A 52,683-nucleotide genomic window follows, 5' to 3' on the forward strand; every position below is an offset into this window, starting at 1 on the left:
AGGGTGGTTTCCTAGCTGATACTAGGTTCTGGTGTTTGGGTTGTAGAAGATACTGGCTCTCTCTTCCCCTAAGTCTCCACTTAAGAAAAGAGGTGACATTAAGCTTAGCAAAACTTTCTATTTTTTTTACTCCTCTCTAGTTGATAGGCACACAAAACATCTTAGAAAAAAAAGGGACACAAGATCAGGCTGGACCCAGGTTGGGAAATGACCGACCGTGGTCATAGAAAGGCCAAGAGTCCTCTGCTTCCTGTTCTGCTTGCCCCTGGAACAGGTATGTGGGGGCAGGGAGGGCTTGGCATACACAGGCCTTCGCGTGGCTTGGCCTGGAACGGAAGGGCATGGCCTTCCTGAAAAGACCTCAGGAAGCCCCAGTCCTCTTGGCAGATCTCCTGCCAGCCTTTGCTCTCAATTCAGTTACACCTATGTCTGTAACAAGACATTTCCCCTAAATGTACATGCATTTAGGGACTGATGTTCTGTCGCCGGTTGGTTCTAAGTTCATGGGAACAGCCTTGGGACAGTTGAAAAATTTATAATGAACACCTGGGTGGCTTAGCCAGTTATACATCAACTCTGGATTTAGGCTCAGGTCGGGATCTGCTCCCTCCTCCTCGTGCACTCTCTCTAAATAATAAATCTTTTAAAAATTTTATAATAAATAGTACAAAAACTGCAGTGGGTCCTACAGCCTCAGACTCTATGTTCAGGAGCCCCCTCCCTGCGGCCTCCCTGGTGTCTATCAACAGTACTGCCAGGCCTGGCCTCATCAACCCCACACCTGGGAGTCCCCCACGACTCCTTCCTCCCTCGCCACCCTGAGGGCCATTCAGGAATCCAATTCTACCTGCCAGCTCCCACCTCACCCCCACCCCCACACGGAGCACAGTCAGACCCTTGTACCTACAATAGCACCCAAGCTCTTTCCACTTCACCCTTCAGGTCGTTGCTGGCATGAGCGTTCTCCAACACAACTGAGCCTGGCACTACCCAGCTTAAACCCTCTGGGGCTCCCCATCCCTACATTCCTTGGATGGCCCCCGTGCAACCTCTTCACTGCACCCCAATCCACAGACTATCCTTGTCCCCCTGGCCGCTCCCCGTGAATGTGTTCCAGGGGGCCTCGCCTTGTCCTCATGCTGTCCCCCCTTTTCTGAAATGCTCGGTCTGCCTAGGGCATATCTGTACATCTCAGAACACCCAGCCTGGGTACCCCCTCTTCCAGGAGGCCTTCCCTGCTCTTCTTTCGGAGACCTGACCCTGCCTCCTGCACTGGCTCGTTCCCTGACTTTAGAGTCTGTGAGATGATTCTGCCCCTCCTCTGCCTTCTAGACAGAGGTCCTAAACTCTGTCTCCAGCACCCGGCTCAGGGCCTGGTATGTGACAGGAACTCAGTTTATTTTTGCCAGCTGAGTTCTCTTCATGGGGATATACAGAAATGAAGAGGCAGGTGGAGCCCAAAACTCTGAGTTGGAAAATAGACTCAGTTTCCCACACTTTCCTTTGGTAAGAAGATAAATATAAATTAGTTTTTTTTAAAAGATTGTATTTATTTATTTGAGATAGAGCACGAGAGGGAGAGACAGAGCATGAACAGTACGGCAGAGGGAGTGGGAGAAGCAGACTCCCTGCTAAGCAGGGAGCCCAACATGGGGCTCGATCCCAGGACCCCAGGATCATGACCTGAGTTGAAGGCAGATGCTTGACTAGCCACCCAAGTGCCCCAAATGTAAATTAACTTAAACCTCAGTGTCTCTCACCTAAATTATGATTTATTGGAATTGGTACATGAAATCACAGCTGAAGACATAAAAACCAACTATCCAGGGTGCCTGGCTGGTTCAGTAGCTAGAGCATGTGACTCTCGATCTTGGGGTTTTAAGTTCAAGCCCCATGTTAGGTGTAGCGATTACTTAAAAAAATAAAATCTTAAAAAAAAAACCCAACTAACCAGTATCCTAATGAAACAACTCATATTTGAAATATCACAGATATCAAAACGCAGTGGAAAACTAGGCATCTTCTTACTGTAGCCAAGTCTAATACACAATCTGTTTCTCCTCTGTCTGGACAGGCAATGCAACTTGGAGACTGTATCTTACTCTTTGGTCCCAGTGTAGTCATATGACTATATCCTGAGACAGCTCCCTTTGTTTTGATCTTTTTTAAAAAATACAACATACAGATAAGCCCATGGAAGTGTAAGCTCCTTGCACTTTTACAAACTGAACACACCTGTGTGGCCAGCACTCAGATCAAGAAACAACTTTGCCAAAAAAAAAAAAAAGAAAGAAAGAAAGAAAGAAAGAAAGAAAGAAAGAAAGAAAGAAAGAAAGAAAGAAAGAAAGAAAGAAAGAAACAACTTTGCTACATCCCAGAAGTCCCCTTCAGGTCCCCTCCCAGGCAGTACTTTGGCCCCCTGTCCCCTGCCCCCATTCTCAAGCTTGGTGTAGTGGAGGGAGTGTGTGCACTGGACAGACCTGGCTCTAGACACTTGTGCCATTAACCACACACCCTCATTTTTATTAGAGATTTTACAATTGGAGGCAGGTCATAATGAGGCTTCTTTTTCTTTTTCATGGAATTTTCTTTCCCTTTGGGTTGTGTTTATAGTTTACGAAAAAGCCATAATAGTTTATAGTAACGATTTACTGAGCGGTTACCATGCACAGGCTCTGTGCTAAGCTCTCCACATATGCCCCACTTAATCTGGACAACGAGGCAGGGAGGTAAGTGAGGTAGGTCACTATCCCCACTTTAGGGCAGAGAGGCCCAGTAAGTACGTTGCCCAATGCCTGTTCTGCTACTACAGCCCTGAGAAATATCTATGGGAAGAATGGAGAGAACAACAAAACACTGAAAGATAACTGATATGCTGCCTATGAGTCTTCTCTGGGGCTGGCATCAAGAAGATCCACAGATGTGGGCAGCCCTGGTGGCGCAGCCCGGGGTGTGATCCTGGAGACCTGGGATGGAGTCCCACATCGGGTTTCCTGCATGGAGCCTGCTTCTCCCTCTGCCTGTGTCTCTGCCTCTCTCTCGCTCTCTCTGACTGAATAAATAAATAAATCTTTAAAAAAAAATAGTCTTCTTTAAAAAAAAAAAAAAGAAAAAAAAGAAGATCCACAGATGTAATTGGCCTTTCCTTGCACGTGACCACGTGGCCAGTGGTGCTCTTCCCAGCCCTTTACCCCCTACCTTGGGGTCCTGTCTCCTAACAGAGAGCTCTGCGGGGGCCCTCACAGGCAGCACTGGAGTCTTTCAAACCTCCCTGCTGCAGGGCCCTATGAAGCTATTCCAAATTTCTGGACATAGGAGTAGGGTCCTTCCTTTTCCCATCCTCTTGACTTGATAAAATAGCCCCAATCCCAGAGGGAATAGACATAGAACTGCATGAAGGATGGTCAGGTTTTGAGCTGGAGGGTTTCCTAGCCTGGGGTAGAGTAAGGGTGGATGGTGAATTCCATTTGCCTTTGCAACTGGGCTCAAGCCTCTGGCATCGGCAGAGGCTGTGGCTCTAGGGCCCTCTGGCCCCTGGGGTTCCCCGCTCCTGCTGGCTCTTCTCAGTGTCCTAACCCTGAGAACTTTCCACCCTTCACAGGCCCCAGGCAGCTGTAGAACTGCTGCGGGATGTGGAGTCTGGGTCCCAGGAAACCCTGCCCAGGCCCCTGACCACTCCCAGGCCCCGGCAGGCATGACATCTCTGTTGCCTGTTTACACTGTTGGTACCAGAGGCAGGGGTACCTGCCAGGAGGCCTCAGAGGTGGTACATTCTGGCAAAATCACCACAGATTTCTGGTCCCCAGCCTTTCTGGTGCAGAGCCTGGAGATGTACACCTGGAGCCTGGAGAGTACACCCAGAGATGATGGAATCCTGGGTGGTAGGCTCGTGTTAATGATCCCCAGTTATGAATTCATAGTAGGGGATCTCCTATCGCAAGCCACCTTCAGAGCACCCCTTGTTCCTGGTCTTGAGTGACTGAAATGAGTGGCTTTATGATCAGACAGTGCTTGAGCAGCATGGAAGGAAAGGAAGGGATCATGTGAGGGACAAGCAGACACCAGCCACCCTCAGGAGGCAGCTTATCAAATCCAGCTTATCTTCATGCCCCCCTCACCCCCAGCGCCGTCTACTCAGTACCCAAGATCCCCTTGATAACTCCTCCTTCCAGGTTGCCCTATGAACACGTCCTCTTGTTCAGATATGTTAGTATCACTGGTTAAACTGGAGTTAAATGGATGTTCCAGTGTGCCCAAGGAACAGTAGCCTCTACTCATTATATGTGGCTGTGATCCATCAAATTTCTGGAGGATAAGCTTATCTCCTTCATCTGGAGATCCTTGTCTGCTGAGGCACTGCTTATCAACACCTCCGTGCAATGTTTTTCTAAATACATTCCAAAGATCTAGAAACCAAACTTGCTTAAACTGACTAGTGACCTCTGCTTGCCTCTTCCAGCTGTCCCACACAGTGACGCCCTTCAGAGCTCTTAGGCCCTGTGCGTCTCCCACCCCCTCTGATACTTGCCGTGCAGTGGGTGGAGTGTTGGGAGCCTGGCAGACCTGGTTCCAGACACACTTGTGTGGCTGACTAGCAGTATGAGGAGGGCAAATCACTTCTGGAGGCCTCATTTTCCACATCTGCCAAACCGCTGGTGATACTTGCCTTTCTCATTCTGGAAGGCTGCTGGGAAGAGGTAAGTCACTCTGTAAGGCCACGAACATTGAAATGCTATTCTCTCTGGTAATACTGACAACTCTGATCTAGATGGAGCCTGCTTTCACCAACAAATGGACCTGTCTAGGTTTTTGAGGACAACTGTCCTCTGAGGAACCAGGAGGCTGCAAGAAGGAAAGTATCTTATCTAAATAGACCTTGGGGGAGGGGGTCCTTTAGTCCTGTTCTTTAAGGGGTGTGACTCACAGCTTGAGGACATGTATGCATTTTTCCCTTGAAATACTAATGTGGTGTTGATGGTGAAGGTGATATGACCTGAGGTTGGGACCACCCTCTCCATGCTTGATTTTGCTTACAGTGAAAGTTCCACTTGCTCAGGAAATGAGTTAAGGTAATATAGGGGGATCCCTGGGTGGCGCAGCAGTTTAGCACCTGCCTTTGGCCCAGGGCACGATCCTGGAGACCCGGGATCGAATCCCACATGGGGCTCCCGGTGCATGGAGCCTGCTTCTCCCTCTGCCTATGTCCCTGCCTCTCTCTCTCTCTGTGACTATCATAAAAAAAAAAAAAAAAAAAGGTAATATAGGGCATGGGCTTGGATCAGTGATTTTCAATTTTCTTTTTTTTTTTAATAGCAGAAAATACGTAAAAGCAAAGCTGCTCTGGTGATTTGGTGGGAACTCACAACTTAGGACTTTCTGGAAAGCCCCTCTTGTCACCTGGCCCTTCCCTTGTGCATCTCCTCCCCCACCTCAGGTTGCCAATTGTGTGGGCAGAATCATAGCTTCACGCACCTCCAGTTGAATTTTGGATCTTTCATTTGTTATATAGGGAGATCTATGCAGGATTCCTTGTCAGATCCAAACCAGATAAAATATGCAATGTAGATGCTTAATAAAGTACAGTTTCCTGCCCCCTTCCCCTGTAACTGCACCTTCTTACCTCTTGGGCTCACCCAGTTGCTCTCTGGTATTTCTTTCCAGCCACTAAGTGCGAAGTCACCTTTCAGCACTTACCACACTGCATTGGAGATATATGAGTGGTTCTGGGCAGCATTTAAAAAAATGCATCCCCTAGGGGCGCCTGTCTGGCTCAGTCGCTGGAGCACGCGACCCTTGATCTCACCGTGGTTAAGTTCCAGCTCCACGTTGGGCACAGAGATTACTAAAAACAAATAAATAAACTTAAAATAAAAATGCATCCTCTGCTGGACTGCATTCCTTAGAGGAGGCGGGAGTGTTTCCTTTGGGCCAAAGTGGATGTTCCATGACTGATTCTTGAATGAGTAAGCGTCAGTAGGATTCATCCTGAATCTCCCAGGACTGTGCACTCAGGAACTGGGGGTGGTGTGTGGTGTATGTACACGTAAAGCATTTCATAGGGGACATGCCAGAAAAGTACTTTCTTAAGTAGCAAAAAAAAAAAAAAAAAATTCTGAATTGGAGTCCTGGCTTCACACTCGCAGACTTCCTGCCTGCAAGGGTCCTTCTCTGTCTCAGCGCCCCCGAGAGTGCGGGAAAGGAGGATGTTCACACGTCCTCCACCTAGGACGGTCCTACCCGTGGCTCTGAACTCCCAAATCCCGCGTGCCGTGAGGTCCCACCCATCATTAACGATTCGTCTGAAACACATAGACGCCTAGGCCACCCCCGCAGCTTATTGGCTAACGCCGCTGTCAATCTGCGGGCACTGGCGGAGGCCTATGGGAAATGGAGTCCGACAACACCGAGTCCTTCTGGGGCTTGCGTTTCCGCTTCCGGTGTTTAGTGGACGTCCGAATACCCGGACTCCGGGTCTGGGCTTGGGGGTCCGGGTCGTGTGGGGTCATTGCGTAGCCGCGGAGCTGGTGCGGCGGGCCCCGGCCGCCCGTACTCGCGGAGCCTCCGGAGGCGCGCGCAGGTCTCAGCGGGGACGCTGGCCGCCCTCGCCGGCGGGGGTGGGGGGCGGCGTGGCCGGACCGATACCCTGGGTCCCGCCGCCTCGGGCCCAGGCCCCGTGAGGGTCCCGGGCAGGATGCGCCCCTCGTGCTGGCACCGCCGTCCTTCGCGCCGCCCACCGGACCCCGCGGGGAGGACCCTGGCCCCGTAGGCGCCGAGGCCACCCAGTCCGCAGGGCCCGCGTGGACCCCGTAAGTCTTCCAGGGAAGGTCGCCCGCGGAGCCACCTTCCAGTGTAAGTCACGCTCTGCGGGCCAGCCCCTCAGCCCACGGTCAGGGAGCCCCGCGTCTTCCCTGCCAAACATCAGCTCTGTGACCTTGGGCGAGTCCCTGGGGGTCTCCAAGGAATGCAGTCCCTGGGCTGTGATTGACCAGCCGAAGTATCTCTTAACTTTCCTGCCAGCTCTGAATATGAATCTGTGTCTTTATTATCCGTGCTTTTGAAGTTGAGCCAGGGTAGATGTCCCTGTTTGGGAGAGAGTTCTTGCAGGACTGGGGAGGCCTGAGTGGGGGGCCCGGTGCCGAGCCCCCCTCCAGAGATGTGGTTAGTTTAGAGGTTGGATCCTATGCGCCTGAAGCCTAGAGCCCGCTCCACCCGGGCGCTGCTCTCCAAGGTGCTGCTACCTTGTGCACCTGCTCGTCCTTGTCCTGTTCACTCCTGAAGACCAGTGGCTTGGGAGGGTGGGCAGCTATTGTCCCCAGGATATCTCCTCCAGCCCTTCCTCATTCATAAGTATGGATAATTGACAGCTTTCTTGGCCTCAAGTAAATTGCTATGCAAACAGTGTCAGGCTCCCCTACTTTCCAACCAGATTGCTAGCCCTTGACCCTCCTCTCAGACTTTGGGAGGTGCTGCCCCACACATCTCCATCCCCACCCCAGCGACAGAGGGCCAGACTCCACAGGCACCAGGACTTGGGAAGGGGAGAACAGGAGGGCTCTTTCCTTCACCTCTGTCTTTCTGGGCTAACTTGTGATGGTCACTTGCCTTCACTCCGTAATGTATCTCTGGCTCTAGAATTTCAAGTTAACTCGGTGACTCCTATCTCAACGTAGTGTCCCAGTGTGCTAAAGGAAGAAGTTTGAGCATCAGAACCCAGTTGCAAGGTTCTTCTCTGAGCTGAACTATGGCTGTGTCCGTGGGCCAACAAATCCAAACTCCTCAAGTGCAAGAAGACCTTCGAATAGTGAAGCTGGAAGATGATTCCCATTGGGAGCAGGAGATTTCCCTTCAGGAGAGTGACCGTGGACCAGAGACCTCCTGCCAGCGTTTCTGGCATTTCTGCTATCAGGAAGCATCAGGACCCCGGGAGGCCCTTATCCAACTCCGGAAGCTCTGTCGTCAGTGGCTGAGACCAGAGGAGTGTACAAAAGACCAGATCCTGGAGTTGCTGGTGCTGGAACAGTTCCTGACTGTCCTTCCTCAGGAGATCCAGATCTGGGTTAGACAGAAGCATCCAGAGAGTGGAGAGGCGGCCGTGGCCCTGGTGGAAGACTTGCAGAAAGGACCTGGACGATATGGGCTCCAGGTGAGAAACAGGAAACTTGTTCTGAGTGGTTAAAATAGGGGAATGTGGGATCCCTGGGTGGCGCAGCGGTTTGGCACCTGCCTTTGGCCCATGGCGCGATCCTGGAGACCCGGGATCGAATCCCACGTCGGGCTCCCGGTGCATGGAGCCTGCTTCTCCCTCTGCCTGTGTCTCTGCCTTTCTCTCTCTCCCTGTGACTATCATAAATAAATTAAAAAAATAAAAAAAATAAAATAAAATAGGGGAATGTGAGAGACTGCACTCCCTTGGTTTGCCAGCGGTATGGGTGACGCATAGAGCTCTGCTGTTTGTGTCAGGTGCTGTTTGCTTATTCCCTGAGTCTGGGAGCCCAGCTTTCCTTCCAAGCTCAGACTGACTCCAGGGAATCCATTACATAGGTTGTTCTGAGTGTTGGTCCCTGCCATTAAGTATGAGTGGTGCTTAAGGTGCCTTGAACACCACTCTGGTCGAGGAGGAACACACAGATGGACCAAAAAGCTGATTGTTGTTGTTTTATACAATAGCTGTCATTCATCAGCAGCCAGCTGGAAGCAAGAGGCTTCACTGGTCTTCCCTGATAACACTGGACCTTTGGGTCCTACTGAAAAACAGCTGTATTTTTGGTTGGCTGCATTTTGCTGGGGATTGACAGGTGTGGCTCCAGGAGAGAGCCTGGGTCCCAGACCTTCTCTGTTAGTCTTCCACACATTCACACTTCTTACTGCCCTGCAGTGATTTGCATAAGACTGATTTCTTCTTTGTTTCTTTGTGTCTTGGGATGATTAAGCTTTAGTACCTATGGAATTTTGACCACTTCTGGTCCTTGAACAGGGACAGAAGGTACACTCAGAGGAGTTGGGACCCTTGGGATCAGCGCCAGGTTCCCTAAGCATCTATCTGAAGCAAGTGCAGACAGAATCCACGTGTCTGTTACAGGTGATGGTGAGAAACTCACAGCCAGAACCAGAAGAACAGTTGAATCACAACCCAAAAGTAGAACTCCGATCCTTCCACAAGAACGGTAAGAGGCAGCAGTTTGGGGAGGAGGAAGGACCCTTCTGTGGAGAGGGTGTGAAAGTCCCTTCTGAGTGGAGGGAGTGGGATTTCTTTCCACTTGGAAGATGGGGCATGTGAAATGAGGCTGGCCACATGAATCTGGGGGATTCTCAATAGACACCTTCAAAGGGAAGATGAGCCTTGGTTGGCATGTTTTGTAAACTTACATAGGGGAGTCTGTGGCACTTTTCCTTATGTGAGTGGCAGGCTACTGGTCCCAGTAGGTTAGGTGTGGGCACAGATTTTAGGCCTGATTGCTGGGAAAAGCACAAGGTAGGGTTAAACTACAGCACAGTAATTCTCAGAACAGGTACATGTGTCCCTAGACCAATTCAGACAATTCATTTAAAAAAAATTTTTTTAAAGATTTTATTTATTTATTCACAAGAGACAGAGAGAGAGAGAGAGAGGCAGAGACACAGGCAGAGGGAGAAGCAGGTTCCATGCGGGGAACCTGACCTGGGACTTGATCCCGGGTCTCCAGGATCAGGCCCTGGGCTGAAGGCGGTGCTAAACCACTGAGCCACCCGGGCTGACCCAATTCACACAATTCAAATGTGTTATCAAAACTGAAGAAGAAAATCATAAAACTAGGACAGTCAGTAACCTGGATGGAAGGGAAAAGTACATTTTTTTAAATTAATTAATTTATTTATTTATGATAGTCATACAGAGAGAGAGAGAGGCAGAGACACAGGCAGAGGGAGAAGCAGGCTCCATGCACCGGGAGCCCGACGTGGGATTCGATCCCGGGTCTCCAGGATCGCGCCCTGGGCCAAAGGCAGTTGCCAAACCGCTGCGCCACCCAGGGATCCCCAGGGATCCCCATTTTGTTTTTTTTTACCAACCTTCTTTCTGGGACAAAGTGATACAAAGAGACAGGGGAAGACTCTTCTATTTCAGAGCTAAGTCAGGCTAGTCCCCAGAAGGAGTCAAGAAACGTTGTCTCCAAACAGATCCTCGGGCTCTGGGTCTTTCTCTGGAGGAGAGTGGTGGTGACCAGGGGATCCTGAGCACCTCCCAGGTGAGCTAGACTTTTTCTCTTACTCAGGACACATTTTACTACTCATGCAGGGGGGCTTTTGCAACCAACTCTCTTGCTTATCAGAAATGCCAAGGCAAATTTAGCCATCAGGGAGGCCCAGTAACATTATAGATTTCATCTGCCAGAAAAATGTTACCCAAACAACTGTTGCCTAAAATTCTGTGCCTCTTTACATAAGGCAGCACCACAGTTGAGGTAGTGAGGAATTGTATTAAAGTCATTCTTTTCCTTGCTCCTGAGATTGTAAGATTATGCTGATTTGCTTGATTGCCTTAAGGGGAATAGTTATTTCCATATCGGAATCTTGCCTGTATGGTGTGCAGGACTACGGGTGTAGGTGTAGCCAGGGACCAGGGACGACAGCTTCAGAGTCAGACAGCCCTGAGTTCAAGTCCCAGCTCCACTGCATACTGACTGTAGAATTTTGAGCAAGTGTGAAAAATTTCCAGCACACTGCATAAGTGTTCACTAAATGTTAGCTGCTTTCTTGCTTTATTCCTCTCCCTCTGTTCCCTTCCCCTGCCCCTTATTGCCTTTTTAAAAAATATTTATTTATTTATTTTTTTATTTTTTTATTTTTTATTTATTTATTTTTTTTTTATAAAATTTTTATTTATTTATGATAGTCACAGAGAGAGAGAGAGAGGCAGAGACACAGGCAGAGGGAGAAGCAGGCTCCATGCACCGGGAGCCCGACGTGGGATTCGATCCCGGGTCTCCAGGATCGCGCCCCAGGCCAAAGGCAGGCGCCAAACCACAGCGCCACCCAGGGATCCCTATTTATTTATTTTTTTAGAGGGAGAGTGAATGAGTAGGGAGAGAGGCAGGAAGAGAGGGAGAGAATCCCAAGCAGACCCCTCACTGAACCCAGAGCCAAACGTGGGGCTTGATCCCCAGATCCCGAGATCATGACCTGAGCCAAAATCAAGAGTCGGACACTTAACTGACTGAGCCACCCAGGCTCCCCATGCCTTATGGCATGTAAAAGCCAAAGAAAACTCATGTTTTAGTTTCTTCTCAATCTTTTTTGTCACCTGCCCTCTGATGAAGGCAGTGTAAGAGGTGTTTTGTCCCAAGGCAGCATATTTTGAGTAGGGTGTTGTGTTTTCTTAGGAGTTGCTGACACTCGGTGATGTGGCTGTGTATTTCTTTCAGGAGGCACGGAAGAAGCCAGAACCTGGATGGAGGAACCACCTGGAAAGAAGTTGGGAGAGATCTGCAAATGGGGCTGTACTGGGTAAGGGTGTCGTGTTCCTGTACAGAAGTTAGCTGGTGAGTTCCCATAGTAGTTACTACTCCAGACCTTTTTGGGTCAAAATTTTCAAGTCCCTCAATCCTGCTTAAAAAGAGACCTATAATCTAATACCAAAGTCAGTGCTATCGAGGATGAGTTTCTAGAGCCCAGAGAGGATATTGTACCGAAGCTCATCTTAGGAAGACGGTCAGTAAAGCCTCTGGTGGGAGGCTAAATTTTGTTACAGGACAGATGAACATGTTTGTATAGTTCTAGATCTGGGCCTGGATTTTTTCTTTTCTTCCCTCACAGTCCTTTCACCAAGGCTTCCCAAGAATCCCCTGAGACTTCAAAAAAAAAAAAAAAAAATTAATAGTATCTCCCTTCCCTGGCATATAAAGTGGTTGGGATTAGATTTAGCAAACCATTGTGTCTTCTCTTTGTCTTCCTGCAAATAGATTTGCCAACCCACGACCTAGGGTCAACTGCCACAGGGAGGAGGAAAACCCACAGAGCCCAGATCATCAGGGTCTCGGAGAGGAGGGCACCAGAGACTCTCCAGCGAGTGGGAGAAGAGTCAAGCCCAGCTACTTGCCCATCCTGAGAAAACCCAAGACCTGGGAGGAGCTGGAGTGGCAGGGCCTGGAGGATGAGAAGGTGGCAGGGGTGCACTGGGGCTATGAGGAGACCAAGATCTTTTTGGAAATTCTCAGTGAGTCCTGGATCCATGAGAAGCTGCGCACCTGCCATCGGAATCGCCAGGTGTACCGGCTGGTGGCTGCGCGGCTGCGGGAGCGCGGCTTCCTACGGACCCTGGAACAGTGTCGCTACCGGTTCAAAAACCTCCAGACCCACTATCGCAAAGCCAGGAGCAGCCGCACTCCAGGCACTTGCCCCTTCTATCAGGAGATGGATGCCCTGATGTGCCCACAGGCTGCCATCCCCATTCCAGATGTGGCAGGGGCTCTGCTTAGCCAGAGCGACCCTGATGTGGAGCAGGAAGAGCTGCAGGAGGGTTACTGGGGAGAGGAGGAGGCGGTGCTGGCTGAGGCTGTGCTGGAACGCGAGTCAGAGGAGCCGGGGCAGAACACGGGCCACACAGCAGCATCTTTAGAAGGGCATTCAGGAGCCATCACAGAGGATTCTGAGGGGTACGAGCTAAGTGTTGAAGAAGTGTCTGGAAGCCCTGGAATCCCCACCCTGCTTCATGGTCCCACTGGTAAGCCCTCGTCGTGAGCAAGATGGGAGGACCCTGGCTGTCAGCAGGGTATGGAAAGAACCCCACCAACCAGTTATTTCAGAGATGCCATGGGGCCAGGGGGTTCTGCACCATCTGGAAAGGGCTGGGAAGGCTATTTTTACAAACAAGTGGGACAGCCCTTTGTTCCTGTGTGCCATTGAGAAAAAGGAAAAACCCTTATGTAAGAATAATATTTATAAGCATAAAAATAAATGTGTGCATATTGTTGGATCAGGTCCTGTCACAGAGGACAAGGAAGTCACTGAGGCTGAGGCAGGCGGCAGGTGTTTCTGCTGGCCTCAGGACACAAGCAGCTGCGGCATCTTAGCTTTCCTCTCTTCCTTTCCTCCAGGGGTGCACTGGGGCTATGAGGAAACGAAAACCTTCCTGGGGATTCTTGGGGAGCCCTACATCCATGAGAAGCTGCGCACCTGCCATCGGAACCGCCAGGTGTACCGGCTGGTAGCTGCGCGGCTGCGGGAGCACGGCTTCCTGCGGACCCTGGAACAGTGTCGCTACCGGTTCAAAAACCTCCAGACCCACTACCGAAAAGCCAGGAGCAGCCGTGCTCCAGCCACCTGCCCCTTCTATCAGGAGATGGATGCCCTGATGAGCCCCTGGACCCTCACTGGCACCGTTGATGCCCTAGAGGTGGCGGGAGGCCTGTTGTGGAACAGGGGGGACTCTGAAGAGAACCAGAAGGCCACGCTGGAGGATGTGACATGGGATGGTAGTGAACTGGCCGAGGAACCCCAGGAGGAGCCCAGGAGCCTTGGCCCCCAGGCCTGGAAGGGAAGTCCCAGTGGTAAGCACTCCTTCCTACAGTGCCCCTCAGAGCAGTGGGAAAGGGAATCATTTGGGACCGGAAGCAGGAGAGATGGTCACTGTCTGTGCCTCTGGAATGGGCTTGTCAGGAGAACTGTTATTTCCTTAAGGGACGTTGTTGACTGCTTGTCCTCAGATATTGCTAGAATCAGCCCTCTGCTGAAGCTATGGTACGAGGTGACTCACAAGACAACTTTGAGGGTCTTGCTCTGCTCTATAGCAAATGGGTCTCCCTGTCTTCTTTGAGAAACAGCATTATAGAAACAATATTTAGTAACAGTTATAGGAGGAAAGAGAGGTGGGGGTGACTTAACGTTCCAGTTGTTCATTTCCATCCAAAGTACCCTATCCATGTGAACTCTGTGCATATTATAGACAATAGCCTGCCAGCTTAAGACTTGTCTGTTCTTGGATAAACTGGTTACATACCCTAAGCCTCCATCTTCTCATCTGTAAAATGGACATAGTGACAGTTTCTACCTCACTGGGCCATTACTAGGACCCTGGCACAGGGCTAGCACTCAGCAGATGTTGTCATTATCATGAGCCTTGTAATTATTGTTAAATACATGAACACCTTGCCCTGTACTCCTCACTGATAGGGGCAAGTTTCCTGACTCATTAACTAAACATTTTCTTACAAAAACTAGATTTTCTGGGAGGTACTTCCTTTTTTTTTTTTTTTTTTTTTAAGATTTTATTTATTTATTCATGAGAGACACAGAGACACAGAGAGAGAGGCAGAGACACAGGCAGAGGGAGAAGCAGTCTCCATGCAGGGAGCCTGACACGGCACTTGATCCCAGGACTCCAGGATCATGCCCTGGGCTGAAGGTGGTGCTAAACTGCTGAGCCACCCAGGGATCCCCTGGGAGGTACTTCCATTCTCATCTCCCCTACCACTTCCAGATATGGGAACAGAAAGCAGACTACGTAAGAACTCCATGTCCTTTCTTGCTTGTCCTTGAGCAGGACTCCCAGTTCCCCAGCCAGAGGGGGTCTAAAGGTGGGAGGGAAGTAAAGAGCCTCTGAATGCTGATCTCCAGGACTTTCGGAGAACTTCCTGTGCAAATGGGAAATGAATGAAAGCTAGGATGGCACCTACAAGGAAGTCTGACCCGGAATTCTGAACATGGACAAAGCAGCACCGAGTGAAGGCTGGGAGAGCACCTGCTCGCTTGGCCTTCCCGGTTTTTTACTCTGAGGTGCTGAAACAGCAGGTGGTGGCAGAAGAACAGGAAAGCAGGTGGCACCAGGAAAGCCAGCTCTCTTTATTGACCTTGGCTTACAGATATAAATAAATTATCAGTGTTTATGATTTCCCTTTCAAATTTCTTTTTTTTTAAGGCCCTCTTTGTAAGTAAATTCTACCCCCAACATGGGGCTTGAACTCATGACCCCAAGATGAAGAGTCATATGCTCTACCAACTGAGCCAGCCAGGCACCCCTCCCACTTAAGTTTCAATCTGAATTTTTTTTTTCAAATATTTTATTTATTTATTTATGAGAGACACGGAGAAAGAGGCAGAGACATAGGCAGAGGGAGAAGTAGGCTTGATGCAGGGAGCTCGATGCGGGACTCGATCCCAGGACCCCGGGATCATGACCTGAGCCAAAGGCAGAGGTTCAACCACTGAGCCACCCAGATGCCCCTCAATCTGAATTTTATGATTAACTATCGTATAACCAGGTTAATAGAAAAAGTGAGCCTTGGCAACCCCCAATTAAACTGCAGTCAAAAAAATAAAATAAAATAAAATAAACTGCAGTCAACCTCCGATTATTAGAGGGGTGAATTTCTCATGGTTCAGATGAGCTTCCCTCCTTGATGGGGCTCAGTCATTTTGCTGTAATGTGAGAGGATCCAATATAGTACTGTTCTTCCCCCACTCAGATTCTGGACCCACCAAGAAACATAAGAGTAACATTGAGATCAGAATGGCAGCTTTCTAACGAGTAGAGCCACAGGACAACGTGGCTTGATGGGTAGCCACAGTGGGCTTCCTCACACTGAACCCCAGACAACCACAGCATTGCCCACAGCGTTGCCCTGCGGGCATGGAGCCTTCACTGCTGGGCTTCTGAGCCATGTGTGCCCAGCTCCTTGTTAATGGAAGGAATCCTTCCTCCTACTTGAGAAGGAAGGGGGTGGGGAGGGGCCAGAGTTATTCTCAGGCTTGTCCCTCCACCCGGAAGGCAGCATCAAGAAGAGAAAGGTACCTTTTTAGTACTGATTGCCAGCCAAGGTGGGTGGGAGGAGAAGTGAGGAGCCACGCTCGGGGGCAGAGGCTCTTAGGAGTAGGGAGAGGAAGAAATGGGTCTAGACCATGCCCACCTCCCTTCCTTCAGCCTTTCTCCACACAGCCTTCTTGTTTGAAGCTGGGGGAGGGAGGAAGGCCTGCAAGTTGGCTGTCTGACCTGTGGTTCAGCCAGATTCCCATTTCTGTGTTCCTTAATGGAAAGCTGACAGTTTTCTGTCACCATCAAGAAATTCTCAGTGTCCAGAAGGGGCCTCCTGCACATTGTTTGCATTCTTCTGAGCTCAGAAAGCAGGTCACATTTACGGTTTCATCTCATTCTTTCAGATCGTGACATGAGGACAGAGGACAAGGAGAATTCAAGCCAGGACATCTCAGTGGAAGCAGAGCTACAGGGAGCACAGTTAGAGAGACCCCAAATAGATGCTTCCCAGGCCCCTGATTGGAGGAAAAACTGGGCAGGCGAATGTGGAGTGGAAAAGCAGTGGGAAACACCCTCAGAAGACAGACAAAAAGCACTCTTCCCTCCAGAAAGAGATGTAGGTAAACTCCTAGATCCTCAGGGAACCTACATAGGAAGGAAGGCCTGTCTGTGCTGCGCATATGGAAGGCATGTCAGCCAGAGCTCACACTTCGCTGTCCACAGATTAGCCCATACTGGGGAAAAGAAACCTTCCAAGTATGGCCATTGTGGGAAAAGCTGTGGCCGAAACTCACATCTGGTTTGCCACCAGAGAATCCACATTAGGGAGAAGCCCTACAAATGCCCTGAATGTGGAAAAGGCTTCAGTGATCCTTCCAACCTCCCAGCACACCAGAGAGTCCACACTGGAGAGAAGCCCTACAAATGTGGAGAGTGCTGGAAGAGCTTCAACCAGAGCTCAAGCCTTACTCTGCACCAGAGAGTCCACACAGGGGAGAAGCCCCATAAGTGCACTGAGTGTGGAAAAAGTTTCACCAGTATCTCACACTTCAGTGCACACCAGCGAACACGTACTGCTGAAAAACCCTACCAGTGCCCTGAGTGCGGGAAAAGGTTTAGCAAGAGTTCCACGCTCACCAGCCATCAGAGGATCCACACAGGAGAGAAACCCTACGAATGTCTCGAGTGCAGGAAAAGTTTCAGCGACTGCTCAAACCTCATTACCCACTGGCGAATTCACACTGGAGAGAGACCCTATAGATGCGGGGAGTGTGGGAAAAGCTTCAACCAGAGCTCCAGTCTCATCATCCACCAGAGAATCCACACCGGAGAGAAACCCTATGAGTGTGCTGAATGTGGAAGGCAATTCAACAACAGCTCACATTTCAGTGCACATCGGAGGACCCACATGGCAGAGACTCAAAATGTAGTAGGAGCATCTTTAAAACAGCAAGCCTAAGAACACTGCAGAATCCATTCCAAAAATGGTTTGTACTGTCCTGATTATCTATCACGACACCCACTCGAAATGGAGAGAAAGAATTTAGATCCCAGCCCAGTAGATGTTATTTTGTTTCTCTCTCTAAAAACTCACTTGGCTTATGAAATACTACTCAGGGCTTTCTTCTACACACTGTTGTAATGGAAGCTCATTTGCAGAGAATTCAGAGACTGGTTCTGAATTTGACCAGGTCACCATTACAGTATGTGTCCACTATGATCCTATGCCTTAACTTCCAGGCTTGGTAAGCTGGGGGTGGGAGTCCTGTCCCCGAGACCCTCCTCCAAGGATGGGAGCCTCCGCCCTGCTGTGTGGCTGGCACTGTGGCTGGCTGGCTCGGGCACAGAGCAGCACGTGCTGAGCTGTCTCTTCTCAGCACTGGGCAGCTGAACTGGGATTACTTAACTCCCTACACTTTTAAAGATCTTCTATGATCCTCCCTATAGGAAGATGGGGGCCTGGGAACTGCCTCCATTCTCTGCATTCATTTTCTTAGGATTTATATGAAGTGACTGGAAAGGAAAGCACTCTTATCACATTGGAGGAGGGCAAAGGAGAGGAGATCATCGCTGGAGGTTGGCTTTCTACATCATGACTTACCCTTCCTCTCAACATATTAGGTCGAATCATAGGAGATTGCTGTTTTGATCTCCAAAACCAGCAATTTCATGATTCAACCTAAACAGACTTTTTGCAGGGTAGAATTACTCCAGACTGCCAGCAGGGCTGCTGCAGAGCCTTACAGGTCCTGCTGTGTCCTAAGATACAACACTGGGTTGAGGAGATCACAAACAGGATGGTGTAGTGGAGAAAGTCTTTTCTGTTTGTAAATATATCCAGAGCAATAACTAGGAACCATGGCATTAAGAGGACTCCCAGCTGGAGGATCTGCCTCTCTACCACTGGCCTCTGACAAGTACACTAGCTCCTCCAGGGGAGGCCGTGTCCTGGTCCACAGGTTCCTGGAGATTGGGGTATCTCTGTGAGACCAGAGCACAATTCCTGGGGGCACACTCTGACACACAGAGCAAATGGTGCTCGGAAATAAGTTGAATACAGTTTCTCCCTCTTAAAATAGTTATCTTTGGGTGGCTCAGTCGGTTAAGCGTCTGACTCCTGAGATCTCTTCTCTATCTTGTGCCTGGGAGTTCAAGCTCCACGTTGTGTCTCATGCTAGATATGGAGCCTGCTTAAAAAATAAAAAAGTTTCCTTTGTGCATTTAACTTGAAAGTATTTTCCCACAACTTTCCAGAATCCCACCAATTATAAAACAGAGCACTATCTATTCATATGACAATTTCATATAATTAGATTTATAAAATGTGATCAAGTAATGAGTCTTTTTAAATGAACATAAAAGAACTTATTCCAATAAGTGTTACCTGTCAGGCAGTCATTCTGATGGGCTGTGGACTGTATTTGTTGTCGCCATATTGAAGACATTGAGTTTTCCTTTGAGATTTGTCTTCAAACCACCTCAGAAGGCCCCTCTCTATGTTTTTCCAGCACAGAGTAGTCCCCCACACATAAGAAGGGCTTAGTAAACACTGTTAGAACCAACAGTTTGGGGATCCCTGGGTGGCGCAGCGGTTTAGCGCCTGCCTTTGGCCCAGGGCGCGATCCTGGAGACCCAGGATCGAATCCCACATCAGGCTCCCGGTGCATGGAGCCTGCTTCTCCCTCTGCCTGTGTCTCTGCCTCTCTCTCTCTCTCACTGTGTGCCTATCATAAATAAATAAAATAAAAAAAAAAAAAAAAAAAGGAACCAACAGTTTGTTACCTAGCCCAGTTGCCTCTCTTATCCACGAGACTTGGCTCTGCCCAGTATCTGCTTTCTGAAAATAAATTCCCTTCAAAGGATGTCAATTTGTTACCATCGAGGAGACTTCAAAGACCCTATTTTTGGAGATGGTTTTCAAAAAGATCCCAGAAATTTGAGTTCAGAATGTTTTTGTAAGGCCAGGAAATAAATCTGACGTGTTATTTTAAATCATTTACTCTTTTGAATGAGAAAGTTTTTTCTTGGGTGGAAATTCATCATACTAAAACCAATGTGGCTGTGCTTTATAAAAAGACTTTGGAGGTAACCAGATTCCCTTTTGGAAACCTTTGCCATCATACTTCTTTAGAATGGAACAAGGAGATTCAAATATAATATCCACACAATTTCATCTCACATGTATTTTCCCCTTAGCAAAGCAGTGGGAAGACTGAGCTGGAGATTGTAGATCTTTCATACGGATTGTACAATCCTTGATGCAATAGGACATGTAAAGGCACTACTTTCAGTTCTCTGCGGAAGACTAGAGCAGGGTGTTAACACTAGGCGACTATCACATGGAGAGGCTTCCCAGGGAACCAAATGCAGTATGTACTTCTTACATGGTCTGGATTTTGATTTGAAGCTAGTCATCTGTTACATTGCTCAGGAGTGTTTTGATTTACCCATTTGTCCACCATGGTCCTTGGCATGAGCAAAGCTCTGGGGGCTTTTATTTTTAGCTCAACTCAGACTCACAATCACGGCTTCAGAGTTTTTGAACCAGGCAAGCAAAGTGGCTTTTGGAAGCTGTTTCCTTGGAAATCCCTCAAGATGAAAATAATAAAGAAAGTTCTAAGTGGGAATGCATGAAATTCATCTCTATCATAACAGTTGCAGGAGATGACACAGTCAATCCAATTATGTGTTGCAAAATTTTAACAGAAGCAGCTCATAGCAAAACCACTGGCTCTTATTCTCATTTACAGATAGCAAGAAATGGGAGTTGGGTTTCAGAAGCCAATCCTGCTAGCTGAAGCTGATGCAAGTATATTCACCCATTAGATAAATGAATTCCAACTGCATCCTATTTGTGGAATGGTCGAAGGGTGAGCTGCTTTTGTCAAGTTGTCATAGAATCAGCCCCAGGCCAGAGGCTTTGTGAGCCTGAGGTCCCCCAAGGCTGTGCCAGCCACATGGGTGGGGCACACCTGCTGACCTGCACGTGATCCAGGCCTCCCCTCAGCCCAGAAGCCCCCCCCCCCCATACACACTGGCTTTGCTAGCTCTGCTCCCCCAGCAGAGAACACGACCCTCCCTTCAGGTCTCTCCAGACTCCATCTTCCAGAGTCTTCGCAGTTCTGTTAGCCCTCCAGTCAGGAAGGCAGGGTGAAAGGAGAGCAGTTCCGCTCATTGCCTACTGAGGGAGGCAGGCCCTTGCGGAGCCCTTCACTGCAGTGTCCTATAACCATCACAGCTGCTGCAGGTGTGGGGCACGTGGGGCACGTGCAGAGCTGCACCTGGGGCCCCCCAATCTTTCTGATTCCACCACGGGGTGGGGGACCTTGATCACCCTATTCTCAGCCCCAAGCTGTGCACTCTTGGGAGCCACGGCGGCTGTGGGGGCTGGGCTGTGAAGTCTGCACACAAGGGAATGATTGTGTGTGCTCAGAATGACTCCTGAGAGTCCCTGCCACAGCCCAGTAGGCAAGGACAGTGTCTTTCTCAGGCCTGTGAGATGCTAATGTGCAGCAGAAGCCTACCTTTCGCAGCTGCTCTGGACAGCTGGTCCCCTTTGCCCTGGGTCGTGGGTGCCCCTGCATCCAGGCCACAGCACCTCTCTGTGCTCCGCGTTCTCATCTGCAAAACAGAGAGGTAGTTGAACTGTCACTCCTGGTTCCGAAGTCTGATACCCCAAACACATTGCCATCATCCAGACCCATCACCCTCGCTGCAGCCCCAGGGTCTGTCCCTAGTGTTGTGAGGCCCTGGCCAGAGAACACAGCGCAGCCCTTGTTTAATTTTTTTTTTTTTTAAGGTTTATTCATCTATTCATGAGAGACACAGAGAGGCGGAGACATAGGCAGAGGGAGAAGTAGGCTTCCAGTGAGGAACCGGATGTGGGACTTGATCCCAGGACTCTGGGATCACGCCCTGAGCCAAAGGATCAACCACCTAGGTGCCCCAGTACGTTTGCATTTCTGTGCAATTATCCCACCATCCAACACCAAAGCTTTTTCATTGTCCCAAACTGATGTGAACTCCCCATGGACTCTCACCCCAGCCCCTGGCAACCACTCTTCTACTTTCTCAGTGAACTGGCCTAGTTCAGGTCCCTCGTGTAAGCGAAATCATAGATTTGTCCTTTGTGCCTGCCTTACTTCCTGGCACCGGTTCTGCCCACGCCCAAGGGGGTAGCACCAGGCAGAGAAAATCCAAACCACTTCACTGACTGGTGATACTTCCTAGACAGAATGTAGCCAAAGCGATAAATGAGAGCAGATCCAGAGGCCACAGATGTGGACGCCTGTCAGATGTCCTTGCTCCTCCCGCCTGGAGGAGGAGTACCTGCCCTCGCCCAGATAAGCGCAACAGCCACCTCCCTTACCTGCTCTCTCTGGAGCCGTCGGGGACGCGGCACGGCACTCAGGGCCCTTACCGACCGGCCACAGCCCGTTCTCTCAGTCGTGTTTCCAGCTTGCCTCGCTCCCCAGGCTGGGGCTGTGCCTCTTCTCACTTCGTCCTCTCCCATGCTGTTCCTTCGGCCTGGAACAGCCCACCGTCTCCTTAGCTGGAGGGAAGGGTGCAACTCCCATACCCCCTTTCCTGATCACAGCTGGTCTCTGGCTCCCGCTCTCACGACCCCTTCCCTCTCAGCGGTCCTTCGATGCCCCACCAGCAGGGCCAGGCCTGTGGATGCCCGCGCCGCCCACCCCGGCGGCCAGCGTGCTGCTTCGCACACAGCAACCGCTGGGGGACGCCCGCTCCCTCCCTCGGCCCTGACTGGACCCCAACTGGACGCCCACTGGACCCCGACTGGACCCTTACTGGACCCCGACTGGACGCCCACTGGACCCCGACTGGACCCTTACTGGACCCCGACTGGACGCCCACTGGACCCTTACTGGACCCCAACTGGACGCCCACTGGACCCCGACTGGACCCTTACTGGACTCCGACTGGACCCTGACTGGACCCCGACTGGACCCTGACTGGACCCTTACTGGACTCCGACTGGACCCTGACTGGACCCTGACTGGACCCCGACTGGACCCTGACTGGACCCTTACTGGACTCCGACTGGACCCTTACTGGACTCCGACTGGACCCCGACTGGACCCTTACTGGACTCCGACTGGACCCTTACTGGACTCCGACTGGACCCCGACTGGACTCCGACTGGACCCTTACTGGACTCCGACTGGACCCCGACTGGACCCTGACTGGACTCCGACTGGACCCTTACTGGACTCCGACTGGACCCCGACTGGACCCTTACTGGACCCCGACTGGACCCTTACTGGACTCCGACTGGACCCCGACTGGACTCCGACTGGACCCTTACTGGACTCCGACTGGACCCCGACTGGACCCTTACTGGACTCCGACTGGACCCTTACTGGACTCCGACTGGACCCCGACTGGACCCTGACTGGACTCCGACTGGACCCTTACTGGACTCCGACTGGACCCCGACTGGACTCCGACTGGACCCTTACTGGACTCCGACTGGACCCCGACTGGACCCTGACTGGACTCCGACTGGACCCTTACTGGACCCCGACTGGACCCTTACTGGACTCCGACTGGACCCCGACTGGACCCTGACTGGACTCCGACTGGACCCTTACTGGACTCCGACTGGACCCCGACTGGACTCCGACTGGACCCTTACTGGACTCCGACTGGACCCCGACTGGACCCTGACTGGACTCCGACTGGACCCTTACTGGACCCCGACTGGACCCTTACTGGACTCCGACTGGACCCCGACTGGACCCTGACTGGACTCCGACTGGACCCTTACTGGACTCCGACTGGACCCCGACTGGACTCCGACTGGACCCTTACTGGACTCCGACTGGACCCCGACTGGACCCTGACTGGACTCCGACTGGACCCTTACTGGACTCCGACTGGACCCTGACTGGACCCTTACTGGACCCCGACTGGACCCTGACTGGACCCTGACTGGACCCCGACTGGACCCTGACTGGACTCCGACTGGACCCTTACTGGACTCCGACTGGACCCTGACTGGACCCTTACTGGACCCCGACTGGACTCCGACTGGACCCTGACTGGACCCCGACTGGACCCTGACTGGACCCTGACTGGACCCCGACTGGACCCTGACTGGACCCTTACTGGACTCCGACTGGACCCTGACTGGACTCCGACTGGACCCCGACTGGACCCTGACTGGACCCCGACTGGACCCTGACTGGACCCTGACTGGACCCCGACTGGACTCCCACTGGACCCCGACTGGACCCTTACTGGACCCCGACTGGACTCCCACTGGACCCCGACTGGACCCTTACTGGACCCCGACTGGACTCCCACTGGACCCCGACTGGACCCCGACTGGACCCTTACTGGACCCCGACTGGACGCCCACTGGACCCCGACTGGACCCTTACTGGACCCCGACTGGACGCCCACTGGACCCCGACTGGACCCCGACTGGACCCGCAGCGGTCACCAGGGCGGCGCTGTTGGCGCTTCCTTCCTGCGCCCGGGTCTGAGTCCTTGGCTGCGGGTCTCCTGGCCGCCTGTGCTTCCCTCCCGGCGCGGGCTCCAGGCTCGGAGCGCGGCTCCTTCCGCAGACGCGGGCTCCGGCTCCCCAGAACCCCAACCTCGCACCGGTGGGGCCGCCCCCCGCCCCCCAGGCCCCGTTAGGTAGTTCGCACTCACGAGAGAAGCGCAGCGTGCCCCGCCACCGCAGCGGATCTGGCCCGGGCACAGGTCGGTCCCTGAGCCCGCCGGCTGTGGGGCTGGCGAACCTCCCTTCCAGAAGGGTCCGGGAGCCGCAGGCAGTTCCCAGCGAGCGGCCGGGGCTGAGCCTCCAAGGACGGCCTTTGAGACATCCCTTGCTCCTCTGACGTGCCTGGACATGCCTCCTGCTCCGCCTGGCGATTTCCTTCTTTATCATGACACCTTCTGTTCTAGAACACACCCTCTGAGCACACACGAGCAACAGCCGCCCCAAACCGAATGCTCACCTTGGCTTTTCTGCCGTCTGTTGTTTCTTGCTTCCTCCTTTTAATCTCTCCACATTGCTGTTGAGCCTTTCTCTTGTATTTTGAATTTCTGTGAAGCTAAAACAGCTCCTGAAGGCTCTCTCCCTCCCTTGCTACCGAGTCTCCACTGTCTGTGCCCCAAGCTGAACTGGAGTGGATCCCATGCGGACTTCAATGTGAACCGCTGATGGTCTTCAGGCCCCCCTAGGGCTGGATGCTCCAGGGCTTCGTCCTAGAGTAGCTGAGAGAGTCCCAGCTGTTCCTCCCTGGGGACTGCATAGGTTCCCAAAGGAGCCTTCTGGAAACTGGAGGGGAGGATTTGTAGCTGTCCCACAATTTGGAAGCACAACTGGCACATGGTGGCAGAGGCCACACAGGCATAATGACTGAGACTGTCCCACACAACCCACGAGCTGCTGGTGTGTGGAGGGCAGGGACTGTCGGAGTGGTTCACATCCTCGCAGCATGAGCATCACCTGGGAACTTACTCAAAATGCAAATTCTCGAGCCGCATCCTCAAACGTGAGGTGGCTTTATCACGTGGTGACTCGGCCAGGTGCAACCACTGTGGAGGCCGAGAAAATTAAGGCCGTTCTACCTTAAGTTCAGCATTAGCACAAGTACAGCCATCTGAGGCCCCTGTGAATAAGAGCTGAACTTTACCTTACTTCAGTTAAGCCCCGTATCAGAATGAGAACAGAGCTCAATGCCCTTGAAAGCCCCACATCAGAATGTAAATAGAACTTGAGGAATTCCTCCACCTCTTCTGAAGATCCCCTACACCAGCCCGTAAAACTAAGCTGGAACCCACCTCGGGGACCAAGTCCCTGCTCCGCTGTGGCTGTGTCGGGTATACTTGGACCCAAGCTCAAGCTTGTAAATAAACCCTCGTGTGTTTGCATCGGTGTTGGCTCCTTGGTGGTTTCTGGGATATGTAATCTTGGGCACAAGACCACATTCCCCAGAATTCATTTCCCTGTCTGTTTTCAGGTAGAGCGAGCCACAGGAGTCGTTTGGGGTGAGATTTGGAGATAGTGAAGGGGCAGGCATTTTTTTTTTTTTAAGATTTAATTTATTTATTTATGAGACACACACACACACAGGCAGAGGAAGAAGCAGGCTCTGTGCAGGGAGCCTGACGTGGGACTCAAACCCGGGTCTCCAGGATCAGGCCCTGGGCTGAAGGTGGCGCTAACTGCTGAGCAACCCAGCAATCTGTTTCAACCAGTCCTCTAGGCGATTCTGACACATGTGAAAGTTTGAGAACCACTAATGGAAGGGAACTTTTTTATATCTATATAAGGACAGTTTCGCACAGTTTTAATGTACCTGAATTTCCCAGAAACTCTACTATGATATAAAACTAAGGAAAAAAGTACTTTCTTTTGTTCAGAACTTTTCAAGGAGTTTTGTTTTGTTTTTAGTTTATTTCAGTAAACTCTCCCCCAACATGGGGCTGGAACTCACGACCCCAAGATCAAGAGGTGCATGCTCCGACTGAGCCAGCCAAGCATCTGATTACATTGCTATGCAGAAGTATGAACATTTATGTATTGAAATACATTATTTTGTATTTATACTGGTTTTAAAATTGTAAGTAAGCAATTTTCCCTGTAAAATTTTACTTCAGGATACTAAAGGGGTGTTTACAGAAGGCATGTTGGGGTACACAGTGTTGAGGGCCACTGTCTTGTATTAATAACAGCTTGAGTGAGTGTGTCTGTGTGTGTCTGGGAGCACCCACAGTTTCTGGGCCACATTTTGGTATTATGATTATAGGAATTGGGTAGTTCCCCAGATATATATTTTTTAAGATTTTATTTATTCATGAGAGACACACAGAGAGAGGTAGAGACATAGGCAGAGGGAGAAGCAGGCTCCCTGCGGGGAGCCCAATGTGGGACTCCATCCAGAGACCCTGGGATCAGGACATGAGCTGAAGGCAGATGCTCAACTGCTGAGCCACCCAGGTGCCCCTTCCCAGATTTTTTAAATGAAAATATCTTTAGTTGGGGCACCTGGGTGGATTAGTTGGTTAAGTTCTGGTCCTGATCTCAGGGTCATGGCCATAGGGCTCTGTGCTCAGTGGGGAGTCGGCTGCTCCCTCTCCCCCTGCTCTCTCAAATCTTTTTAAAAAAGAAAGAAAATGTCTCTGACATGGGAATTTGCCTCAAAAGTTTGAAAAAATGTACACACAAAATTACCCTACCCCCAACATCCCTTTGGTGCTACTTTCTTGAGTATTGGATAATTCAGATTTTCTACTAAAAAATAGTTTACATTGTTTTTAAGAAAACTGTCTTGAGATTTTCAAATTAACATATAATTGTTACACACTGTTCTCTTATAACCTTTGTTCTCTTTTTTTTCTTTTTCTTGCTTAATTCATAGGGACTTAGATGTAGTGGATTTGGGTTCCGCCTCTCTGCTGTGTACTGCAGGTGCTGCCTCCTGCTCATTGCACCTGCCTTTCAGGGCCCCTGCTGGCAAGCCACCCCCCCCCCCCCCCACACACACACACACACTCTGGTCCCGGCACACACAGGACACTGGAGGGCGGGAGAGGAGCCAGGGAGCTTCTCTGGGACTCCTGCAGTCTCCGGCTGTCTCCTCTGCAGTCCTAGCTCCTGCCCCAAGGTCACAGCCCCAGGCCAGGCCAGCAGCATTACTGTGTTCCATTGCCCCTGGGACGCCCAGGGTTCAGCTCCAGTCACTCCCCCACCACACTCCTGGATCCCTCTCTGTAACTTCCTGCTGCTGCTCCTCCCTCAGGGCCCCACCTTCCCTTGCATTCTCTTTCAGACTCATAACTAAATTCCTGAAACTGAATTACTAGGTGTCGGTTCAGTTTTTCAGGCTGGACCCTGAGTGATGTGGATTTTTATGCTATTTTCTAGCAAGGCAGATTTTGAATTGGTGCATCAATTCCATTTTCTAAATGACTCGTTTCTTCTTTCATTTGGTGAAATAATATAGCTTAGCCAGTGGTGTGCTGCAGTGTTTGCCAATTTCTGTGGGGTAAGTATGTCCATCATGGCCAATTTCAAACTGTCAGAGTGATGTCACCAACAGAGCCGAGGTCTACAGGACCAGCTCTCCCAGGTGGTGGTGGTGTGTGTGTGTGTGTGTGTGTGTGTGTGTGTGTGTGGTGATGGGCATGACAGAAGATGATTTCAGAAGATGGTAAAAATGATCACATATTGAAACTGAATATTTTAAGTTAAATTTCTCCAATATGTAACACTCTCTCAATTTCACTGTTAAATAAAATCATTTCATTTGAAAATGTCTTAGGTTTTTCTCACTTCAAGATACTTCCTAAGTGCTATGAATTGAATTGTGTACTGCCGCCCGCTCCCCCAGATTCTTAGGTTTCAACTAACTAACTAACAAACTAACTAATTAACTCCCAAGGTGACAGTATTTGGAGATACAGTCTTTAAGAGGTAAATGAGGTTAAGTGAGGTCGTGAGGGTGAGGCCCCAATCTGAAAGGACTGGTGTCCTTATAAGAGGACAGAGGCCAGAGCTCTTTCTGCAAGGACACAGGGAGGCCCGGTGAGCACACAGAGATGGGGGCTCCCACCAGCCAGGGCCAGAGGCCTCAGGAGGAAATGTGCTGGCACCCGGCTCTTGGACTTCCAGCCTCCAGAACTGTGAGCAGTGAGTGTCTGTGGTGCTGTTAGGGCAGCTGACCTGAGAATACAAGTATGCTCACCGACAGAAAACCAGGACACATGATGGCCATGAGCTTGTTTGGGGTGACAAGAAAGTTTTAGAAGTGGTGACGGTTGTACAACATTGTGAATGTGCTTAATTCTATTAATTGTATACTTTAAAATGAAAAGGACTGGCAGATTTTTACATATATTTTACCACAATCTTTAAAAAATTAACAATATACCCAAACCACCAAATCGTACACTTTCAGTGGGTGAACTGCATGGTGTGTGAATTATATCTCAATAGAGCTATTTTTTTTAAAAACTCAGAGCCCGGGATCCCTGGGTGGCGCAGCGGTTTAGCGCCTGCCTTTGGCCCAGGGCGCGATCCTGGAGACCCGGGATCGAATCCCACGTCGGGCTCCGGTGCATGGAGCCTGCTTCTCCCTCTGCCTGTGTCTCTGCCTCTCTCTCTCTCTCTCCCTCCCTGTCGATCATAAAAAAATAAAATATTAAAAAAAACAAAAACAAAAAAACTCAGAGCCCAAACTGACTAGTAATCAAATAATTTCAAAAGCAAACCTGCTGAAAATTCCTTAACAAGTGTGATAGTGAGAGATGGTATGTAACAGGGATACAGGTACACTTTAATATTTGCTATGGGCCAGGAGCATCCCTTGGGCCTGTTCCCCTGGAGTCTCAATTTCACACATATAAGAAGACTAAAACTACAAGTAATGATTTTTCACCTATCAGACTGGCAAAGGTAAAAAGCCAGTAGGGAGACTTGGCTGGTGAGGAAAGAGGGACAGACCCCATCACTGCTGCCATCATAAATGGCACAGTCTCCATGGAGGGCACATTGGCAGTACTTATAATAAGGACCTAAAAATGCACATATCCTCTACCTTAGCAATTTTAATTTTATAAATTTATCCTACAGGCTTTTGTTCCTGAGTACAAACATTATTCATACTATTTGTAACAGCCAAAGATCAGAAAACTTTAACCATCACATAACAGGAGACTGGATATATGAATTATGGTTCCACTGAACATTGGTCCCATGTACAGCTGGGAGCAGGAACCATGTGCTGTTGCTTTGTGCCTCCTGAACTGGGTTGTCACCTTTATCAGGTGTCCAAAGCAATAATGCTTTACAATTTGGCAAGTTGGTAGGTAAAAAAGGCATAATCTTGTTTTAATTGCTATTTCCTTCATTGCTACTGGGGTTGACTTTTTTTTCATGTTTGTTAGCCCTTAGATAGTTTGAGTTTTGTAAAAAAGCTCACAAAACATGTTTACATTTGTTGCCTTTTTTTGATTCTATGATATTGTAAACAGACAGGGATAAAACATCGCTCTACATTCTACTCTTGGATTGAGTGGTAGCTACTAAATATTTATAGTGTCATGCATCCTATTTTTTAATACATCACTTCTAACTTTCCCAACATCCCTGAGAGGAAGCTACTACTATTATCATTTTACAAATGAAGAAACTGGGGGCAGGAGAAGCTGGCTAACTTGCCCAAGGCCACCGGGCTGGCAACAGGGACCTACAGTCACTGGAGTCCTAAATCAGCACATTGGCTATACAGCAGCTCCTCCTCTTCTTAGAGGCCTGGGCAGAAAGACGCTGGAGTCAGCTGGACGCATGCATGTCTACCCAGTCCCACACGTGCAGAGAGGCATCGCTTGCTGCTGATAACAAAGTCCTTGGCTTGTGGGGGTGCCAGGTATGGGTAGTGACCAGTGGAGTCGTGTCTGTCTGATTGCCTTCCAGGAAAATGTGACCTCTGTGAGTGAAGAGAGGTTCTACTTGGCTCCCCATTCCATCCCAAGATGTGGTATCATAGACCTGGACCATCCCATCAAAACCTAAGAAACACAAGAAAAGAGAGGATTGCTTCTGAATCTGTAAAGTAGTTTTTATTGTTTGTTCATTTTTTAAGTTACCTCTATTGCCCAACATGGGCCAGAGTCCACATTCTGACTGAGCCAGCCAGGTGCCCCAGAAATAATTTTTAAAGTTTGCTCTCTGGTATCAAAACAGGCTATAGGATGAAAAATCAAATAATAACAAAATGCTTAAGGCCAGGGGTGCCTGGCTGGTTCAGTCAGTAGAGCATCTGACTCTTGATCATAGGGTCACAAATTTGAGCCCTACATTGGATGGAGATTACTAAAAAAAAAAAAAAAAAAAAAAAGCCAAAGGCCAGCTGAACGCCATGTAACCTCTGTCCTCAGTGTCAGCAGTTGATGACTTCACAGGGCATGTGATGGTGTATTTCTGTCGTTCATCTATTATGTGCAAGGCCCAAGGCCAATCCTGGACCTGGGTCCTTCCCATTGACTTTCAGCTACCCTCCTGATTAGATAGATACCGTTACTCAGCTAGAAACTGCCAGGCCAGACCCAGGGGCTTGCTGACCCAGCAGCCTGCTATAATTCGGAAAGCAAGTAGACTGAGAAACACTTCTGTGATCCTCTCACCTCTTCCTGGCACAGCCCCCTGACCGTCCTAGCGCCTCCCTCTCTGTAGACTTTTCACCAACCTTAGCACCAAATTCCTGCTCAGGGAGGAATGGCCTGCTACTAATGTGAAAGTTTAGCAGCCAGAACGGGGAAGGGCCTGTCATGGAAGAACCTGGAAAGCTGATCTGGAGCTTCTCTGTGAGCAACTGTCACTTCTGGGGCCAGATTTATTATGGGGCTGCTGGTTCCTTCCTGAACACCACACAGTCCTCCAGGTAACAGACACAAAATACCGCTCAGCAGTACCTGAAATGGCCAAGCAGTTGTCCAGGCCTGGAGCCCATGTCACTCGCAGCAGCTCTGGGTCAGGGCTAGGTGCAGACACCAGGCACTGGACGGAGCTCACAGGATGGCAGAGATCCCGGGGGTCAAGAAGACAGAGCTGCCCGTTTGAGCCAAGGATGGCAACGCTGGGCCCAGGGCTCCGGACCTTGCCCCCAACTTCAGCACACCATCTCCCTCCAGCAGTGCCAGGGCCGCCACGGCCGTTGCTGACATTCTCTGACGGCGCCCACTTCTGGCGGATGTCGACGAGCCCCAGCCGGCCTGAGGCACAGCAGAAGGCAAAGGTGTTTGTGTCCAGGACCTGCAGGCTACTCAGCTCCTCGCTGTCACTGACCCCTGGAAGACAGATGGTGACAGACAAAAGCTGCTGGAGTCGCAGGAGTCTGGCCAGTCGCCCGTTTCTTCCTCTGGAAGTCTCCCTCCAGCCCCAGGCACTTTGGCATGCTCTACCCAGCTGGGTTGGTACTGGTCCCTGGGACTGCCTCCTCTAGCCCCAGAACGGGGCCCCAGGGCCTGCCTCGCATCCATCTAGCTTCCCTAGCACTGGGCCCATGCAGCTGAACTTAGTTCTTAACACGGCAGAGCACTGGCAGATGGGAGTTAGCAGGAGAAGCCACAATGGATGAACGTACCTGAGGTGTATGTGGTCTTCTGGGATTCTAAATCCACGACCCTGAGACTGCTGAGCCTCACCCCATGGAGGACTCCGGGTGTTGTCGAAGAGAAGATGGCCACCCTAGGCCACAGACTGTCCTCCTTCTCCTGCACAGCAATGGTGCTGACAGCCTGAATGACATCTGGAGGAAAGCACAAGAGGCTAAAACCCAGGATACTGATGAAGGTTTGAAACAGAACAAGTGGGCAGCCCAGGTGGCTCAGTGGTTTAGCACCGCCTTTGGCCTAGGGTGTGATCATGGAGACCCAGGATCGAGTCCCATGTTGGGCTCCCTGCACGGAGCCTGCTTCTCCCTCTGCCTGTGTCTCTGCCTCTCATTCTCTGTGTCTCTTATGAATAAATAAATAAGATCTTTAAAGAAAAAAAAAAAAAACAGTAAAAGGTGAAGGCCAGCCAGCGTCTTCCCTTATACATTCAGAAGGTCAAGGAAAAAAGGTGCCTGACAGTTGGCAAGAGAGGATACGAGACATAAATGCTCTGGATTACATTCATGTCTCTGAAACTGTCAGAAGCAGTTTAATTCCTTTATCATTTGTCTTACAAACAGTTTTGCAAACGGGAGATAATGAATCATAGCAGCCATCTCAAAACCCCAAAAGCACTTTGGCTTTTTTATAGTTTCACAAAGAACAAATGAAGATAGAAAAAAAAAACAAAGAGCACCCTGAGGATGTCACACCTCAAGTGAAAGTCACAGGCAGAGTTCATGAACAAACAGTATTTCTTCAAAAACATGTTCAAGCAATCTGCAGATGCCTAGCAGGTAAAGGTCACCATGCCAACGTCTCCAAACGTGAATGGGCAAGAGGGTCCATGTCGTTGTTGCACCAAATGGAGGAAAGACATGCAGGCCTCAAGGTGGATCGTTTCAGTGTGTGTCTTAGCCTGCTTGGTCCTCGCCTCTGCATCTACATTGGAGGCTTCTCTGAACATAGCTCAGAGCAAGGAGTCTGCTGTACAAACTACTTTGTAGGAAACACATTATTTCCATTTTACATTTTCTCACTCCAAGAGAAGTGCATTACTGGGTCTCCATGTTCTCTGAGGAAAACGGACATCTATTTTTTAAATTCCAAAGTGTAGGCAGAAGTCAGAATGAGGAAGGAATGGACGAGAAGGAATACTAGCATGGCCTGCCAAGCAAGCATAAGGCAGCGAATCCCCTTGAGATCGTTCCCATCCAAAGAAGGCATGGGGGCCATGGCTGGGCGGGAATGCAAACGGCCCTTGGGTGCTGCTCCTAAGGCCCATGGACCTTCAGTGCCCCTGATCTAGACCTGCTGAACTACAGGTTTGGCGCAGGCAGGACAGTTCAGCCTCAGGACCAGGCTTTGTCTCCAGGGAGTGCCGATGAGGCTGTGACTCAAACTCACCCTGGCACAGCTTCCCTGCATCTCCTGGGCCACTTCCCTTTGCGCACACTCTGAGGAACCTGGAACAGCTAGGACCTAGTGCCCTGAACCAGGGTAATGGGGCCTCAGATGTGATCTGTCCTCTGACGGGAGAAAGAAGGCAGCCAGGAGAAAGCCTTCAAAGACCTATTTGCAGTGGAAAATTTCAGACTGGAGAGGTACTCTGTAATTAAAATAGGAAAGAAACGCAGGTTTCCTCCACCTTCCCTCTCTGGTCAGTGGAAAATGCCCTCCTCCAGAGAAGCCACAAAAAACCAGCCCCAAAGAGAAAAGAGGAACCAGTAGGATAACAAAAGACACGATGAGGCACCTCCATGAATGTGGCCAGAATGGAAGGTCGTGTCTGAGGATTCACCTGACACAGAACAGGTCAGAGCAGAGGCAGGCACACTGCTTAAGGGGTCAGAATGGCACCCACACCTGCAGTAGTGAGCAAATTTATGAACACATCTAGAGGATGGTGGTGTTCCTGAGAGGGGCTGTTCAGCCACAGAGGCAAAGAAAATACTGGGGGCCTGTCCAGGGAAGAGGGAGCCACACCAGACTGAACACTGAACTTCAAAGTGGATAAAGCAGGTGACATTCAGCTGAAGCCATTAGATATGTATTCATCCAACTCAAAGGTTTCCATGGCCCCAGTGATGAGAGAAGAGGCCTGAGACACCACTCCAGGGCCCTGGATGGCATGAGGGCCCAGGCAGCAATGCTTTCATAAGTTGGATACTTTGTGCCAAACACCACTTCCACAATTTGGAAATCTTTGAGCTGATTCCTCTTGTTATAGTTTTGTTAAAGACTTTTTTTTTTTTTTTTTTTTAAATTCATGAGACACAGAGAGAGAGAGAGAGAAGGCAGAAACACAGGCAGAGGGAGAAGCGGCCTCCATGCAGGGAGGCTGACATGGGACTCAATCCCTAGTCTCCAGGATCACACCCTGGGCTGAAGGCAGGACTACACCACTGAGCCACCGGGGTTGCCCTATAGTTTTGTTTATCAAGCTTTGATTAAGTAAGGTCTTCTACAGGGAAAGAATCAGGACCTGGAATATTCTACCTGCAGGAATACCTCTTCTTTCATTTATGAACTAAGGAAACTGCATTCTGGTTTCTGCAGCAGTCTTGGGAGTCTGGTGAGTACATCTGTCTCTAGAAACAATTCATTTAGGATGTGCTAACAAAATCAGGTTTTTGAGACATCAAGGCTGTGGTCAAAACCTGGACATTGGAAAATTCACCTTAGATAACACTATGCTTTTTCGATTTCTAGGAAAACAGCTGCAACCTTCCCCAGGCTCTGGAATATTCTGCACTAGTATCTAGGAGAACTCTGATTTCTTCTTCCCATGGGAGTGTCAAAACAAGTCCCTTTGGGCCATCAGCTTCCCTGGGGCTGGGGCTATAGGTTCTGTATGGCACCTGGTAGCCCAGGCCCCGTCAGGACAAAAGGCAGCTCCAGGTGCCTCCAAATGGTTAGCAAGACTCCTTTCCCTCTTGTTTTTAAACGACTGCTGTCCCATGCGGCCTATTTTTAGGCAAAGATAAAAAACAATTACAAGTTACTGGTATAAGGACAGACACAAAGATCAGTGGAGCAGAATTCAGAGTCCATAAATAAATCCTTATATTTATGGTTAAGCAACCATCTTTCAACAAAGGCACAAGGCCAATCACTGGAGAGAGGTTAGGCTTTTTGACAAATGGTGCTGAGACAACTGGATGCTTACATACAAAAAGGTGAACTTAGACCCTTATTTCACACTGTACACAAAGGTAACTCTAAAGAGATCGTAGGCTTAAGTGCTGGCACTAAAACAATAAAAATTTAGGGGAAAAATAAAGCATAGGGAAAAACTGTGGGGTAGACAAAGATTTCTTAAATATGACACCAAAATACAGTCCTTAAAACACTGAAGAACTGGACTTCACCAAAATGTAGGACTTTTTTTATGCTTTAAAAGACACTACTGGGGCACCTGAGTGGCTCAGTCAGGTAATCAAGCATCTGCATCTGTAATCAGCTTGGGTCATGATCCTAGGGTCCTGAGATGGAGCCCCCGACTCCCTGCTCAGTGGGGAGTTTGCTTCTCCCTCTCTCTCTGCCTTTCCCCATACTTGTGCTCTCTCTTGTTTCTCAAATGAATAAATAAAATTCTCCTTCCTTCCCTCCCTCCCTCCTTCCTTCCTCCCTCCCTCCCTCCCTCGGTCCCTTCCTTCCTTCCTTCTAGGATTTTATTTATTATTCATGAGAGAGAGAGGCAGAGACACAGGCAGGGGGAAAAGCAGGCTCCATGTGGGACTCGATCTCAGGACCCCGGGATCACACCCTGAGCCAAAGGCAGACGCTCAACCCCTGAGCCACCTAGGCGTCCCATAAATAAAATCTTAAAAAAAAAAAAAAAAAAAAAAAAGGCACACAGTGTAATGAGCGCTGGGTGTTATATGCAACTGATGAATCACTGAACTGAACTCTATCTCTGAAACTAATAATATATGTTAATTAATTGAATTTAAATAAAGTAAAATTAAAACAAAAACACATATAGAACAAATCTAGAAGGTACAGAGGACCCTTACAACTGGATAAAGACAAAAAAGTCAATCAAAAAATGGGCAAAATATGTGATCAAATATAAGCACTGAGAAAAAAGGAGCATCCATGTTTTTGCTGGCTACTATAATCCCCAGAATCTTGCCCATTGCCTGACACATCAGAAGTATACAGTATTTGACTGAATGATGTTAGCTGCCGCTACAAATCACAGTAATAATAATTATCAAAAACATTTCTTTCTTTTTTTAAAGTAGGCTCCACACCCAACATGGGGCTTGAATTCACAACCCCAAGATCAAGAGCCACACACTCTACTAACTGAGCCACCTGGGGAGCCCATAAATGTTCTCTGACAGATCTGCTTCCAGGAACCAGCTCTAAGCAAAATAGAGGTACAGATCATGCTGCTGCTCAGTAAATACCCTACCACATTTTTTTTGGAGCCCCTACACCTGTAGTGAGATCAATTATTATTATCTAAATATAGTTACCACCAGATGTGGTTCTGTGCATACCCTGAAGTCAGACCAGACCTAAGTCTAGGTCATGCTACTGTCTTTGTGTCTTTCAACAACTTAGCATCTCTGGGACAGCCTGTTCTCAGATTCCTGAGAATTTAATGAGATCAGGCATGGAAAGTACTCAGTATAGTGCCTGGAGTGTAATATGTTTCTTAATATTACTATTACCTTATACAGATTATTGATTAATCTGAACAAATATCTATTAAAAGTACAGTGAAACCAAAACATCAAAGGGCCCCGGATGGCATGCTTGCTGTCTCAGCCTGCTGGAGGTGGGAAGGAAACAACAAAACTCTCTCACGAAGATCTGCAGAGGCATTTCACCAAAGAAGATACAGGAATGGCTAATAAGCACATGAAAAGATGCTCAATATTCTTAGTCGTTAAAAAGATGTAAGTGAAAGGCAGAATGAGAAACAATTTCATGCTCATTAGGATGCTTTAACAAATGTTGATGAGGACACGGGAAAATAGAAACCCTCATACATTGTTGGTGGGAATGTAAATAGTTAAGCCATTCTGGAAAACAGTTTGGAAGTTTCCTAAAAAAAAAAAAAAAATCAACATCAATTTACCATATGACCTAGGAATTTCACTCCTAAGTCTATCCAAAGAAATGAAAACATATGTTCACACTGAGACTTGTAAATGATAATAGCCAAAAATCAGATCCATCAACTGGTGAAGGGACAGCCAAATGCAGTGGAATGAATACCTTTCATCCACAACAAGGAACTACTGACGCACACTCTACCACTGCCTTTTGTCCTAACCATGCGCCTGGGGTACTAGATGCCGTATCATGGTATGATGTAGCGGACCTCAAAGCATTGTGCTAAGCGAAAGAACCCACATACAAGAGACCACATATTGTATGATTCCATTGATATGAAATGTTCGGAAAAGGTAAATCTATTACAGAGACAGATAGTAGTGGTTGGTTAGGGCAAGGTGTGGGCATGGTGATTAACAATAAATGGCACGACAGGTCTTACTGGGGTTATGACAATGTTCTAAAACTTGACTTACAGTGCTCGTCACAAAACTTGTTAAATGTACTAGAAGTCACTGGATTGTACATTTAAAATGTGTGAAGTTCAATAACATTATAAAAAAACAAACAATTGTAATGACCAAGTAAATGAGGCAAACTAGACTCTAGAGTATTAGACAGCTGACAAAGAAAAAACAAAGGAAAGCCCTTTAAGTCAGTAATCTCGAAAAGCAAATGAGCACAAGAACTGCCTTTCTGTGCCAGTGAAGCTGGAGGAGAAGCCACCAGCTGCCAGCCAGTTTCTGGGAAGCATCCAAGTGAGGTGGTGCGGGGCCCAGGGGCAGAAGGGCAGTTCCAATAGTGGCTGCCTGTACTTCGGAGGCACACTTCCATTCTGGCCAACAAGGTTCTAACAGGAGGGATGGACGGGGCTGCATCAGGGCTGCCCACTCTCGGTGTGTGCCTCACAGGGGAACCCACAAACCCACTGCAGGAGGGAAATACTATTCCGCATGAGCCAACTTCTTCCCTTCTAGGAAGGAACAGGATTTACGTTTCCTGCTCCTTTTCTGATGCCCTATTAGGGACTGACTTCATGAAGAGGGAGACATGTTCCCTCATTGTTTCTCATCCCTGAGACTAGCATGGCTAACAAAGAGAAGTGACCTCCTTGCCACCGCTGCCACCTCCTCCTCCCAGAGGTGAGCTCACCTGAGTGACCCTAGCTCTGCCCTTGCCTCTACCCCTGTCTGGGGGTGCTCTGCCTACAACTGGGCAGGTAAACTGAATTCCTGAAGCAAGCTACAGGAAGCTCCATTCGGGAGTTGTATGCAATGCTGTGGTTGCTAATTCATCTTTGCCCACATTAATGTAGATACTGCATTTTAATTCCCACCTGGCTCTGAGACTACTTCTTAAGTGGCTTAAATTAGGGGGCAGGGGTGTATGGGTATCAGGCTTTCCTACAACCCAGCCCTACCAAGTCAAATTCACTCACCACTGTCCTCTGTGATCTGCCACACATGCAGGTAAGAACCCGGAAGACCAGTGGTTACCAGCAACCTATTCAACAGATAGGAAATATCAGTCCAGAGAGTGAGGAGCTCACCCACATACAGGTCCCCCCGCCACACACACACACTCCAGTCTTTTCCCTTCCCAGCCTACTCAGCTTGGGATCCCTACATTCCTCATATCCGGGAAGCTTACTGCAGAAGAGATCCTCAAGACCAGTCACCCTCATTTAACAATGAGGAGCAGGCTCACTCCACTTGAGGAATAGACCCAGAGCTTCCACATGGCATGATGTATCCTAGAGAGGACACCAGCATGGAGCACTGAACACACAACCCTAACCCGGAGACTCTCAGCCTCTGCAAACTGGGGTTGTTAGTCCCAACTACCTACCACCAGTTGAGACACTCAGGGCATCCTTTTACTCTATATTCCTTGGAACAACTCCAATGATCTGTGGGTTACATTAGTCCAAAAGTCTGTGGTCTGAGGGACCATCGAGCTACTGAACCATGGTTTTTTTAATATTCCAAATCTGGGTGTGTGTGTATGCCTGTGTGCTGAGGAGGGCAGGGGTAGAGGTGGTGATAAAGAGGCAGGATACCCCTGACATTTCCAGACACTCCATCCTGAATGAAAGGTCTGGGTCACGGAGTTGACCATACCTGGTGTCTGGCACATGCTTCAGATCAAAGACAGACGTGTCTGAAAATCCTCCATGGCATACCTTAAAATCTCTTTCTGGGAATAAGCCCTAAAATACAAAGCAGAGAGGAGGGGGTTAATCAGAGAGGAAGGGGGCTAATCAGAGAGCCTGCTTTCCAAAGGAACATTCCAGATGAGCTTTAGGTAAGATGCCAGATCTCAACCTGGAAGGAAGCCATGGAAGCCCACCAGCTGCATTGCTCTCCCTGCATGCCTGAGGGTGCTGCTACTTGGAAAAACTGGTCTCAGCTGCCTACACAGACAGCTTCCCTTCTTTCCTGCACATCCAAAACCCTTCTCCTAACCTGTACCTGGGCCCGTTCATTAGAGCAGGAGTGTTATACTCTTATTAGAGTTACAGAAGCTTCACAGTTTCATACAAGGTAGCTGGAATGTATCAGTCAACTAACCCATCCCCCACCTCCCACTGGAAGTCAGGTGGGTTCTTCTAAAAAAAAAAAAAAAAAAAAAAAAAAAAGGTAACAACCACCAATTATCCAGTGCTCACTGCATCAGGCACTATGTTTAGTACCATATCTACTTTACCACACTGAATTACCCTGTCACGTAGGTACTGTAATTACCCTTATTCAAAAGTAACAAAACGAAAGCACAGGCAACTTCAGCGACTTTTCTAAGGTCACACAGGGATTATGCTGTGAATCTGAACCCCAGTCTGTCCAAAGTATATGCTCTTAGCCACTGGACTCCACTCTTGCCACATGAGGAACTGGAAGCAGAGGGAAAGAAGGTTGCCATAAGAAAAAAGAGAAAAAGCCAGCGGTGAGGTAGGTGGTAAATTAAGGTCTCTCCTCAAGGCTCAGTCTGGGTGAGCGAGCTCTTGGATCAAGCCTGGTGCAAGCCAGAGATCAAGAACACTGGGCGGGAAATTTCCCCAGAACAAAGGCCAGGCTGTCCTCAGATGAGTCTGGGCAATTTTACAGCAACAGCACGCAGCTACCAGCTCTTTTCTTCTTCACATATGCTCTTCTCTCAGCTTCTGAAACACTGATCTTTTCTGATATTTCTACTTCAAAGACGATTCCTTCTTAGTATTTGTTGTGGGTTCACTTTCCTCTAACCATTTCTTCAATGTAGTCCCTAGATTTCATCTTTAGACATTTGCTTTTATTCCTTATACATGACACTGTCATTCTAGGTGATCTTTACCATTCTAAGGGCTTCAGCCACCCTCTAAACCCTAATGACTCCCTAAATGTATTTTTTTTTAAAGATTTTATTTTTTAATTCTTATTTATTTATGATAGTCACAGAGAGAGAGAGAGAGAGAGAGAGAGGCAGAGACATAGGCAGAGGGAGAAGGAGGCTCCATGCACCGGGAGCCCGACGTGGGATTCGATCCCGGGTCTCCAGGATTGCGCCCTGGGCCAAAGGCAGGCACCAAACCGCTGCGCCACCCAGGGATCCCTGTATTTTTTGATAAAGTAAAATTGACTTCTTTCTCTAGGAGCCCTCTGTAAATCTCAGACATTCTGTAGTATTTATCTCTGTGCATCTCTGCCTCCCTGGTAAGACAAGCAGGGCAGGAGCAGTGCTAGTCCCCCCTTCTAGTATACAGGACAATACATAGTAGACAAGAGGAACTCTCTAAAGGTTTAATAAAGGAGTAAAAGACATATACACTCAGTGACTATATTTCAGGTTACCTGGTTTTCTTTTACAGAAAGTCTCAGAGGTAATATCAGATGAAGAATCTCATTTTTTTTCAGGTTTTCATACTCAGCAACAAAGACTCCTGGAAAAAAGAGGCAGAAGTAGCTGTGACAAACTGCTAGAAAGATCCTGGACCATGGCTGGGTCTAGAAATTTCACCAGATCCTCCAAAGCAACAATAAATTTCTCTTCCATTGGTATGCATCTTTGTATGGAGGAATGGAAGGGATCTAGATCTTACTAAGAGGAATGTAAGCGTTGATGGGGGGGGGGGGGGGCGGGGGAATTGCTCCAAGTCCAAGAAGGAGGCCTCAGACTCCCAGAAGTGTGGGCTGGGTCTCTCCTGGCTGAGCTAGCAATAAGAGGTCCAGCCTGAGGAGTGAGATTCCATCTCCTTCAGGGCCAGGCAGGGCAGATCACCTTTGTCACCAATCCACTCAAGGACCCGAGTGGCTCCTGAAAGGTCGAATGCATGGAAATCTTGGTACCTGCATGATAAAGACACAATGTCACACGGTGCACAGCACTCTAGAGCTGTTAAAACTCTGGAATGGCAGCATGGTTCGGTGGGTGGGGGCCCAGGCTCCGGAGCAAGGCAGACCGGGGAGCCGGTCTTGTTGCACCTGTTAGCCCCTGTGTGACTGGGACCACGCTGGTCCCTGTATCCCGGGACCTCGGTCCTCATCGGTAAAATGAACTCCTAGAGGACCCGGACTTCCCAAGGTTGATGTGAGGAACCACTGGAACGATCTGCTCAGGGTTTCACTCAAGCTGGCGAAAAAGGGTCACTAGGGTGATTATTATCCTTGAGGAGCGCCGCTCTTACTAGCACCGCACCCCGGGCGGTGCCGCTTCCCAGATGCCCGAGCCCACCTCCAGGCGGAGTCCTCGGTGTCGGCCCCCCCCATGGCCAAGCTGGCCCAACCCACACGGGGACCCCGTGAGCGCTCCACCCCGCGCCCATCTGCCCGCGCGGCCAGCCCCAGGCCCAAGCCGCAGGTCCATAGGATTTACAAGCGCAAGGATTCCACCAGCCAGTCCTCCGCGGCCTCCATGGCAACGCCGCTTCCGGTACCTCACTTCCGCCGCCGAGAACGCTAGGCACGGTCCTCTCGCGAGGAGTGGGAGCGGCCGACTCTGGCTGGGGGCGCGCAAGCCTGTGCGCCACCGTCAGCGCGCAGTGCCCCCGCCGGGCCGGGTCTGGGATTCTCCTGGCGAAATCTCCGGGCGGGGCAGTGACGTAAAACCAGGGGTTCCCTGGCTTTCAGTTCTGGGCGGGGCCTCATCAGGAACCGAATACGCGCCCGTTTCGCGACCGAGTATTTGCAGATCAGTGGGTCAAGGCCACTGATGCTGGGTTAAATTCGAATTCTAGATAAACTAATGAATTTTTTTGTACAAATATGTCCATGCAATACTTAGGATATCTCACATGAAAAAATTGTTCTATGAAATGAGAATTTAACTGTGTCCTGTATTTTTATTTGCTAAATGTGGCAAATCTACCCAGGGCCAGAGAAGAGAGAAAGCAGTGAGGTCTGAATCTTACTTAGCTCGGCTCACTCCCTTGTAGGCTTGGGGAACTCCCCTCAAAGCGTGGCGTGGGGATGAAACGGAATGGGGTGAGCAAAACCCCATCATGTAGTGGAGGCAGCTTCCTCACACAGGCCAGTACGCAGTACGTGGCAGGGGTGAGAGTAAGAGCGCAGCGCCTGGCACAGGACCTGGTGCATACCACAGGTGCTGGGTACCTGCTTGCTGAATGAGCGACTGAACAGGAGTCCTGGGTAGGCTGGTGTCATGAAGTTGTCTTGGCTTTCTGGAGCCAGCCCCATCTCACTGGACATCCTGTCCTTCAGTGCCCCTTCCCTCCCATGCCCTCAAACGTGGCAGGAAGGAGAGGACCAGACATTCTACTTAAGAGCAAGGGTTTTATTCACAACTTCAACAGGGAAGCAAGAAATACAGCAGGGACATAATTTGTGTCTGCATCGGGAATATTCCTGGCGACACAACCGAAATCAGAGTAACATAGTAACAGACATTTGAGCTCAGGTTTTACTTCCAGATGGGGCCACTGCCAGGGTCCCATTCAGCACCTTCCCTGGATGGGCACAGTCTAAGTCACGTGGGCATCTCTTCCTCATTACCAGCCTCCCTTCTGCAGCATATGCATCAGCATCCTCCTGTCCTGAAGGGGAACAGATGGAAGAATTGACCTGGGCAGAGGGGCCAAATGATAGGGGTGTCCCATTGTTCCTGAATGCTAGGCATCCACGGAGGTAGGCAGGGGCAGGCTCTTAGCTTAGGCAGGCTACCCCAGCACTTTTCTCTCTGAAGAAGAGCCTGGGAAGGGTCAGGGCACCGATTATCTCAGAGTGACAGCCCCAACTTCAGAGTGGTCATGACAGTCAAGGAAATCGTGGAAGTAAAGTCCACATATGTGCCTGGATCTAGCCCAGTGTCAGCGTTTTCACTCCTTCACCCCCAGCTCTGCCCCAGACCTCACTTGTGAAGCCCCACCCCCCCGGGCTAGGTATGTACTGCTTCCTCTGAGGTTCGCTAGTTGGTCTGCATGACCAACAGCTCCAGGGTAACACCACCTCCCTTCAGACTCAGCTAGCCGAAGCTCCTGGTCCCTATATCTGAGGTCCCCAGGTGCTGGTGGTTTTGTGCACAGGGAGGGCCCGGGAGGTTGACTGGGGCTGGCGTTGGACCATCTCTAGGAAATGCCCCTCCCTTCTTTGAAAATACATGCACTATATGCTGGGCACAGTGGGGGATATGAAGGTGAGTCTGTGACAGGTGCTCCCAGGGAGCTCCCAGACCGGCAACAGCTCCTATTTACTAAGTGGTTTCTACGTGCCAGGCATCATGCTGAAGACATGACACAAATGGTCTCATTTAATACAAGATAGGTGCTATCATCCCCATTTTATACATGAGGAAGATAGGCCTTTAAAGTCGCACAACTACTAAACAGCTAGGTTATGAGGCTAGCATGCTGTCACCAGAACCCACATTCTACCACACTACCCTGCCTTCTGAGCACAGTAACAAAGTATGAGGGAAGGTGGTGTGGGATGGGGACAGCATCAGGAGCAGGGAATGGAGGAACTGCCCTTCCACCAGGCTAGACACTAAAGCTGGCTTAGCTCTAGCTTTCAGGTCTTGAATGTCATAGGTCAGTGGTTTCAAACAGGGGTAATTTGGGCTCCCTCCCCTTCCCTCTCACGAGAAGAGCTCTGGCGAAGTCTGGAGGCCTTTCTTTTGGTGTTGTTTTGGGGTTTTTTGTGATTGTCACAAATGGGGTGGTGGTGGGGAGGATGCTCTAGTGGGTAGAGACAAGGGATAACACTATACCTCCAGGGCACCTGGGTGGCTCAGTGGTTCAGTGTCTATCTTTGGCTCAGGGCATGATCCTGGGGTCCAGGGATAGAGTCCTGCATCAGGCTCCCCGCAAGGAGCCTGCTTCTCCCTCTGCCTGTGTCTCTGCCTCTCTCTCTCTCTCTTTCATAAATAAAGTCTTTAAAAATAAAAAATAAAACTTCCACCAATGCACAGGGCAGCCCCCACAAGAAAGAATTCTCCAGCCCTGAATGTCAAGAGTCCTGAGGTTGAGAAACCCTGCAGTGAGGGTCACTGAGGCAGATGAGTGACTGAGAAGAGTGCTGGTCAAGGTGAACAAGGTCTGACTCTGTCTCCGATGCTGACTCTTCTCCTTTCTGGGCCTCAGGATCCCAGCTGTAGCCACAAGTACAAACAAGGTACAGCAAAGGTGGAAGCTGGGGTGGGGCAAGTCAGGGAGGGTGTGGAGAAGGTCCCGTTGCAAGAGGCTGGCTAATTAATCCTAGGCTGTGACTTTAGACTGGGGTCTGGGTGAGGGGGAACTTTCTCCCTACTTCTTGCTCTGTTAGGTTTGCTGGGAAGGTCAGCTTCTTTTCTTTGAAGTCTTTTCCCTTTGACTCTGGATCACACAGAGAGCCTGGAATCCCTGGCTTTCTGAGGCCCATCACACCCTGGGGGGCTGTCACACGCTATGCCCAATGCTGGAACCAGGAGCAGCCCTGGCTGGGCCTCTCCTGAGTCTGAGGTTGGAGCTTGGCTCACCTGGGGCTGAGGTGCTGGCCCACTGAGGCTCATGCCCAGAACTTTCTTTAGACGGAGGATCCTGGGCAGATCATGACTCAGCTGCAGTCTCTGGTCCCTCAGGGAGACGTGGGAAGCTGTCCCCAAGAGGAATGGGCTGGGGGTTTCCAGACTCTTCTTGCCCATGAAGTGACCTAGAAAGGTGGTGCCAAGGCACAAGGAAGTTGGGGAGCAAGGATTCTATCCCAGTGGGAAAGTTCCCCACCTCTCCCAACTTTCAGTTCTCATGCTGGGAAGATCCCCGATCAATCTTCCTCCTCCTCCTCAAGGAGACACAAACACCCCTGGGTGGTGGCAAAGCCTGTACCGCCGCTTCTCCTGAACAGGAAGAGATGATGGAGAGGATGGTACAGCTGGAAGGAGGTTAGATGGCAAAGGGCCAGTGGGAAGCTCTGCCAGTTGTGCTGCCTGCTTACAAGAGGGACAAGGCAAGGGCAAGGAGGAAAGTGGAGAGTGAAGAATTGTCTGGAAGGCGAGGTGCAAAGAGAAGACACACCAGAGGTTGGAAGACTCAGTAGTAGACCTGCCTAAGGCAAGGGGCACTGGCTGGCAGGCAGATCTAGGATCCAGACCCAGCTCTGCTTTAACTGGCTGAGTGATGTGTCTGGGTGTCAAGTTTTCCATCTATTAGACAAGTTCCAGGGTCCTCACCAGCGCAGACACGAGTGTCCGCGGCCGAGAAACGGCCTGAGAAAGAAAATGGGATCAGAGCAGGGTGAGGGGCGCTTGCCCGGGTCCCGAAGACTTACCGGTGGCCCAGAGGTTGCCCCGCGGGTGCACTCGGATCTTGATGGCCCCGCTGCGATGCTCTGGGGTACCCCAGCTGAGCGGCGCGGCCCCGGCAGCCGCAGCGAGCAGAGCGAAGAGCAGCAGCCCGCTGAGCAGCCGAGCGCCCCCCGCCCGCAGGGTCATGGCTGCAGCCTCGCCGCTCCTCCAACCCCTGTGCACTTCGCAGCCGCCGAAGCCGCGGCGCCCTCCTTTCCTCCTTTTAAACCCGCGCCCCGGGGGTGGGGCGGAGCCTGTCCGGAGGAGCCCGCCCCCCGCGCTCGCAGCAGCCCCAGCCCTGCCCCCAGAACGCCCCGCCCCGCAGGACCCCCCGCGCGGCGCGCTTGCGCTCTCGCGCCCGCCTTGGCCCTGCTTCCACTACTGGGCGTTGGCGTCCACGCCCACTACCCTCCGGCCGAGGACCCTGACCCCGGGCAAAGCCCGTTTCCTCGGTGACCGCCTCGCTGCTCCCACTGGCTGTCGGCCCACGAGTGGTTACTTCGCTTTGGAACCTCTGTAAGAGTAGGGTTGAGGACCCTCGCGCTACAGTGCCCCGCAAAGTGCCAAGCACCAGGAGAGCCATAAAAATGCCTGCCAGCCCCTCCCTCTTAGGGAATGTGACCCATGTTCACTCTGCTCTCTGCCTTCTCACCGCCAGCACTCCCCAGGTGGTGTAGAAACCACAGCAGGTGCTCCAGCTGACAGTGCAGAATGATGGATGGTGAGATAGTGAGTACCCCCAACCCCAGGAATGAACGCTGTATACCACTTGGGCAGGAGGCAGCTTTCTGGGGACCAGACCAGGAGTTCATATACAAATTGTGCGATTCCCCTGAACCTCAGTTTCAACTGTAAAATAGTAATAACTATTACCCTATTTGTAATAATTTTACATTTAGCACAATTATTTTGTGGCAGGAAGGAGCAGTCCTATAGGACTGCCCTCTCACAACCAGCATTTTCCTCCTCCCAAGTCCAGACTTGTTTTGGAAAGAACTATTGGGTCACTGCCATCACTTAATGAGTAAAACGCTGTGCTCCAGAATAATACATTTATTTTTGCCTCAATGTTTTGCTTAAATGTTCACTAAACACCAACCTTCAGGAGCACCATGCTAGGCACAGGAGAGGAAACAAGATAATTCAAGGGAGTTTACCATCTCGCTGGGGAAACAGTGCCAAAGGAATGAATGATGAAGGAGTGGGGTGCAGACCAACCCTGGGATTCTGGGCTCTTCCCTGAAACACTGCATGGTTTAGCTGTGACTGAACCTACTTCCCAGTCTGGCTCAATAATGGTACTTGGTATTATTACCCTTTCATGTATCTAGCTCAGCAAGGCCTGCTAACTCTATGGATCACCACTCTAAAAGGGAAGGTGAATTAGGAGAGGCTGGTTATCATGTTGAGTTCCTAGGTGCATGACACACAGGAGAGGGACACTCCATTTCTGGCCCTGGCTTTTCCCCCAGTCTCCTAGCTTCTCATCCCCCACTCTGGCATTTACACCTCTGCATTCTCACTGCTCAGCCATGGTGTACAAATATAGCTCTTATCACCTTCCCATAATAATCGTTCCCTTTGTGACCCCCTCCCTGTCTCCCTGTCCTCTGGCTCACAGATGTAGAAATTAATGGCAACACACAGGAGCTGGTATTGAGTGTTGCTTCACTTAAATGCTTGAAGAAACCTTATTTGGTAGGTTTAACCCTCATTTTATAACTGGGAACAGGCTCAGAGGTTGAGTCACTTGCTCAGACTGACACTAGAATCAGACTTCGGGTCTGTTTGGACTACTCTGTCAGGCCCCCAAAATCATGCAGGGCAGATGCTATTTCCCTAAAACATACCCACTCCCAATTTACCAACCATCTCAAGTGTTAACATCAAGTTAGTTTAGATTTCTCAGGGGAGAAAGGGAGAAGGCAGTGCATTTAGAGTTTGTCCTCACTTCTGCAGGGTACCCTGGGTCTCTGGGTTCTGCTCTGACCAGTTCATTTATACTCCAGCCAAGTCTCCTCTGTCACAGGCTGGATTCACAGCTCCAACCATAGTTCCAGAACTGACCTCAGGAGCCCCCAGTGGGATCATTTTATCTGTTAGGCTAGCACAACAAGTGAGGGGCCTCTGAAGACCTTGAAGAAGCAGGGTAGCAGCTGGATGTCCAAGCTGGATGTCCCAGGGAGTGTGCCAGGCTCTGAGTTTAGAGCGAGGAGCTCAGCTGCCCACCGCCTGTTTCCCAAGTGTACTGTGATGGCAAGGGAATTCTAAGGGCCTCCATCCCACTGGGAAGACTGGCAGTGAATCATGTGGAGGCCCCCAGGGAAGTTCTCCAGTGCTTACACTGGGCCCTTCTCAGGTGTCTCAAGGATATCCACAGGAAATCTACATAAGATTCACAAGTCAATCCTAAAGATGATTAAGAGGTGAAAGATACATGCCCCCCCCCACAAAAAAGATACATGGCAAACCCTGTTATAACCAACAGCAACAAAACATTTAAGCTGCACCATGGTTTTTAATCACAGATTGCTTGAAATAAAGGACACATGTTACTGTTCGCTCTATTTTCATTAAATTGAAATCAATTATAAGTAACATTTTTTCACAACTGAATCTTTGTTGTTTTTTCCAAAAGTACTTAGGGCATGCTCCTTTGATCGTCAACACTATTTTGATGTAGTAAAGACTAGTAGTATGCCCATTTTATAGGTGAGTTAACTCAAGTACAAAGCAAGTTAGTTGCAGAGAAACCACACAAATGGAGAAAACCAGAGTGGACTTCACACACATGAAAAGTGCAGAGGACAACAGAGGAATTCAAAAGCAGAAATTTAAATTAGACATACGTCTGGTGAAAAGGAATAACAAATGCAGAGCTGCTCAAAAAAGAATGGTGTAAAATTACTCTCCTGGCAAACCTTTGAGCCCAGATCTCCATCTGTGTGGGCTGGGAGGATGAGATGAAGAGAAACATCCTGAGATATCTCAGTCCTGCTCTTTAGTTTGGGAAAGGACTGGACAATCAGAGAAATAGCTCAATCTTCAAGAGGAGAGTTGGGGATATAGGATGCAATTTCCCAAAGTCAGAGGGAACACATAAGAGTTAGCTAGAAAACCAGAACATTCACCATTAATAAATAAATGTACCAGAAACTGAAATTGCCAAAACACAAAATATTTTTAAGGCAATATTTGAAAAAAAAAAAAAAGAGAGAGAGAGAGAAAATCCCTACATCTATCAAGAAAGTGATGACAATCCCACTAGTGGGTAAGGGAGCTAAGCAGCTGTTCCTCAGCTAAATGGCACAGATGCTCAGGGAACTTATAAAAGCCTTAGAGAGTGATGAGCCCCGGACCCAGCATTCATAATTATTTGGGTGGGATAGTCAAGTATTTCAGGGGACATTCAGTAACTGAAATTAATACTCTTTAAACTCTAAAGAGGTTTAAATGCTTGGAAATCTGCCTGAGAATTTCACTATTTCTAACAGATTTGCTAATCTGAGCAAGTCCACAGAAGAAATATCTAGAGTCTCTGAAAAATTCCCAAGGACCCTGCAGTTGTGGGATTTATGTCAAATGAAAGAGTCTCATTAGATATCATAAAGATACAAGGACTGGGTTTTGACACCCAACATTGTGACATGAGAAGAGCAACACACTTCGAGGTGTGGTTGTGCCATCCATTCACGGGCCAGGAGACCCTGGACAAATTTCTTAACTTCTGGTTTCTCTTTTGAAAATAGAGTTTATTTTATTTTATTTTATTTTTAATTGTTTTTAATTTTTTTCAACTTATTTATTTATGATAGTCACACACACACAGAGAGAGAGAGAGAGAGAGAGAGGCAGAGACACAGGCAGAGGGAGAAGCAGGCTCCATGCACTGGGAGCCCGATGTGGGATTCGATCCCAGGTCTCCAGGATTGTGCCCTGGGCCAAAGGCAGGCGCCAAACTGCTGCGCCACCCAGGGATCCTGAAAATAGAGTTTATTTTGAAGACTAAAGAGAAAATAAAAATATGTCATAATTTCAAAAGCAATTAGCGGAGCACATGACAAATTCTAAGTACTCAAAATTATTACCTGGGTCCTGGGGAAAGCAGAAGCCTGCTTTAAATCTGAAGCCCACTACAGGGGAAAGAAAAGATTCTCTGGACAGTCACTAAAGTTGGGGTGTTGACGCAACAGTCAACAAAATGCCTATTACACTGTGAGTTGTTTGATAAACTAAAAGGCCAGCATATCTACCTCACCTTTTGACCAATTCCCAGAAACAAGTTCTATAGCAGTCTTTTTCCACTTAAGTTGTCAGGCTGACCCCTTTGATCAAGCCTCATGCTAGTGATTTTCTTAGTTGCCTGACATAAATCCTGAGTACAAATTCTATTAACTAGACTCCTTAATGTAAAGCTGGAACACATCTTACCAATCTAAATAAACTGGCCAATTAAAGTAAGGGTTCCAGAGAAATGATTCTTAATCAAGAGTGGGTACCAGTCCAGAAACTCCCAAGATTGGTAGAATAGGGATTTATAGTTTGAAAGTCACATTCAATATAATAATATAATTGTATATGAGAAAGAAATAACTTGTTTTTATAGTACAAACTTGAGAAACAGCAAGATAAAACATTCTTAGCTGGTGAAGATGGAGGTTGGATAAAATAGACCTGAGAGAGAGTTTGTGAGAATGGAGAAGAGGTATGAGATTAGGTTTCTTAAAAAGAAGTAATGAATTTTGAAAGATCAAGGAAACTGTTCTACACGAAAGGTGCTTGGAGGTTCTTGATTAGATGGGTAGCTGGTGTTTTGTGAGGTGGCTCTCTGCAGAAGCTGATGAACCATACTTGACACTAAAGGAACATTCTCTGAAACAGTTCTATGAAGACCATTAGGCTACTTAATATAGAGATTATTGCATGACATCATACAGTGCCCTTGCAGTGAGGTCCCAGGAGAGAAATTTCTTGGTCCTTGGGTATCATTATAACGTTTTTTGTTGTTAATTCCATTTTATGCCCATTCCATATGGCACAGAAATCACGGTTTCCCTCTTTACATTAGCGCCTAAGGAGGTGAGAATTAACACCATGGATCTCCTCCAGCAGACAGCAGAATTGTTTGATGTGTCTTGTGGGCACTAACCTCGTCTCTGACTTCATCCTTTTTTCTTCCCACACTGACTTCAACCTTAGATTCTTCAATTATTTTGTATCTTATCATATAGTACTAGATGTATCTTTGTGAGCTGCTCCAAATCCTTTTTGGAACAAATCCTTTTGGAACAATTTATTAATAAATAAATCTAAAATGGGCAAAGCCCTATAAAAGGACTAGAAGATACACAAGGATGAACCAGAGGTTGGCTTTGTCTTACCGCCTTCAAGGAACTGGTCAGGGTATGGGACACACATAAGACAGATCACTCTGAGGGCACTGTTAAAGAGGACACAAAGTCCAGGCAACACTGTGTGGGAAGCACTATACACTCAAGAGTTTAGCTGAGAATTAAGAAACAGTCTTTTTTCGAGCTCTCTATGTATCTATCACTCCACTTATGGTTCTATGTGGAAGAAAACGACTTACATGTTGCCCTGGATAAGGCACTGAGTTCCTAGCAGTTCCTTGTATCTTTGTATCCCCAGGGGCTAGCCCAAAATCTGGCACAGAGTAGATGCTCAATAAAAGCATCTGCTGAATAAGTTTTCAGCAGGTATAGGAGTGAGCAGGCACTCTGGGCAAAGTGACCAGCATAAGTGAAGATTAGGTGTCTGTACAGTGTGACCAATGTCAAGGGTACAAGAATATGGATTCTGTTGAGAGCTGAGGCTGGAAAAAATTCTAAGGATCTGGAATGCTACATGACATCTAGAAGGCATTGTCCTTTTTTTTTTTTTTTTGTTCCCCTAACTCCTACATATTCTAGTCTTTAATATTTCTTGGTTACACAGAATTCCTTCTACACCCAGGTTCACCAATACTTGTGTGCAAAGGGTCATATTTGTTGTTTATTTCTAAAAGTCTATCTGATATTACTTAGTTCTAGTAAGGGAGAATTGTAACAAAAATATACCTTGCCAGGAAACAGTCTGAATAGGCTGTCCCAACTGATGGAGCATCTTGAGGAAGGTAGACAATCTACTGAGTCAGCTACAATCAGCTGGATCATTCTAGAAGCTCAATAAAATGATAAATGTTATAAGAAAGGTGTCCTCAGATGCTGAGATAATCCCACACATTGTTCTTAGGTGCTGTATGGACTTGGTAACACACTAAAGCAAATGACCAAGCAATGCATTTAAGGATCACAGAGCCTTTATTCCTTTTTCTTCTTTTAAAGATTTATTTATGAGAGAGAGAGAGGGGGGGAGAGAGAGAGAGAGAGAGAGAGAGAGAGAGAGAGAGAGAGAGAGAGAAAATCTCCAACAGACTCCTTATTGAGTGCAGAGCCCAATGTGGGGCTCTATCTCATGACCCTGAGATCACAACCTGAGCCAAAATCAAGAGTCAGATGCTTACCCGACTGAGCTACCCAGGTACCTTTATTTTAAGCCTAGGTTCTCTGAGAAGCCTGGGACACTCTAAGAAAAGAGACAAACACCAATACTTTTCCCATTAAGAGAATCCAGGAAAAGCCTGAGGACACACATAAAAAGGCAGAAACAGGTTTTTTAAAAAAAGATTTTATTTATTTGATAGAATGAGAGAAAACATGAGTGGAGGGAGGGGTAGAGGGAGAGGGAGAAGCAGACTCCTGGTTGAGCATGGAGCCTGACGCAGGGCTTGATCCCAGGACCCTGAGATCATGACTTGAGTCAAAGGCAGATGCTTAATCAACTGAGCCACCCAGGCACCCCAGAAAACAGGATTAACATAAAAAATTCTAAAAATGGAACATGCTATTAAAATGAAATCACGGGAGAAAAAGTTTACAGATTCAAATTTGGCAAGACCAAGATAATGTACTTAGTAAATACCAGGAAAGGGCAAATGAGTTTAATGATTCATATGCTCTGCCTCAGAATAACAGCTTAACAATAATTCTACTGAAGTTACTGGGGCGCCTGGGTGGCTCAGTTGGTTAAGTGTCTTGACTTCAGCTCAGGTCATGATCTGAGAGTCCTGGGATTGAGCCCTGTGTTAGGCTACCTGATCAGTATGGAGTTTGCTTCTCCTTCTCTCTCTGCCCCTCCCCCCAATTCATTCTCTCTCCCTCCCTCCCTCCCTCTCTCTCTTTCAAATAAATAAAATCTTTAAAAAAAGAATAATGATACCCTAAGTAACTGCTTCTGGTTCCAAGCATCATCATACAGAACATTTAGTACATGCTGTTAGATGCTACTGGGATAACAGAGTACACTGCCTATAAAACAGGGCCCCTGCCTAGGAGAAGCTTGCCATTTGATGGGGGAACTTGAGGCCATATCCACAAACTTACACAAATAGCATAGGTTCCAAACGCTGAAAGATGGACAGTTACTCTGTGCAAAAAGTGAGACCCAGA

The 52,683-nt window shown here is 48.9% G+C and overlaps 4 protein-coding genes across 9 annotated transcripts; 1 reads left to right on the plus strand and 3 right to left on the minus strand.

Moving 5' to 3' along the window:
• Positions 1-6,655: 6,655 nt before the first annotated feature.
• On the plus strand, positions 6,656-19,219 carry LOC100856607 (zinc finger and SCAN domain-containing protein 20-like). 3 transcript variants are annotated; one of them, XM_038532903.1, is made up of 7 exons: positions 6,656-6,849; positions 7,633-8,143; positions 8,975-9,164; positions 11,400-11,481; positions 11,937-12,697; positions 13,071-13,523; positions 16,129-19,219. In XM_038532903.1, exons 2-7 carry the CDS (start codon positions 7,742-7,744, stop codon positions 17,181-17,183), a joined length of 2,943 nt encoding a protein of 980 aa, XP_038388831.1. In that variant the 5' UTR covers positions 6,656-6,849; positions 7,633-7,741; the 3' UTR covers positions 17,184-19,219. The 3 variants fall into 3 exon arrangements, with proteins under 3 accessions (XP_038388831.1, XP_038388832.1, XP_038388833.1); XM_038532904.1 differs by having other exon boundaries at positions 7,671-8,143; XM_038532905.1 differs by having other exon boundaries at positions 6,660-8,143; positions 9,080-9,164.
• LOC119871211 lies at positions 11,118-24,205 on the minus strand. 3 transcript variants are annotated; one of them, XM_038532906.1, is made up of 4 exons: positions 23,903-24,205; positions 21,594-21,751; positions 20,749-20,845; positions 11,118-11,438 (listed from the first exon to the last, which is right to left on the minus strand). In XM_038532906.1, exons 1-4 carry the CDS (start codon positions 24,138-24,140, stop codon positions 11,275-11,277), a joined length of 657 nt encoding a protein of 218 aa, XP_038388834.1. In that variant the 5' UTR covers positions 24,141-24,205; the 3' UTR covers positions 11,118-11,274. The 3 variants fall into 3 exon arrangements, with proteins under 3 accessions (XP_038388834.1, XP_038388835.1, XP_038388836.1); XM_038532907.1 differs by having other exon boundaries at positions 21,594-21,776; XM_038532908.1 differs by lacking the exon at positions 11,118-11,438 and adding an exon at positions 18,951-19,813.
• A 4,984-nt stretch (positions 24,206-29,189) lies between these two features.
• Positions 29,190-41,366, minus strand: WDR73 (WD repeat domain 73). The gene is made up of 8 exons (XM_038532909.1): positions 41,276-41,366; positions 40,682-40,749; positions 40,255-40,343; positions 38,548-38,636; positions 37,866-37,930; positions 31,345-31,509; positions 30,674-31,048; positions 29,190-29,770 (listed from the first exon to the last, which is right to left on the minus strand). The coding sequence occupies exons 1-8, from the start codon at positions 41,314-41,316 to the stop codon at positions 29,535-29,537; spliced, it is 1,128 nt and encodes a 375-aa protein (XP_038388837.1). The 5' UTR covers positions 41,317-41,366; the 3' UTR covers positions 29,190-29,534.
• An 806-nt stretch (positions 41,367-42,172) lies between these two features.
• NMB (neuromedin B) lies at positions 42,173-45,432 on the minus strand. 2 transcript variants are annotated; one of them, XM_038532094.1, is made up of 3 exons: positions 45,160-45,432; positions 44,372-44,544; positions 42,173-42,447 (listed from the first exon to the last, which is right to left on the minus strand). In XM_038532094.1, the coding sequence occupies exons 1-3, from the start codon at positions 45,320-45,322 to the stop codon at positions 42,313-42,315; spliced, it is 471 nt and encodes a 156-aa protein (XP_038388022.1). In that variant the 5' UTR covers positions 45,323-45,432; the 3' UTR covers positions 42,173-42,312. The 2 variants fall into 2 exon arrangements, with proteins under 2 accessions (XP_038388022.1, XP_038388021.1); XM_038532093.1 differs by having other exon boundaries at positions 42,173-42,452; positions 45,160-45,418.
• Between the last annotated feature and the right edge of the window lie 7,251 nt (positions 45,433-52,683).

The sequence above is a fragment of the Canis lupus genome, chromosome 3 (assembly GCF_011100685.1).
Source record: "Canis lupus familiaris isolate Mischka breed German Shepherd chromosome 3, alternate assembly UU_Cfam_GSD_1.0, whole genome shotgun sequence".
Taxonomy (NCBI): Eukaryota; Metazoa; Chordata; class Mammalia; order Carnivora; family Canidae; genus Canis; species Canis lupus.

Coding starts and splice junctions, on each gene's coding strand:
- LOC100856607 (XM_038532903.1), top strand. CDS start 7,742: ATGGCTGTGTCCGTGGGCCAACAAATCCAAACTCCTCAAGTGCAAGAA. Junction 9,165..11,399: donor CCGATCCTTCCACAAGAACG/GTAAGAGGCAGC, acceptor TATTTCTTTCAG/GAGGCACGGAAGAAGCCAGA. Junction 12,698..13,070: donor CCTGCTTCATGGTCCCACTG/GTAAGCCCTCGT, acceptor CCTTTCCTCCAG/GGGTGCACTGGGGCTATGAG.
- LOC119871211 (XM_038532906.1), bottom strand. CDS start 24,140: ATGATAAAGAAGGAAATCGCCAGGCGGAGCAGGAGGCATGTCCAGGCA. Junction 21,752..23,902: donor GGGCACGCTGCGCTTCTCTC/GTGAGTGCGAAC, acceptor GGGCTGTTCCAG/GCCGAAGGAACAGCATGGGA. Junction 20,846..21,593: donor GACGGCTCCAGAGAGAGCAG/GTAAGGGAGGTG, acceptor TCTGTTTTGCAG/ATGAGAACGCGGAGCACAGA.
- WDR73 (XM_038532909.1), bottom strand. CDS start 41,316: ATGGAGGCCGCGGAGGACTGGCTGGTGGAATCCTTGCGCTT. Junction 40,750..41,275: donor CTGGTGGAATCCTTGCGCTT/GTAAATCCTATG, acceptor TTTATCATGCAG/GTACCAAGATTTCCATGCAT. Junction 29,771..30,673: donor CAACTGCTTGGCCATTTCAG/GTACTGCTGAGC, acceptor TGTGTTTCTTAG/GTTTTGATGGGATGGTCCAG.
- NMB (XM_038532094.1), bottom strand. CDS start 45,322: ATGACCCTGCGGGCGGGGGGCGCTCGGCTGCTCAGCGGGCTGCTGCTC. Junction 44,545..45,159: donor GGGCAACCTCTGGGCCACCG/GTAAGTCTTCGG, acceptor CCACCTTTCTAG/GTCACTTCATGGGCAAGAAG. Junction 42,448..44,371: donor GGCCAGCACCTCAGCCCCAG/GTGAGCCAAGCT, acceptor CCTTCAGGACAG/GAGGATGCTGATGCATATGC.